This window comes from Phaseolus vulgaris, chromosome 8, assembly GCF_000499845.2.
Source record: "Phaseolus vulgaris cultivar G19833 chromosome 8, P. vulgaris v2.0, whole genome shotgun sequence".
In the NCBI taxonomy this organism is placed as follows: domain Eukaryota; kingdom Viridiplantae; phylum Streptophyta; class Magnoliopsida; order Fabales; family Fabaceae; genus Phaseolus; species Phaseolus vulgaris.
In genome coordinates, this window is record NC_023752.2 from 44,497,340 (window position 1) to 44,569,428 (window position 72,089).

General features: G+C 33.7%; 3 protein-coding genes, 1 long non-coding RNA gene and 1 pseudogene across 4 annotated transcripts; 2 read left to right on the forward strand and 3 right to left on the reverse strand.

The window, feature by feature from the left end:
• Positions 1 to 11,887: 11,887 nt before the first annotated feature.
• Positions 11,888 to 26,754, reverse strand: LOC137826791 (uncharacterized). Its single transcript, XM_068632930.1, has 16 exons — positions 26,621 to 26,754; positions 26,274 to 26,414; positions 25,969 to 26,115; positions 25,350 to 25,640; positions 25,098 to 25,195; positions 24,653 to 24,734; positions 24,332 to 24,520; positions 22,185 to 22,244; positions 21,473 to 21,558; positions 21,123 to 21,325; positions 20,938 to 21,029; positions 20,736 to 20,865; positions 13,267 to 14,510; positions 12,900 to 13,195; positions 12,440 to 12,598; positions 11,888 to 12,336 (listed from the first exon to the last, which is right to left on the reverse strand). The coding sequence occupies exons 1-16, from the start codon at positions 26,735 to 26,737 to the stop codon at positions 12,201 to 12,203; spliced, it is 3,471 nt and encodes a 1,156-aa protein (XP_068489031.1). The 5' UTR covers positions 26,738 to 26,754; the 3' UTR covers positions 11,888 to 12,200.
• Positions 14,088 to 16,226, forward strand: LOC137826792 (uncharacterized). Its single transcript, XR_011083585.1, has 3 exons — positions 14,088 to 14,226; positions 14,326 to 14,532; positions 15,466 to 16,226. It is a non-coding gene; the product is annotated as an uncharacterized lncRNA (long non-coding RNA).
• A 12,785-nt stretch (positions 26,755 to 39,539) lies between the features above and the next one.
• Positions 39,540 to 39,645, reverse strand: LOC137827359 (small nucleolar RNA R71; annotated as a pseudogene).
• A 9,679-nt stretch (positions 39,646 to 49,324) lies between these two features.
• LOC137827009 (lysM domain-containing GPI-anchored protein 1-like) lies at positions 49,325 to 52,095 on the forward strand. Its single transcript, XM_068633196.1, has 5 exons — positions 49,325 to 50,352; positions 50,789 to 50,906; positions 51,043 to 51,204; positions 51,309 to 51,340; positions 51,643 to 52,095. Exons 1-5 carry the CDS (start codon positions 49,683 to 49,685, stop codon positions 51,960 to 51,962), a joined length of 1,302 nt encoding a protein of 433 aa, XP_068489297.1. The 5' UTR covers positions 49,325 to 49,682; the 3' UTR covers positions 51,963 to 52,095.
• Positions 52,096 to 56,535: 4,440 nt separating this feature from the next.
• On the reverse strand, positions 56,536 to 61,321 carry LOC137823733 (uncharacterized). Its single transcript, XM_068628978.1, has 6 exons — positions 60,871 to 61,321; positions 59,831 to 59,945; positions 59,529 to 59,740; positions 59,419 to 59,446; positions 56,979 to 57,087; positions 56,536 to 56,827 (listed from the first exon to the last, which is right to left on the reverse strand). The coding sequence occupies exons 1-6, from the start codon at positions 61,123 to 61,125 to the stop codon at positions 56,746 to 56,748; spliced, it is 801 nt and encodes a 266-aa protein (XP_068485079.1). The 5' UTR covers positions 61,126 to 61,321; the 3' UTR covers positions 56,536 to 56,745.
• Between the last annotated feature and the right edge of the window lie 10,768 nt (positions 61,322 to 72,089).

Below are 72,089 nucleotides of genomic sequence, written 5' to 3' on the forward strand. Positions count from 1 at the left end.
TAGTATAAACTTTATTTTGGGCTTGTGTATTGGCCATGTTTTGGGCCAATTTCATGGTCATGTATTGGGCCAATTAGAGTATGGTGTAAATAGGAAAAGTGAATCTAGCTAAGGTTACAATTAGGCGTCTTTGAGCCCAATGCAACCCTAGGTCGTCTAGGGTTTTGGAGGGCTCTCCAAGGGAGCTTGGGCGGCACCAACATGGCAAGAAAGGAGTGAGTGGCCAGTTGCAAAGAAATATCTCAATGGAGAGCTTTTCAAGCCAATTCCAAAATGCCACTTGTCATCATGGGAATGGAGAGGATTCTCTCCAATTAGAGGAGGACACTTGTCAAGCTAGGAGTGGAGAGTTTTTAGGGTTAAAAATGGCACCTTAGTTCCCTTTAGCACTGTAAATATAAGTTATAGTCCTCTTGTAGTCTAGCTTAGAATTGATAAAGAAATGATGCCCAAGTCTGTACACAATTTGTCTTCTTTGCTCATTCTTTGTTAACAATATTTTTGTGTCTAGCTTAGAATCACTTAGGAGTTGACCTCACCTCTTCTAAGTCTCTATATTGACCAACCAAATTCATCTTCTCCATTTAGTTTTCTTCACCCATTTAACCCACTTAAAGCATCCATCAAATCACAACATATTAAGAATTACTAAAAGCTACATGAATTCAACATAGGACTGCATCAATCACACAAGACAAAGCGCTTATCAAAACAAAAGAACATATCAAGTGAAGCTCATAGTTGGACGAAGGATGAGACGATGAAGTGTAGAATGATCATAAAAGACGATCAAAAGTGTTGAAAAAACATTAGAAGCACACATTAGACGCAAACCCATTTGATAACACATAACAAATGCATATGCTTACAAGAAATAGACACACACAGGAAACTATACATATTAGACGATACAAGCATCGTCCAAGCGTCAGATGGAACACGATAAATAGGGAAATGTTCATGCTCAAACCTTTACATTCTTGGAATATTTTATGACACTACGCTTATGTTTTCAGAATCTTATTTGGCATTTCAGATTTATAGAAAAAATTATTTTCAAATAAGATTAATGGATTTGAGTATACAATATAACATTGTAAGAGCTTTTGAAAACCAAGGGCTTTTGCTCATGCTGATTCTAAATGCTTTCTCAAAACAAATTAAAAATTCGAAATCCAATTTGAATTTCTATTCGAATTAAACATGGATCGATGTTGCTTTCAAAAATTAGGATAATTCCATTTGATTTTTTTGTTGTAAGATAAACAAGATAATAGGTAATGAAGAATATTTTTTTTAAGTGTGGTGTTTTAATTGGTTTTATATTAAATATTTTTTGGAATAGAATTAATGAGATGATATCTAGGTTAAAATTAATTATGCTTCAATCTTATGAATCTATGTTAACCTTGAAACCTTTTAAACACACGATTAGTTGTGGAATATCTGAATATAGAAAGTTTATATAATCAACATATATTCAAAGATATTATTTTAGTAATGCTCACGAGTTAAATTTGTTGAACAAGATGCTTTGATGTCTCCAAATTCAAGTGGAAAGCTTGAAGACCTTGTTGTTGTTGTATGTGTGTGTAGTTGTTTGAAACTTGTTAATTCACTCCTTAAGATGATCCATGCTCAATTCAATCTTTAACTTTTTTAAAAGATGGGTTTTCTTAAAGGAAGTGAAATTTCAACAGGTTGAAATTTCGAATCAACAGGTTGTTTGACACTTAGTGGATTTCAAAATGATTTGGAAAAGCTTTGTCTTTGCCTTTGCTGTCAAACAAATTTCAACAGGTTGAAATTTCGAATCAACAGGTTGTTTGACACTTAGTGGATTTCAAAATGATTTGGAAAAGCTTTGTCTTTGCCTTTGTTGTCAATCAAATTTCAACAGGTTGAAATTTCGAAACAACAGGTTATTTGACACCTAGTAGATTTTAATGCTGTCAAACAAAAATCAATCGATTATTTAAAAATATCAACCGATTGTTTTGCTGAAAACCTTAACAGAATTCTGTTAAGTGGTTTTTCCATTTTAAATGATTCCAACTGCTTTTGGGCTTCTGTTGTAACTATTTTAACCATTTGATTGAAAGATAAAAAAGTGGTTTTACGCTCCTATGCATTAACTAAGAAAAAGAGATCAATAAAAAACAGTTTTCAAAGAGCTTTTGGATCATCTCAAGTGTGGAATAGGATTGAGTCTTGTATTCTGATCTTTGATCTTGTGATTTACCCAGGTGTATTCTATTCCCTTCCTTCTTAATAATTATATTTTTGTACTAGTGTTGCCAAGAAGTGTTGTGTGTTCTTGAGGGGATCAAGATCAACATTCTTGGGGTGGTTTTTGCCAAGGAGTGGTGTGTGCTCTTAAGGGGTTCAAAATCATCACTCTTGGTATTTGTAGCTTGTAATCTAGGGTTGATTAGATAGTGAATTCTCAGTGGTTTCTGAGGACTGGATGTAGCTCAGGTGTTAAGTGAACCAGTATAAACATTCTGTGTGAATCTCTCTATCCTTACACTCTTTGAATTGCTTTAAATATGTTTTTATAAACTGCTGATACAAACAACCGACTGTTTCGTAAAAACAACCGGTTGATTTTCTGCATCAAGCTTAAAAACAGTTTTGTATTTGGCTGGACAAATTTTCCATTGATTAATTCTTCATAGCCTTTCACTCTACTTTCCATACTTGCGAAAATATTTCAAAAACAATTCACCCCCTCTTGTTTTAGGCCTATAATTCTAACAAAATTGTAAATATATTGTTCACTGATATGTATTTTGTTCCCAAAAACTTTCAAAGGGACTTAAAAGACTCACATAAAGCTAGAAGTAGGAGTTTCCTTTCTCAGTGTCTGATAGAAAAATGATGGAGCTAAAAAACGAGATTTGTGTTAATCAATAATGAAGGAATATCAAGAAGCTTATTGGAGATCAATTCAAAGGAATGCAACACACAAAGTACTCTACAAAGGTTTTAAGAGAAGAAATCACATTTAAGACGCACATATGAAGTTTCATATTTCACCATCTAACGTGAAAGAGAAGATGAATAACACAAAATGAAAATATACAAGTCTAGAGTTGGTCAAAGCTCGACAAGAGGAGTTCATACAAATGGAGAAAGTATTTGGAAATTAAATACAGCTTAAAGACGTGAAGATGACAAAGAAGCAATCATTTCCTTATTGAGCGTCTAGATCGTTAAAGACAGTGAACAAAACAAGAAAGAAAAATCCAAAGGCCAAATTGATTCAACCTCAATGTTTACATTAATACGAGTAGAGAAACATTTTGAAATGTTTCAGGTGATTCAAAAAGTGCAGATAGAACAAGAACATAAGTTTCCATATCCAACGTTTAACGCATTGAAGAGAAAGTGGTAGATTGAGCTGATACTTAAGTTATGAAGATTCAAACGCCAAAGTTCATATTTTTTGAAGATAAAGAAATTTTTAAAGAGCCATAAATGCAAAGAAAATTCATAGCAAAATTTGTTATATCAAGCGTCCAAGGGATATATAGAGAGTTGAAGAAACCCTAAGGCTACAACGTTCATATTTTAGAAGTCTATATAAAGACCTGAAGGGTGAAAAACACAATGCACATATGCACATCATACAAAATACTCAAGTGTACAAAAAAGCTTTTGTAGTTGTGTCCTTGAATTGAACATACATTTCATATCTATTAATTGAGACCAACCTAAGATATTGAGTTTTGATTGTAACCATTGTAAATCCTTCACCATTGTGAAGTATACCTAGTGAGCCTTATTGATTCTCTCTAAATCAGAGTTTTTCCCATTATATTGAGAGGTCCTTGATCTCAGGGGAAGATTGGGACATTGTACCTGGAGAGGTTAGAATACTTGGTTATCGAAATATTTTAGAATACTTGGAGAAACTATAGAGGTTGGGAATATTGGGTGAACCTAAAGAGGTTGAGAATACTTATAATGTACAGGGATGTAGACTACTGGTGACCTGAAGAGGTGTAGAATACTTGATAGTGAAAGGCTCTTGAGTGGGTTGCACAAGGGGACTGAGCAAAGTCCTTGTTGTGAGGGTGAGTTAGTATAAATTCAATGTGCATTTCTCTCTTTATCTTTATCTTTATCTATTACTTGTTAAATTTTGTGTTTGTTTTTAGGTTTGTGGATAGAGTTTAGACTCCATTCAACCCCCCCTTCTAGAGCCAATTGTACCTTCAGTTGGTATCAGAGTTAACCTCAGGGGTTAGTTATTTACAAAACTTGAGGAAACAATCCTAGGTAAACTCGTGGAATTTGATGGACAAGCAATCAACCCCCTGTGGTTGTTCGAGTGAGTACAAAAGGGATTTTATGTTACTATTGTTGTAGATCCCTCAATAGATTATACTCACACTAATGTACCAAACTAGTGTGAGTTATATGTTGAAGATAATCTCGTGTGCCTAGTCACACTTGGACAACAAATATAAAGAAGGTTAACGATACATGGTATCCCTTTACAGCATGAATGAAAGCATGTGGTGGTTGATGAAGCTCGAGATGTTGTTGCTTGAGTGGCTTTGCCCAACAAGGTTCAATTGGTGGGGGAGGCTTTAGGCACATATTTGGCTTGGTTTACACATCTAGTTAAGTCAGTCTCAACACAACCACATGTATTATGTTGTGTTATTTTCTGTTTAGTTATTATTATTATTATAGTTTCTATCAATGTTGAACTAATATTTTGCCTTTGTTTAGGATCATATCTATCATGGTAAGCAAGTTATGGGATGACCTCCTAATGATGATGATATGGTAGAAGTTGAGGCTGATCCAATATTTCAACTTCTAACCATATTACCCAAGTTGACGAGGAAACCATTGCAACTACATTGGAACAACAATTGATACTACTATTTTTCCTTTGTACATTTACTTACCATACACATTGGAGGTTGTTGGGGGAACCTCCATGTTAAACATTTCAATTATACAACTATGGGCCATGTAAGTCATTTAATAGTCTATGTTTTCCATATTATAATAAGTACATTTAACTTATAATTCATTGAGTTAGGTTTATGAACAAATTGAGTGTGGACAAAATATAGCAAAATATATGGACTTCTTGAGCCTCAATCCATCTAGAAATTTGGGAACACAAAGATCCATATCCAACAATACATGCAAACATGGATGAGTGACTCCGAGAGGCATATTTACTTGCCTCCATATATTGAAGGGTTAGTTTTCTAACTTATATTTTTTAAATTCTTTAATTATATAACTAGTAGTGTGTTTTTGTTCGCTCCAAAAAACCTAGCCATGACATGAAAAACTTATTACAAGGACAAATTTTACATTTTTCATTTTATTGCAAGTATAAGTGTATTTGGACTAACATGTGTCTTTGCTTTAAGTTACGGATGACACAAACTTTTAAGTGAAAGGAAAAAAACAAAATCACTACAATTCATCTACCCTAAGGTTATGCATCTTTTAATACATATAATAGTTATTTTATGTCCAAGATGTATGGAATTAATTTTTTTGACTTCTTTCTTTCTCATTTTAGTGTAATAAGCAAGAAGAGTCGTGTGTGGCTACTATAAGATGTACTTGATGAAAGTTATTATTTGGTTAAGTATTATAGACTCCTGGACATAGGTAACACATCTAAACATAAGATGATTTGTATTTTACCTTTATAATGACGATGTACTCACGTGGATGAAATGTTTCAATTTTCAATGATCAATTTCCATAGTCTTAGAATGACTTCCAAAATATAAGAGAACAACTACTTTTCTTCTCCATATGTAGTTTAATTTTATTTTGTTGTTCATAAGTTTTTAAGGTTATATTAGATTATTTTGCATAAATTTTTAAGTTGAAATGTTTATTTATCATTATTGGGAGTTATTGGAAATTGTTTGTATTTCCAATTTTGGTTTGAAGTTGAAAGCAATGTAATTTAAGAAAAAAAAAAAAAGTCCAAATTTTATATCGGACCTTGCATTATTTAACATAAATTTTTAGACAATTTTAATTTCTTTTTTATTCAAAATGTACATATATTATGTTTTGATTCGACATAAAATAGATATTTTTATGTAAAAGATTTATATAAAAATACATAAATTTTAAATAATAGACATAAAAAACCTATTTTTGCAGTAATTTTTTTTAGTTCTCTTTTACTTTACTAATGTCAAAATATTATTTAAAACTACCAAATGTTTTTCTTCGAAAGTAAAAAGAAAGTTAAAAGGTTGGTTTAAGTTTTGTCCTTTTGAGAGTGATGTGAAGGTCACTTGGGGGGTCCTAATTAAAGAAGGGGCATGTGGTAGGGCATATAAGTATTACCAAATTAATTGCTCATTCATTGTGACTCTTTGTAGTTTATTGTTCGCATTTAAGTGCAGTGAACAGGCAAAGGTATTAATAAGATAAGCAAGTATAATTGTACTGAAATAACGTACACAGATATCATATATGGATCTGCATGCAGGTACACTGCTTTTAATTTCCTTAATTGCAATGGTCCTTCCAGGGGTACCATCCAATTATGAACACTCACTTTTCATTTATTAATGAGATGGTAGTAGGAAATAGTATGTATGATTTTGGAGCCATTTGCTCCATCATGCACCACATTCAGTAATTTAGATGCATCACATTATATCACATTGTATATTCTACTAGATTCTTTTCTCTATCTTAAAATATATTCATTTCAATATACTTTAAAATATCAAAATCAACATATTTTAAAGGTACAGTACAATGACAAAAAAAATTAATATAAAAATCACATTTTTATAAATCGAACTAATTACATAAGCACAATAATAATGTGAACATCATAGTAATAATGTTTTTGCTCATAAAAATAAAATCATAGTTGTTTAGTGAAAATAAATTTTCTCCAACTTGCAAAAAAATATGAAAGGAAATTTACTTATAACAGACACTTTTTCTTAGGTGTAATATCCCCTTCAATGTAAAAGGATTCTTTATGTCAATAATTGAAATGATATATCAGGTTGTTTACTTTTACAAAATAATACAAACGATAAACTAAGTATGTTATATTTAAGACACTCCTTAAGTTACAATTAAATTGTATGTAACAAGCTTGTTATAAATATAAATATGGTATGTTATATGTGAGTTATGACAGTTATTAAAAATCATTACAATTATCTGTATAATACAGTAGGTTAATCAGAGTCACATTTTTCCTTCAAAATATGTCATTTAGAATTGTCATTTTATGAAGTCTACCACTCTCTCGTGTTTTTGTTCTCTCCATACCATTCCTCTATTTTCCAAAACAATTTTTCCCCATTCCCTCCACAACACTCCTGTAACCCCTCGTAAAAACAAGGACCCGAACCTTGATAAGTGTCTAATTTTAATAATATTTCATATTAAAATATAGGCACTTATGAGTATTAATTTATGAATTACATATAAAATAATTCTTAATTTATGAATTTATACCTTTAACATATTTTATGATCTTTATTTGAATAAGAGCATTTTTTTTCCCAAATTTGATGTTAATTTCAGGTTTCTATGGAAGAATTAAGATGACTAGGCTAAAAAGAAATAGGTATAATTACCTTATTCGTCCCTACATTTAGGATCAATATTCAATTTAGTATAGTGGTTTTTAAAAAAAATCAATTTGGTCCATATGTTTTTTAAAACATATACAAATTGGCCATTTCCGTTAAGTCGCAACTTACGGCGTTAAATGATGCTTATGTAGCAGAGATGTGAGATTGAGAAATATGACATGTCAAGATCAGGTGCTGACGTGGTTGTTGAACCATTGTCGATTTTGTGTCTCGCCGAAGCGTTGTGGGAATGGACGGTGTTGGTTTCACCATTCTTCTTCTGGGGCACAACCACGGTGGCGACGAAGGAAGTGCTTCCAAAATCTGGATCGCTCTTCGTTTCAGCTTTTCGCCACATTCATTCATTTTGCTTTTCCTCCAACACTCACTAATCATGTAATGGCATAAACTCTCGTACATACCTCTTACCTAAAGCCCAAACCTTCCAATCTAACTTCCCAAACCAAACAAATTCTCAAAAACCCCACCATGACTGCCCTTAATTTCAACGCATGGCTACACTCGAGCTTCACCAGATCTAGATCCCCAACTTTTCTATTTTATGGCCTCACGCTAACTTCCCCATTCCCATTCCCATTCCCTCCCTCACAGTTACCAAACGACCAAGACATAAGCCTTATTCATCCACCGCGTCTTTCACACTCTCTATACTTCTCATCAAAGAGAAGACGCTTCAGACGGAAGAAAAGTCGGCGTTCAACTTCAAGTCCTACATGCTCCACAAAGCCAACGTCGTGCAGGCGCTCGATGACGTCGTTCCGCTTCGCGAGCCGTTGTGGATCCACGAGGCCATGCACTAGTCCCTCATCGCCAGCGGTAAGCGCATGCACCCCATCCTTTGCGTTGTCGCCTGTGAGCTTGTCGGCAGCTCCACCACCACCGCGATGCTCGCTACCTACGTCATCGAAATCGAAATCAGGAATGCCAACGATGACTTCGGTAAAGTAAAATAAAAATAAAATAAATCTCTTATAAAACTACACATAATGTTGTTTATTTATAGATGAAAATAATAACATAATAACCAAAAGTATGAATTAAGCTTGTTACAACAACAATATATTATCATAAAATAAAAAAAAGTCTCCCATCAATACACAAATAGTAATTAGAACAATCTCAAAAAAAAAAAAAACATGTTTTGATGATTGCAAACAAGAAACATGAAAATGAAAATTACCTTAAACCATAGTTGCTTCTGTGTGAACAAGTTTTTTTCCACTCTTGAGATTTGATTGTGGATCTAACTAACTATTGAAAGCTGAGAATCAAGTTTAGTAAATATAAAAAAAAATTAAACACTATCTAACTGTGACCGAAGATTTTTTCTTATATAAAAACTATTGTTATTAATATGAATTTATAACAATTCATCATTTACAATATCATGTAGTGAATGGCATTTCCCATCAATGTGTTTGAATCTTGAATTTAAAAAATAAATTCATTAAAAAGAATAATATTCTAATTAGTGACAATTTGTTCTGAACAAAACTAACTTCATACACTATTTGTTTTAGCTATAACAATTCTCTATATATACTTTCTTTAATAGCAATGGATTTTGCTTATATAGTGAATAAAACTACACACCATTGCAAAATAGCAACTACTAAGTCACAAATGCCCTTGAAAATTTAATTATATAGTTTGAAGTAAATTTCTTGGAGTGAATGTGTTTAAATGTATCGAGTTTAATACTGCACGAAAGTGTACCACTAAAATAACACCTTTTATTAACAATACCACTAAGATAGTTCAAAATTCATTTCATAAATCCTTTTTATTTTGTTTGTTTAACAACAACGTACGGACTGCACTAACAATATTTGTATTTTTTTACATAATTATTATACCAACCTACTCACTTTATGCATAGAATTCACTTTATATCTAATTTCTTAGTTTTATGGACATTATTTAGAATTCAACTTAGAACTAGTAACACAGTTTTAATGTGGATTTATAATAATAGTCTTGCTAGATAATTATAGTTTATTTTGTATTTATTTACAAATTCGCTCAAGTTAATCACTTTTTTAATAATCTTACTTTATCTTTGGATGAGAAATTTTAAAAATTAAAAATGTTTGAAAATTGAATTGCATTAATTTTTAAAATGGATAAATTAATTCAAATTTTTTAAATTTCAAATTCTCAATATTAACATGGCAACTTAATTTTTAATTATATATATAGAGATCAAAATATGAGTGTAACTTTTATGAATTGTTGCACTACCATAAAAAATATTAAATAAATAAAAAATTGTAGTCTTTGAAATATAGAAATTATCATTTGTGTCAATTTAAAAATAATATTTATAATAATAATACATAATAAAATGATTATACTTTAGTACATTTTATATTACGTCGATTCTGATTTATATGTTGAGTGGCTTGGGTTCTGCTCGGTATATCAATTTGATATAAAAATGTATTTTATGTTGTTTAAACCTGTATGTACGAAGGAAGTTGTCAATAGTTGTTGGGGAGGGATTTGGATAGCATTTGTAGGTGAAATATGGAATCATAGGAACAATTGTATTTTTAAGAATGAGAGAGTATATTTTTTGGAGGTCTTTATTGTGGTCCAAAGGAATTCCTGGTCTTGGGTTACGACTAAGGAAAGTTTGGTGAACTTCTCATACTCAGATTGGTGCTTGGGTCTGATGTGTTGTATGAAATATTTGGAATGATGGTATTGTGCATAATATTAATTTCTATATGTCCATGACGGTTGGATTTTGGTGCAGGTTCTTGTGGTAGATAACTGCTGAGGCTATGAAGCAGACAAGTTCTTGTTTTACTGTTGGTGTGGTTACGAAAAGAGAAAGTGACTCCCAGTCTGGTTTGCTGGATTTTTTTGCAAGGTCTTGTGGTATATAGTTGCTGAGGCTATGAACAGGTATTGTGACTCCCGGACAAGTTAGTAGGCATGTAAAGTTCCTTTAGGTTTTGAAGAAAGTGGGTCCAATGTTGAGTGGTTTTGTGGGTTTTGGTTGTGGGTGGGAGAATTTGATTTATAAATATGTTTGTGGGCTTTTCGTTGTAATAGGGGATGTTTGTGTATAATGCTGATATCTTTTGATGTGACTTATCATTGCTTTCGTTTGAGGATTGATTTGGTGGTCTGTAGAATATGAAGAATGTCTATAGATCAGGTGTTGAGCATGTTGGCTTTGACCATGTTTTGTATGAAGGTTGAGATACTCTTGAAGTGTTCGGGTTGAGACACCCCTGAAGTGTTCGTATAAGGGTTGAAACACTACTGAAGTATATAATTTTATTTTATTTATTTATTTTTTATAAAAAATACAATAATTTTAAATTAATATAAATTTTTCTATATATAATTTTATATCCAAAAAATATTTTGTTATAGTAATATTATTATTATTATTTTTTAATTAGAAATGTTTGAAAAATGATTAGTTGTACTTAACAGCTACATTTGAATGACGTGGAACCATATTCAAGTGAGACACGTGTGTTAAAACCTTAACTCGCAAAGGTAAATGGGTAACACGAGTAAGTGGTATAGACAAGAAAACCTTGCCCATTCATGCTTGCTATATCAAAGGTGGGTTTTCCTTCATTAGTAGCTCTAATGATGAAGGAACCATTACGTTTGCAAAAGTAAAAGACTAAATTAACATATTTATTAAACATTAAAAATAATACAGGTTAATTTTGGAGGTAACAAAAACTTATTTAACTCACATAATCACAACACACTAGAGGAGTGTCTACTACATGTAAATATCTGAAAACTATCTTACACGCTGTTTACATATGCATTGGTGCTTCCTTGTACATAAAAGATGTACCAGAGATAAAATTCGACTGAACCTGTAAAAAATACTTTTAATATGTGAAAAATAATAATACAGGTTATGGATAATTCATCCTTACCATTTAAAATTAAATTAATAAATTAATTAGTAAGGTTTCCACACAAGTTTAGTAGAGAAGTTTAAATCTAACTTCTAAAACGGAATAAAAATTTTAAACACTTATATATTATGATTCTTCTCTCTAATCGATTTGGATCTCAAGATAACTATATAATTCTTTTATTGGAGTATGTAAAACCTCTCTTGCTCACTTCCTGTAAAAAGAGAAACAGATAAAAATTTCGATACGACCTCTAATGAACCTTAAATGTAAAAGTGAGTAGGTTGTACTAAAACTTTTGTAGTTGTCTCCTGATAAACATTAAATTAGTAAAGCCTATTAGTCAACATTTATACATAAACTTCCAATGTAATCCTTCACACAGGTTTCACCGAAAAAATCTATCAGAGATAAAGCAACATGCGGTAAGATTGCAAAGTTTGGTGCAAATATGGTAGAACTACAGAATCCTGGTTAAAAACAAGATTATTTCAGTAACAATAAAATGGGTACAGTTAATCGCTTTTACAATTCTGATTTGGTAATCCTATCGCAGCTGTAGTTTATTTTATCGTCTCAGCCGATGATGATTATCATTGGCAAAAATAAACCATTATCATAGCGCTTTTATTTTGACAGAACAAATGGCTTTCCATGCTCCGAAGTTGGATCATGCAGGTTTCCTTTCCATGTTAGCAATGTATTGCGAATAAATCTTTCTGTACAAACCACCTTTGCACACCACTGATATATCTTCAGGAGTCAACTTCATTCTACCTTTGCTCAAATAATGTGGACCAACCCGCCTGCATTCAAACATTATGTGATCAACCAACAATTCAAGGATTCTTGCTTAACTTTTCCACTTAATAAGAAGGCTCAAAACTGAATTTGCTTTAAAACATGTACCTTCGTTTTTTCACATTTTCTGAACCATGTGAAATGCGGAAACCTTCAGAAATTGAGATTTGGCGTAGTGAAGACATGTATTCACTGAATGCAAGACCTTTCATTGACAATAATGATCTTGCTGGAATGATAGACCGGATCACTTTGGAAAAAGATGTTCTGTTTTCATCATATTGCCAAAGGGCAACATCAGCAAATATTGCAAGAATTTCTAAGATAATAAAGTGCCAGATAGGTGTGGAATTGTGTGCACTAACAATTCAAATCATAGAAAAAGATAAATAGACTTTCTAGTACAGTCCCAAGATTCATCCAACACCCCTTTTATAAGTGACTAAGAAAGAACAAAAACAAAAACTAAAAGTAATAAACAAAGACTGTGTGGATGTTGTAGGGGTGTTTGATAAAAGAAAGTGGTATGTGTATCACCACTCTAAAGTTTAGAGTCATGGATACCTACCTATTCGTATCAATTGTCGGGTCATTCATCTCTAATAGCTTATTGTCATAGATACTAGTGCTTTTTGTTTGGTCCTGTCTAGATAATTTTCCCAGTGCCATAACATTAGTAGTGCTAGCCAACATCTCCGAGATTAGATCTACCTCGTTCTTACAACCAAACTCGGATCCTACATCTGATATATGTTTGGCATAAAAAGAAAAACCATGTGCAGCAACAGTAGACATCATCACTTGCTCATCATACCAACTCTTTGTGGCTTCATCAAAAAGGGTCACTGGAGGCTCCATAAGACCCTGCACATTATTATCATAATTAAGGTGCTGGTACAATATAAATGAAGAAAAACACTTTTTAACACACTTACACATTGTTTTTGTTGGTGATTATGAAACAATAAGTCAGCTTCAGAAATTAGATCGGTCAGCCCACTTGTAAGTCTAAGAACTTGGCTAACATTCAGCTGTTCTGAGTTGGCATGCTGTCCTAAGTCCTTTTGACATATACGAAGTTCCCTCCACAACTTTTCTATCATATCCATCGGCACAGATGGACTGGAGTCAAGAAACTTTGAGTTTGATATAAAATCAGCATGACTGCGCTCATCTATCACATTACTCACAGTTGTGGTTTTCGTGTTCCCATCTCTGAAATTTTGCACAGCTGCTTTTGTCGAAGAAGATTCTGGAATTTCAGTATTTGCAAATGGATCAGAATTTTGTGGCAATTTGTCTAAGGACTGACAAACACTCAAAGTGATCGGTGTTCTGGAGTCAAGAAACTTTGAGTTTGATATAAAATCAGCATGACTGCGCTCATCTATCACATTACTCACAGTTGTGGTTTTCGTGTTCCCATCTCTGAAATTTTGCACAGCTGCTTTTGTCGAAGAAGATTCTGGAATTTCAGTATTTGCAAATGGATCAGAATTTTGTGGCAATTTGTCTAAGGACTGACAAACACTCAAAGTGATCGGTGTCTGCTCATTATTAAGAGATACTTCTACTGGACCAGCATGACAGCAAGACACTGATCCAGACAATGGCTTTATTCCCTTTTGAATTGTTGTCTCAGGAATGGAACAGGATGCATAAAATGATGTACTTGGATAGTTTTGATTCATTTGAAACTTAGAGAGATATTCACTGTTGCTTTCCAGGGAATGTGTCTTGTAAACTTCCTCATGAACGTCTAAAGAATGTGCATTATGTGGATCCTTCTCAGAACCAAGTTTACTTTGACCCTCTTGCCAAGAGGATGTTACCGGGGATCCAGAACAATTTGAAAATTCAGAAATAGCACTATGTTGACTTTCAACCCCATTGTGGTATGTAAGAGATCTCTTGATTCTCTTTACCTTGGCCTCTAAATAATCAGTATTCATACACTTCACATCTAAATCCTTTTTCCTTTCATTTATGTCTAGCTCTTGGTTAACTGACCCCTGCAAGCACGAGTTTTCATCCATTGTGGCTATTGACTTAGCAACTTCCTTCTCAATTAGTTGGGACAACTCTGAGGGATAACTCCAGGGCAGTATCTTCGGTATAATCTTGTGACAAGCCTCAAGATCAAAAGGAAGCAAACCATACACCTTTGGCACTTTCCTGTCTGGACAGTAAAAATTGAAAACGTTAGATTTCTGGAATGAGGACTTACGTTGCATTATTAGCCAATATTAATTACCTATGCATTCATATTCACACACACAATATATATTACAGTTGTTAGTTTCTAGAAGTACCCTGGGAACAAATATTTCCATCAAAATGAAATCACAACTTAAACATGTATTAAGAAAATAGGGAGTGAAAAGGGATGGGAAGAAACATCTTCAGTTTTTACTATAAGACCTTTTTTAAAGGAGCAACCTAGAATGAGGCTCCAACCTAGTAGGGTCTTGGGAGGATAGATATAGGTGGAGAGGCTGTTTCTGGGGTTTGACTCACGTTATTCGGGCTTGAATTGGACAGGAACATTAAGGATTTTGAACGGGTTTATGGTTGCTTCAGTTTCCTTTATCTGGTCTAGTGTTAAGAATATCTCACCTCAAGTAAAAGCTAATGTAACTTGGCAAGTTGGTAATGGTCATCTCATTAGATTCTGGAAAAATTGAGGCTACCTGAACCTGTGGCTGACATGATGGGAGTTGATTCATCCATACAACCTCTTCTTCAAAATCACGTTGCTGATTTTATGAAGGGAAAACAGTGAAAAATTTCTACTTTGATACCAATTTGATTAAACAACAGATTTTACTGATTACTATCCCTTTGGATGATGGATAACATATGATTAGATGAGAGCACACACAAAGTGGAGACCTTTCTTCCAATTACGCCTTTCTTTATATACATCAGCAAAAGCCTCAAGTTACTCGGGGAAAGCAAATGAAACAAAGCTGTTCCACCTTCTAGGACTTCTATTCTTTGTAGGCTTTTACATAATAGGATTCCTACAGATGATCTTCTCAGGAAATGTAGCATTATTAATGTTTCCTTCTGTCCTCATTGATATAATTCTTGTGAAACTACAGAACACTTATTTTGTGAATGTCCTTTTGCAGTTAATCTATGGAACTGGCTTGAGAGCATCACTGAACAGCATATGTGCACAACTTGTGTTATTACCCTGCTACAACTTAAAGGGAGTGATCTTGTGAATACTGTCATGTTATCAGTTATAACTTATGTTTGTAGTTGAGATTTGGAACAGTAGGAACAAAATCTAGTTTGATAATCTGATCATAAGTTGGCATATTAGAAACAGGATATTTTCAGCTGTTAATTTATCTAGTTCCTTATGTAGAGGAAGCATGATGTCTCTTCTTCTGAAATTAAAGTTTTAAAAGCTTTTGCTGTTACTTGCAGACCAAGGAAGACAGAACATATCATTTAAGTTAACTTGTATCCTCCTACTTCTGGATGGCTTAAATGCATCAGAGATGGAACCTACTTAAAGCATGGGAATATGTCAGCTTGTGCCATTTTTAGTGACTAAAAGGCTCCGACTATGAGATTTTTTCTAGTCCTCTTCAAGTTGGTAATGCCTTTGAAGTTGAACTTATAGGAGTGATTTTTTATTTTGAGGAAGCTAATCAGAAGGTATTAAGAAGTGGAATGAAAGGTTCTAATCTCTAGCCGATGTGGGATCTCCAATATGTTACATTCTTTTAGTAACAATATGTTAGTTCCTTGCAGATTAAGAAACAGATGGGATAATCGTATGGCTTGGCTAAAAAGATTAATTTAAGATTTCCCCCCATATCTATAGAAAAGGAAATAGAAGTGATGATAGTTTAGCTAATTATGACATTAGAGTTGTTGATTTTATTTGGTGTGATTGTGTTTCTTATGATTATTATAGAGATAGATATGGTTTTTCACATTTTAGGTTTTGGGCCCCCACTTTTGTATTTATTTCTTTTATTTATGCTATCAGGAATGCTGCAAATGATTGATATAGGCTATAGAACTATTATAGAATATATAGTAATTCTTAGCATTCTTATTTTCATTTAAAAAGGTTTAATTATCTTTTTTAGTTCATATATTAAAGGTCAAATTTGTTTTAGTTCTCATACTTTAAAAAGTTTAATATAATTCCAATTTAACTATACTCTCATTGTGATTAAATGTTTTAAAAAAAACTAGGGATAAATTAAACTTTTTAAGAAAGTTAAGCAATGTTAAATTTTTTAGAATGAGGATAAAATTGATTTTCCACCTTTAATATACGAACTAAAAAAGGGTAATTAAGCTTAGAGAGATAACTTTGAAAAGAAGAGTCAGACAATGTGGATATTTTTCTATTTGAGTAATGTTAAAACATTTATTTTATTTAGTCTTACAGAGTATTTAAATACACTTAAATAACGTACAAAAAAAAATCCTGGTCCTTGATACTAGGAGTTGTTGCTGATAATGAAAAACAAAAATAAGAAACTACTTTAAAAACCCAAGTATTCAACTAACAATATAATAAAAGATTCTTATCAATTCACTAATTGAATTATTCAAACTAAATTAAAACTGCTTTAACAACTTCTATCTTCTTCCTCATAACTTGAACGTCTTGGAGAAACATCAACAACCTGATGTTCTATTCTAGATGAGAGTTTTTACTGAGATATTATTGCTTCCTTCTCATGTGATTGGACCTTTGTTATTCTAGTTCTTACTTGGAGACTTCACACACTTCTTACCATATTCTATTTGTGCAGTATTTGTCTTATTTTTTCCTCCTTTTTAGTCAAAGTTACAAAAAGAAAGCATCTTTTGTAGCATTTGTCCTCTTTCCAGCGACCTTCGACGCTAGACTTGGGCATCTGATATAAAAGACTTAACATATAAAAGATGATGTTAATCATCTTACCCATACAGCGGCTCCATTAATGACAAAAATCACTCTTGTTACAAAGTTGAAGGTGATATTTGGTGGGGTTTGGGAATAGGTTTCTATGTTGTTTGCCAACATCTCTTGAGTATCTCACAGCTCCTAGATGTCTCCATGGGTGAGTAGTTGGAGAGAGTTCATGATCTTCTATATGACTTTAACGAACTATTGCCTCCTCTTCTCACTCCTATCTAAGAACTCAAAGACAAACCTTATTTATGTTGATGGCCGTGTACGGGCTTCGGACTTGCTAACGAGTATTTGCCAATCCTTTATCAAATTTTGGGTTCTCCAACTATGCCACCATTACTCCACCTGTCACTCCTAGGTTGGGGTAAAGATCGAGGTATCTAGGACTATTTCGGTTATTAAAGATTTAACTCGTGGAAAATTCGTCTAAAGCTTCAATGAAGAATGATATGTTAGATTTCAACGTGATCAAGTTTTTTGGTATTTATACTCGTACTGTTAAAGTTCTTCGTCCTCTTCCGGTTAGATAAGAGTTTCTTTCACCAAGCTGTGTTAAAATTAACATTGATGGGGCAGCTAGGGATATCTTGGTCTTGCTACTTGTGGAGGTATTTTTCGTGTGAGTATGGGGAAATTTATTGGAACTTTCTCTACGTTTCTTGAAGTTCAAACTGCTCTGGTTGCCGAGTTTTATAGGATTATACATACTATGGAGGAAGCTCAAAAGATGGGGCTTACTAATGTCTGGCTGGAATGTGATTCTGCTTTGGTTTGTGCTGCGTTTACTGTTAGGACTAATGTTCCTTGTATGCTTCGTAATCGATGAAATACTTGTCTTAATTACTGTGGGAAAATCAGGTTTAGAGTTACTCATATTTTTCGTGAAGGAAATGTGTGTGCTGATAAATTGACTAATTTAGGATTTATTCATAAAGAATCTTTTCATTGGTATAATAGGTTACCATCTAGGTTGTTCTTAGAATTCTTTATGAATAGATATAGTTTACCTATGTATAGTTTTTGTTAACATATGGGTTTTGGTCTAGTCCCCCAATATTTTTGTTTTTTCTTTTTTTAATAATACTTTTTTTTTTCATGTGATGACAAATGATTGTTGTTACTTAAGATGTCAGCATAACTGAGATGTTAAGTTGCATAGTGATATTTAACATGAAAGTTTTTATTTAAAAAAGTTTCTATGTCCAATCCTCTAATGATATCCTCTCCTCCATCATCTCCATCTTGATCTTCATCTTCATCACAATCCACATTTGCATCAAAAGTTATATTTTCAAGATCAAATGCATCTAGAGTTGGAACTCTTATTGCTCCATCTAAGTGAACATTTTGACCATCATATGCACCTTGAACTTGCTCAATCTCATCAATATCATCTCCCTCCTCAGTTATCCATGCATCATCTGAATATCATCAAACGAAAGAGCAACCATTTTTCTAATTGAACTAGGCCTTATAAGTGTGTCTTTTTAGGTTATCCTTGGTCTCAAGTGTTTCTCATTCTCTCTTCATCATTATTTGATTTCAACTATAATGTCACCTTCTTTGGGGTTTTTCCTTACTTTGTGTCAATTTCTTTCCCTTTTGGGAGTTCTCATGAACCATGTTAGGGATCCCAGTTAGAGGCATCTCATGGTGACCATCAAGGCCATGGAGCTAGATGTTCTAGGGACTCTAATTAAGTGGGCTTATACTTAACTCAATCTCACAAAACTAGCTTGTAAGGTGAGGATTGCACATCAATATCAATATATATTATAATTTGACCTTACTCCTAACCGATGTGGAATCTCCAATACACCTTACGTTGATGAATGAATATCTTCAGCATGAGATTAAATATTTGTCGATGGTTTAACAAGAGCCCAATTGTAGTGACAGAACAATCCTAATGAACTCGACTAAAATAAGTATGTTTATACTTGACTCAACCTCACAAAACTAACTAGGAGTTGCCAGGTTGTTATTACTGTGGTCAAGGTAGGCATTTTGCGAAGAATTTTTCCCATGCCATCTTTTCAACCTTCAAGTGAAAAGGAAACACCTATGAATTAGATGGAATATTCTAGTGGTTTTGGATCTCTGAGGATTCCGTTCCCCCACAGTTCTGAGTAGTTAATCTACCTACTAGCATGTCATTGTTATTAAGAGAAATTCGAACCTTCTTGATTTTTATGAGTAACTTGAGAATATAAACAAATATAAGATTCAATAATTTAATTATTTTATGTTGGATTTAATTTATCAGGTTCTTATTAATGCATAACATGAGGGAAGAGAAAATGTAGCCTATAATGCAATATCCTTATAAATGTTATTTGGTGTAACAAATAAGATAAAGTGTCCATTGGAGTTTTACAGAAAGAGTGTTCAAATGATAGCTAATACATACACACACGACAAAGTGGGTTATGTTGCACTTCGGTTTTCTTTTATCATTCTTACATTATGTTTCCTTTCTCCTTCATGTCCACTTTGTTTACTATGTTCTCATTACCCAAATGTATGTTTTCTCCCTCCAAATTCACAAGTAGTTTAGTAGAAAGCTCCCTGGGATTGGCCAGTCTAACTAGGAGTTTGTTCATCTTTTTGGTAGGCCTCCATTACATGTGATGGAGGGTATTTAGAATGGTCACCTCTATATCTTGCAGCTATAGGATTGGGATAGAGATAGAGAATAGAAAAGTCTTCTTATTTTGAAATGTTCGTGATCCAATATTAAGTATGTTAATGATGTAATCATGATGTTTTGAGAGACTATAATGATTAGTATGTATGAACTATATGATTCCTTATGAATTATTTATATCTGTATGTCCAAGCCTTAAATGATGATATGTGGTCCCATACAAGATTATTGAGGTTTAGTTGTATGGTTTCACTGGTGACTTAATTGTCCTAACTTTCAAAAGAGATGGTAGCCCTCCTGTTTCTTTATTATTGTGTGTTTTGATTATGTTGTACTTGAAGGCTCGCCAGACTAAGGGAATCGTAGTCCAATGCTCACTCTCCATGAAGACTTATAAATGGTGTAGAAAATCTGACATAATAGTGTATATGCACTACAAGAAAACTGGTGTGGGCACCTCTTGATGCTAATAGAAAAATAACCATGGCAATCTAAATGAAGAAAAATTCTATATATGAACAGAAAGAATTTTTTTGAGAATGAATAATAAATAAATGACAGGGCAACTGATGTTCCTTTCCCCTTAGTCTGATGAATATATTTCAAAACAGCTCATCCCTATCTCTCTTGAAAGAAGTAGTATCATTTTTAAGAAAATAAATCTGTGTACATTCTACAAGCTATTGCTAACACAAATGAAAAAAATAGTAGGCCTTAATATGAGAGCAATCAAAGCACACATTAAGTCCAAATTTGAAAACAACTATGGTTTTCTTATAAGTAAAAATCATGCAGACATGCAACAAAAGGGCTTTGTAATACACCTTTGCTATGTTTTTTACTCTGGAACCAGAACTGAAGTTGCATAATGGTTTTCCGAATATCTCCATCGCAAGACTGGATAAATTTTTTCAGTAGAAGAGGATTGGTATTGACTTCTTCTGTGATGCAAACCTGCAGAGTATACTTTCACTTTCAGTTTTCCCAGCCTTGAGGGTTGAAATTTGGAAATCCTAAAGCACATACCTTGTACATATGGCACAGTAACTCTTCTCGCAATGGAAATGAGAAAGAAACATGTAGTCTTGCAAAATTGTTTGGTAGGCCACCATTATTTCCTAATTTGGAAAAATTACATTGTGATAAATACAAACACATATATAAAATCTATAGAATGAGCAAAGATGCACTATTTTAACTAGTAATCTCACTATCGCTGGTCAATATAATAGGCCATTTTGCTGTAGCAGAAAAGTGTTGTATGGCAGTGATAAATCCACGATCTTCAGGAAAAATGATGCCCACATCCTCAACTAGAATTAAAGTTTGGCGGGGTTCATCAATAGAACTGGAAGCAATCGCCCAATCATCCATCTTCTTGGCAGCAGGAAGCGACTTCACAGGTTTGAAACAACTGCCAATATAAAAAGACATATAAGTCAACAAAATATTGAAGGAAAGGGACAGAACGTATAAGTTAAAGTATGGTGAGATAAAATAACACAAAAGAAGTTCAATCACAACAGTTCTTAACAAGCATTGACAGGACAGATTAATAAACCTTGTGATTTTGCCCGCACTAGGTTCTTCTAATTTATTCTTGATAGCAGTGATAGCAGCCCCATTTCGACAACTTGATGCATTGATCTGTTAAGACATGAGGGACAAACTTTGATTTTTTTTGCCAGATACATAAACAAAATTACAGATTTATAAAAACAAAAAAGGACAAGTTTTAACAAGTAACAACTAGAAGATATGACAAAAAAGTTTCTCATATAGGAGTGAGGGACATCCCACATCGTATTTCTTAAATACTTCCTATTGGAAAATAGTCCATTATAAGGGCAAATCACTTGTTTCCAACACTACTATTTATGCCTATAGTAAAGGAAACTGCTGGGTGGTCAAGAAAGTAGGTGAATGCTCCATTTGCCTCTGGTAAGTGATCCACTAATTTTTGAAACAAATACTATGGCCAACAATATCACATCAAAGAGAATAGCCTCCTAGAAGTATTTTTTCAATGCAGATTCTGGAAAGGAAATTCTTCCTTTGTCTAGATATTGTAAAGCCAAAATTTTCTGTCCAGATGTTGTAAAGCCAAAATTTTCTGTTCAAGGTTGAAAAAGGACTTTCGATGAGAATATTTGGTCCCGATTGGAGAAATCACATCAACTTCATTATATAAAGTGAGGACATCACTCACCTTAGAAGCCGGTTATCAATGAAAACATAAATATTCAAAAATATACTTTTAAATAGTTATATACCTCTAAGACATTAAACCCTTGCTCTTGGGCACAAGCATAGACAGCTGCAGACTTGCCACTCTGCAACATTACAAAGGCTTTAGCATCCAGTAAGTTATGAGAAAAAATGTTTACACTCAGAACATTATATCCAAAAACATATAAATGATGATAATCTAGTTACAAAAGGGAAGTAGATTTTATTCATGTACCTATATATCAAGAATAAAAAGGACTATTTCTTAAAAATGCCACAAACAGAGTAAAAAATGACAGATTTTCTCTTGATCATTATTAGCATAATTGAACAAAGATCAACAATGTTATGCTTACCCAACATGCTTACCCAACCGAGAAAATTGTGGAAGAAACAATGAGAAAGTTTGGATTTTATATACATTCACTCAATCAAAATCCAAGAAAAACGAGACTATTATTACTTAATACTATCATTAGAAACTCAATTAAATTCCTCAACCTTTCGGAATATTTTATGATCATTCATAAACATTCAATTACATTAAAACTTAAATAAAGATTCATGTTTACATTTCTTCTAGACGTAGAGGTTAATTCCTTCGAGAGAAAATGAAGAGTTGTTGATAACCTAAATACTGATGTTAAGAGAAATAGCACAAAAACCAGTAAAAGAGTAAGTTACTACAACTGCTTTTTATGTTGAATCATACTCAACTCCCTCAATTTCATAATCCTAACAGAAAACCCCTCCAAATTTATAAATATGCTGCATTTAAATCCATCCAAAATCTTTACATTTTTTATAAATTTATTAAACAAGGTAATCTGTATTTACACAATTAAAATCTTTCGACCTTGATCAGAAAGAAAGCTCCAGAGAATTTTGGGAGCCACAGCAGAATGCAACATGTGTCATGAAGTTGGTCAAATACGACTGTATTTGGTAACAGAATAGAGATTATAGAACCACTATCAGTTGCAGCTATATAGGTTTGTATGTAAGGATGCAATCACGGTGTTCTTGATACCGTACTGAATGAAAAGATGATACTAAAATGATTCGTGAATGTGTGCACACAGAAAGTGTTCTAATTTACTATTAAAAATTCACTTCTAACTCGCAGTAAACAGAAAAGTGACATATATGATATATCTCTACCACCCTTTTATACTACAATGTATTACAATTAAATCCTTCTGTAATAGTTAAAAATTGAAATTAATAAATTCTTAAATCCCAAAAGTTTTAGAATAGCAGAGTAACAGTATAAGAATAAATAGTAAAAAGAATTATAATCTCACATTAAAAATAAAAAATATTCTTTTAAGTTTTTGTTATAAAAATAATAAAAATGTAGTCACATGAATTATTAATAAGATGAAATAAAACGTTTTCAAAATAAAAATTTTAAACTAAATAACGTAAAAGTAAAAGCAAAGGTTATTAATTTAGTTATTAGTAAAAAAAATTATTAAATAATTTTTCAAAATTCTTGCTATTGATGGTTTTATTATCAATAATATTTCTGCAATTATTTACTTCTATTATTTCAATGTTAGCTGACCTTTCCTAGTTGAACGAGGGTTTTGCATTTTTTGACAAAAGATTTTTGTTGTTGTGGTATTATTTCAATATCTTTTTAAATTTCATCATTTAAGAATTATAATTTTTAAATTTACTGATATAAAGGCATTTAATTTTAATATAAAAATAGAATTAGATTTGTGTGCTTATTTAACAATAGAAGGTATTTTATGTAATTAGTAAAAAAAAATTGCAATAATGGTATTTATGTAAAAAAAATTATAATATAGGATTTGGGATTAATTGTATCAATTTAAAAAATAGGAGGTGTTTTGTGTAGGGATTAGAAATAGAAGAGATTTTATTTAAAAAATGCAAAATATAGAGACCTTGAAATAAACACTCTATATTTGATATTACAAGAGTAAAGATAAATTAATATTACCTAGATTCAGCATACCACCAAAAAATTCATGTGCATATAAGCATGAGTGCTTCCAAAATAATACATTATGATTTGGTCTTTTGATACTTTAAAAATAAGTCATTTTCATTTTCCATTTCAGTTGTGATTTTCACCCATTAAATTACGTTTTAACAATGCTAAGGACTATGTGTAAATGGGTGTAAGGTACAATTTTGACAAAAATAAATTTTCACGCACCCCAATTGGTCCTGTAACCAAGAGAACACTCTGTAGGGGACTCTCATGAATATCTTCTGAGTCAGCACCATCATCTTGCCTTTTACTTTGACCCTTGTTAGAGGAACTTTTTCTGCTCTGATAAAGTCTTTTATGCCAAAGATCTAACCAGTCACTCAAGAAATTTATAGCCTCTTCATTACCACACACCTAAGATAGAGTCATGTAACACAAACAACTCGATTCAGAAAATACAAATATGCAATTATTATGGGTGTGTGCATGCCAGGGCTTGTATATGTATAAAAAAAATTACAATATGAACCAGAAGAAATATCTGACCTCAAAGGCTTTTGTTGGCTTGTACTTATGCATCCATAAGCTGCTGTTGTTACCTTCAGAACCATGGTAGTAAGACCTCATGCTGCAAGGCAGGAAATGAATCATGAAAAAAATTTGCTAGTAGTAATTTAGAAGAGACAGCATGGAAAGAAGACAGCAGAAATAAATTTCTAAAATTAGTATACCACATCTATCATGATGTAAACACCCAAAATGATTTCACAACCACCTTGCTTTAATAGTCATAAATGAATCAACTGATTATGCTATATATGGTTCATGTCCATGAAATCAAAGGGTCAAAGTTCAAGAAATTAGCTAAAGTAAGGAACATAACAAAACAGTGCAACTTACTCAGAAAAGAAGTAGTTAATAGCATCCACAACATAAAGGAAATGTAACAAAATAACAAAAAAAATAACTTGTAAAATATACACATTATCACCTTGCTTGAAGAAATTTACACTGTGGCTCACTATCCGGCCTTTTGAAAAGGCCCATGTGTCCTGAAAAGGTATTTTCATTCACCTCCAAGCCCAGATCCTACCAATTACTTGGGAAATGTTATAAATTGCACGGCAGTAAGATTGTTTCCATCTAAACTAACTTCCACGGATTACATAAAACTTTGAAGAGGGTTCAGGTTAGTGGGATCGGTGACAGAGGAAAAAGTATTATAGAGAACAAGATTATGTACCACTTTGACATCTTTTGACTTCAAATGACATTCTGCTTTCTCTAACACAACTGAATTTGGTGGTGATATTTTCAGCATACTATCTGGCTGTATAGAAAGTTGACTTGGACAAGACATGACATTCTTAATGATTGAAGCACTTGAGAGTCTTGAAGCACTAGGTATGTTATCAAGATTTAAGGATTCAACGGAACCTTCCATAAAAGGTAAATTTGAATTCTCTCCAGAATATGCAACTGTGGTATTATCCAAAAATGTCCAGTCACTCCAGTCAATGGGTGAGGCATCATCCTGCATATTCACAAGAAAAAGATTGCACAATTTAAAATTCATAGAACAATAATATACAAACCTTGGTAATTTTATTAATAAAAGAAATTTATTATAATGAAGAGAAGAAATAAGAAAAAAGGTTGGAACATAGAAGTGAAAAGCAAAATAGATGACTGAACAAGCCAAGCACAGTTCAACCCAATTGATAGTTTCAGTGAACAGATTTTGAAATGGTTTTTATTCAAATTAGTTTAATTTGATATTAGTTTAGTTCAGTTAAAATAAATAAAAATAAACTATCATATAAAGGCAGCAAAATATCAAATCACATACACAATTATCATACCTGAACATTTTCAAATACATGACTAGAAGCACCAATTCCTTTTCCTTTTTTCCTAGCAGCAAGTAAAGCTCGCTGGCGTTCATTTTCCTCCTTCCATAGGGAAAAGAAGGGATGTATTTTCAGCCCTGCATACACCTTTGCATAAACCTGATTCCAAGAGGGACAGAAAGTACATCACATATCAGATCACACTTAGCTTAATGCACCAACATTTCACACAATTAAAATTTTAAACAGATATCACTGTTCCATGCAACTCAATAACAAAAAAAAAACTCAAGTCACAGTTCCAAGGAAACATTTACCTCCGCCGACAACTTTGCCTCCAACCTCAGATCGATCTTTTGAGCAGATCCTGGTGAAGCAACAACTGATCCAGTTTTCTTAGGCGTCTTATTCGGCGTGCTAGTCTTCCTAGGCGTGCTATTCTTCTTAGGCGTGTTATTCTGTTCAAGCAAAAACACAAAATAGAAAATCCTCTCAAATTCACATTCTCTTCTCAAATTTCAAAATTCAACTCACATTAGTGAATAAACAGCTTCACGATGAACAAATAACTCTAAATCAGCGACATGCAATGCAATTACTAAGAGGAAATCACTCCAACTCAGCGACATGCAGTGCAGTAACTAAGTATAGTAGGAAGTTGTACCTTGGAAATTCGTTTTCTTGGAGTGAGTTTTGCTGGAGTGTTCATCTTGGAGCTTCCGCATGCAGGAGAATCTGTGTCCACTTTTTGCATGCGGTTCGGCGTGTTTGGATCCTTCATTATTAGGTGGTTGGTGATTGAATAATGAGGGTTTTTGAAAAAGGCAGTGCTATTTATTTAATGGAATGTAACAGAAAACAAAAGATTTCTTTAGTTAAGTCAAAATATGTTGAAAATATTGATTAGTAGTTAGAATCCAAATAATTTATTGTTTCAGATTCTAAACCTGCAACACTCACATTAGTTTATTTTAATTAGTTATCTTGTGTGGGAATGTGCAGTAAAGTGTAATTATAATGTATTAATCAACTATTAAAAATTAAAATTAAATATGTATTTAATAAAATCTAAAATATTAACTACTTTTTTTAATTTATGACCATTATTATACATAGAGAATTTAAATATAATTTATTGTTGGGTAGATAATGTTTCTGACTCTTTAAAAAAATTTAATTGCACTTTTAATGTTTAAAAAAAAATTATAAATCTTTAGTACTTTTATTTTAACTCATCATTCTTAATCTCTCAGATTGTTTTAAATTAAGTAAACATTTTGCTTAAATTTAGTTACAAAATTATATTTTCTTAAAACTCATCCTAGTTTTGATTCTAGCTCTCAGGTTGTAACTTAGGATTAAGGTTACATATCTTATGTTGTAAATATTATCTATTATCCATAGTGTATATGTAAATAAATTATAATAACTAGACCAAACAAGAGTGTTTCTAAAAATTATTCTTTAATATTCACTTTTATATTCAGTTTCGATATTTCTGAAAAAAATATCAATTTAAAATAACACTGTATCTTAAATTTAATTATAATGTATATGTTCAAAATATTTATTTATTATAATTTTTAGATTCAAAGTATTCATTTATTATAAACTGTAAATTTAATTATTTAAAATAGATATTTAACTCAGATATTTTTCACATACTAAATTACTATTTTTATAAAAAAAGTGTTTGAAAAAACATTTTTAAGAACCAAACAACTAAAACAAGACAACAAGTATTGTTATTACTGCTTCTCACTGTTACAGATAAAGTAAGTAGTTTTTAGAAAGTTACTCTTAGTTCATTCATTTTTCAATGAACAATATTCTCAAGTATTATTTATGTACTAAATTATCAAAATCCCCAATAATTATTCATAGGACTTTCTTAATATTTTTTTTTCTTTGTAATTCTTTTATTTTGGTAACATTTAAATATTTATAATTTTCTGTTGTTGAACACATATATTAACCCCTTTTGTTATCATGAGTTAATAACATTGGTATAAATAAGTACAAGTATGTCATATGTTTTTTTTTTTTTTTATGTTAGTGTATTTAGGTGAAGTATATCTAACACTACAATAAAATCATGAAATAGAAACCAATTTTAGATAAAAAAAAATAATTAGCTGATATAGTAACTAAATTAGAGACTATTTTAGAGATTAAAAAAAATTAGTTTCTAAATTAGTTTAAATTATTGTTAAATAATTTCTAAATTAGTATCTAATTAGGTACCAAAGTTTTTCTACCAAATTTAGAATCTAAATAATTGTTAGCTAAAACATTGGTAGTTAATTAGATACCAATATATAAATTATTTAACAATAATAGAAACTAATTTAGAAACTAATTTTTTTTAATTTTTAAAATGATCACTATAGCAACTAATTATTTTTTGTTTCTTAAAAATTGTCTCTATTTCATGATTTTCTTGTAGCTTAAACATTTGCGAATGGAAACTTTCAAAAGTTCAACCACTCTTTAGCTTAGCAATTCCAACTCCTCATTTGAAATCCTAATTTCTCTGTTTTATTGGTGTAAGCATACATGACAAATCATACACATAATTAAATTAATCTTTATCTATAAAAAATACTCAATTTATCTAATTAATTTTTATAAACAAAAATAGGTGGGAAAACAACTTATTTATCATTTGTATGTAATAAAAATAAGTGAAAAAATAATTCACTTAGAGTTTAAAATCATAATTTATTCTAGTTTATATCATTCCTTCCCATTTTTCTTAAGATAATATTTTTCCTTGTTAAATAAAATTAATATTTTTAATCATCTATGATCTAGAATTAACAGTTATTTTTACTCAGTTATGTTTTGATGATTGTGTTTGACCTACAACTATTTTTTGACCCATTTGTTTATTATCTATAGATGAAATTAAACTGTCTTTTGATAAAAGAAAATAGGTCTTCCAATCTACAAGAAAATAGGTTGAAATCTACATTAGTAATTTTAGTTTCGTAAGCAAATTTCAGTTTTTATAGGATTTAATTAAATCTTTAGTTCTTTAATTTTATAAATTTAAGTAATCTTACTCCACTTGTATTATATATACATATTTAGTTCTTTAATTTAATAAATTTAAGAAGCAATTTTACTCCACTTGTATCTCACAATTTCTAATAAATGTTGAAGTATTGTTAATAATAACAATGCTAGTTACTTATTTACATTAAATATTAATAACAAATAAATTTAAAAAATACATATTAACATAAAAATCACAAGGTTACAATAAAATTTCAAAGATGTTATTAGATGTTCTATTAATTTTTTTATAGAAGCCAAAATATAATATTTAATCTTTGAATGAAGAATTGAAAGAATCAAGTATGTTATTAGCAAAAATTATATATTAAAAAATTATAAGATGAAAATTAGATTTAAGCTAAGAAAAAGTAATGAAATATATGTTAGTATAATTTTTAATAAACACTAAAAAAAATCATTAAATAAAAAATAATTTTAAAAATAAAAAATAATTAGTTATTATATGAAGGGTTAGATGTTATATGAAAACATAATGTGATTTACATATTCAAGAATTATCCTTTGACATTAATGATGGGAGAAGATCACCATAACTTTTCCTTTCTCTTATTAAAAGTATCATTTATCCTAGTGTGTTTGAATCTTGGGTTTGATTTTTCCAGGAGGTTGATTTCAAAAGTGGAACCGTTTCAAAGATCAAATATCATCTACTATAAACTACAATAAACAAAACAAGTAATGTCTTGCATAGAAGCCAATCAATAAACTGTCACAACAATTACTCTAACAAGAAATCCCAAGAAATTAAAAGTACAATGAACTATTCTTCTTCTCCTTCCTCGCATGTTTATTCGTCTTTGCCTCATTCCTTGTTCTCAATGTCATTTGTGTTTGCCGCCACTGTTGTCAGTCGTTTGTGCTCAACATCACTATTGCTACTACATATGATTTGCAAGTTCAATAATTGGTTCTTGTGCTCCCACATTATACACTACTCCTTACTCTGCTCTAACGTTGTCGCTGCCACCACCACCTTTACCTCAAAATCCAAGTAGGTCCATTTCTTACCCTTAATTTTTAAGATTTTTATATACATTGTTTTATCAATTTTTTTCCACTAAGTTATATATTGTTGATTTATGTCTTGTGATATTGTTTATTATGGTTGGTTGTATAAAAAAGGCCATGGTAATATAACTAAGGTAAACATTAGATAAAAAAAAACAATAAAAAAATAGATTGATGGTTGTTAATGAGATCATTATTGTATGCCAACCTATAATCTTGGATGATCTAGGCGATATGTATGGATGATATATTATGTCTCTAGACGGTTTGATAGATAAATGAGACACTAGACGATTCCTGATGTTATACATTCTCTTATGCATATTTTTATGTTTTGATGATAACAAAAAAACCATTTTAATGATTTTTGCTAATATTGAAAGATATAAATAATGCTTTTATAGTTGCAGTAAGCGTCTATAGTATGATAGACAATCTATAAGATGGTTTGAACATTTCTAGCACATAGTAAATAGACGATTTGATGAGCAAACTAAATGTGTAACATTTTTTCTTTAAAAAGTTAAACGAAATATTTTGAATATATGATGAATTTCTCATTTGCTCCAAGCTTGAATTCCTGAAGGAAAAGGTCTATGATGGAAGGCGGAAGGGTGAGATGAAGTTTGTAGTTGAAGGAAGTGATGAACAATGGAAATAGGAGCTGAATTCAAAAGAGGTTAGGCCAACTCTTGATGAAGTTATAGGCTAAACTCCATAGAGTAGCTAACCTAGAGAGAGCTAAGAACAAGTGATAGTTGTGCACAAATTTTGGCAGCAATTCACTATGCATTCAAATCTGAAAATTCAAGTACACAAGTCCCTTATTTACAAAAGGAATAAGCTTGCAGCCCAAGCTTCAATGAACCATACCCCTAAGTAAAAAAATGTAGTATATGCATGAAGAGAATAACTTCCTATGAAAGCTAGGGTAAATACCCTAACTGGGCATACCGGTCACTTCTAACCCTACCTTGGTGCCTAAGTTAGGGTTTCTAAGGGTGGAAAATAATTTTCTCTCTCTTAGGGTTAGGTTTATAAAGGCCTTAATATATCCTATACTAATTTGGCCCAAAATACAAAGCTCAATAAACTCCTATTCTACTATGTACATTCATATATAAGGCTTGGGAGAAGGAATCTTTATTTAAGATTGGTTCATGTCCCTTTAATGTAGCTCTTCTCCTTAGTCTTCTTATTTTTAGGTAATGGTGCCTAGCATGATAACATCAGACCCTACCTCTTAGAAATGATTTGTCCTCATCTCCAAATGATGCTCATAGTCTTGCCACCTTTATTGATCTTTTTGAGTGATTTTGTTTTCCTGGATCTTGTATCCATCTGTACCGAACAGAAAACAATATTAGTAGACAAATGTGTTGACAAAAGAGAGTAAAACAAAGATCCTTATTGCTGCAATCCTAGCTTGCATCTTCATTTGTAAATCTTCCTCTTCATTGTTTTGATTTGAATTTCATTTACGGTTGATGAATGATGATGCGAAAGCATGAAGAATTGTAGAAATTTTGGAAGAAATGAAAATTATGACAGTGAATCTAAGTAGGTTAGGCCAACACTTAGTTTCTAGAGTTAGGTTGAGCCAACACTACTAGAAGGAGTCTAGAAAATTGTCTAGCAAGAAGAAACTCTAGAGAGAACTTTGAACAAGTAAAAGTGTCTCAAATTGGACAATATTTCATTACTCAAATCAAAGTTAAAAACATATACAAGAGACTCCTATTTATATGAAAAAGTCTCTCAAAACCTCTCAAATGAGAGTGTGACAAGTGTCACCACCTTATTGGTGTAAATCTTCTCCATTGGGAGAGTGACAAGTGACAACCCTTCATTGGAGTAAAATCCTCTCCATTGAGGAGAGGACATGTGGAGCCTCATGCCTTCCTTGCCTACATTTCTATTTGCACTCATCTTTTACTATTTTACACTATACTTTATTTTCTATTTACACCCTAATCTACTTTGGCCCAAAATGCAAGACCTAATGCTTTCTAACTACTCTATACAATTTTTACAAGGCTAAGAAGAAGAAAAAGACTTTACAATCTCTTATGTAAGTCTCGATCTTCGTCTATCTTAGCTAAAAGTTTCGAAGCTGTATGGTTTTCATCACTTATGTTTGTGAAAAATTTATAGTTATGGATTAGGTTGTTTTTAAAAAAGTTTGTTCACGTTGTGACATTGTTTAGGAAACTTGTTTACAAGAGATTTATTTTTATGATGGGAAAAATTCAAATTATTACCTTGTTCAAGAGGAGAGTGCAAGAACATACATACCTTTCTAGAAATTTGAGCTCTTGTCCCCCCTTGTTGTTTATTTTCTTCTTGCTTTTATTTTTCTATTTTTTCCTTTAACTTAATTTCATCCTCTCTTACGTGTTGGAGTGTGAGTGAAAGAAAGTGATGGGGAAATAATTCTCTGCATTGATTTGAAATCAGTTCTTTCAAGAGCAGAGATCAAGTGCTGGAGCAATAATTGTTCATGAGTACCAGAAGTACATAACGAAGGATCCAGCAGTGCAGAGGCGTCTCCAACCGGTGGTTGTGTCTGAACCAACTGTTGATGAGATCATTGAAATATTGGAAGGGTTGAGAGACAAATATGAAGAGTTTCATGGCATTAAGTACGAATATGAGGTTGTCTCAACTGGGAACCTGCTTCGGGAAGTAGTGAAAAAGAATGGTTTGTTGTTGTAGCAGATGGAGTTGAGTGATTTGGCTTGTATTAGGAGCGGCCATGTTGGGCAGACGGAGGCTGATGTAAGATCATGATGGTATGAAATGTTCTACAGAGAGTTGGTTGGTTATGGTGGGAAGTATATGCCTGGCAACAAATTGAAGGGATAAAGGGTGATACATATTGAAGTGCTACTGCTACTATTTGTCTAGTGGTTGTTGCTGATATAATTACCTTTCTTGGCAGCGGTTAATTCAGAGAGTAAGTGAAAGCTTTATATTACTGTAGTAGTGACCATGTCACGTACGAAGAGGGAAGAAATAAGAGGGTATGGTATCTGTCCAGTAATATAGGTGGGGCTGGCTAGTTGGTGTGTAGGATGTTCTAAGAAGTAGCTAGCTCTCCCCTATAACCCCTCTAGTGTTAAGTGAATTATTTGTAACTCTAGTTTATACTGTTGCTCGCTTAACCTTAGAGTGGTTCTGTAAAAGGGTTGGGACACCCCTTAAGTGTCTCTAATTATTCTATTAATTTATTGCTGATAAAAAAAAAACGTGTTGGAGTGTGAGAGGACTTAAAATTATATTATTACCCTGATGAGTGAAAGTTATTTTGCATATGGAGATGGGTACATTAACTTGTTCTTTGACTACCACACCTCCATCATTACTAATCCAATCTAGTTTATAAGGTCTTGGATGGGGGTTTAGTAGTTAAATCTATCTTCTCCATTGATCTAGATCTGCAATAGTTACAATATGAACCACTATCCAAATCAAAGAATACACATTTCCCAAAACTTGACATTGTGTGCGGAATAGGTTTTCTTGTTGTGACTGTGGTAGTTCAGTTGGTTGGCTTTGAAGAAGCCTTCTAGCCAACAATAACTCACCTTCACAAAGAAGTATTCCTTCCTCAGAAACTTCAACCTTTTCTGCACTATAGAATATTAACTATCCTGGTTTCATGTTTCTTGATCCTTTAAAATCATGTTTCTCTTATTCAGACACTTAGAAGAGTAGTGTCATTTTTCAAGACACTTGAAACACTAAACACTTCTAGTTTTAGTTTCTTTATAAGGTTCTCTATAATTATATTTTTCTATCTTTATGCCTCCTATTTTCTTGTGGTCCATCGATTTTGATTTTGGATGAGTAACCGTCCCTCTTATACTCTCTTTTTGGATAGGATGAACTATGGAAGTTTTTTTTTCTATATTTTCTTTTAAATTGTTGTTTTACCCTAACATAGTTGAACTAAGTCGTTTAGGGTAATAACTCAACCATATCCATTATTTCAGGATTAAGACCACTTTGGAACCTTACCACGGTTATTCTAGGTTCTTGATGACTTTTTATGGCAAGTGCACTGCGTTGTCAAAAATAATAATTTGTCCCTAAGGACGGATATCAATCTCACAAGGAACAGTTGAATTATCAAGTACAATAATCGCTAAATATAAAACAAAATAATAAAAAGTGTGTTGAAAGTGGTTGTGTTGGCAACGATTAACAAGAAAACAGACAAAGAATTGGTTTATCAAGTTAGAAAAATAGGAATTAGGTTTCATCCTTCTCGCTCTCAATTTTGATAAGCATGTTAACATTAAGTTCTTTGATTGAAATTGATGCCCATAGAAAATTCATTTATATCGATTTCTCACATATAAAATTCTTAGAATGTTTCCTAAATATCAATTTCTTGCATATTTATAGAAACAACTTAGAATCACACTCAGACGCTAATAGCAATTAACATTTCAAATCTATTTCTAGCACTCAAATATATTAAGTATTGTTGTTTAGGTCAAAACCCTAAAAATACTTTTCCGTTAGATTTAAGATTCTAGATCTAGTTAAAAACAAAACAAAAATACAAATAATCAATCAAGAACAAAATATTATATCATATTTAAATATCACCTCAATACATAAGAGCTCAAACAAATTACTCTCAATCCTAAATGGTAGAATTAGCCACTCGTCTTCTAGCCTTTTATTCTCCCAATTGGTTACAAATCACTCAATGGTGTTTTCCTCTCAATCTGGCAACTAGGGTTGTGCCTCTAGCCCCCTATTTAACCTAATTTACTAGGGTTAGGCGACTTCCTGCGTCGCGGTGATAGGCTTAATGATAAAACATAAAAATAGTCCAATTTGTCTGACGCATTCTCGCTTGAGCAAGAAAGGCGTCGATTTCTGAAAACATCACTAGAGCATTCTAGCTCAAGCGAGAAACTCCGCTGCTGAGTTGGATTTTTTTGCTTTTTTTGTGTGTTCCGGGCCTTCCAACTTTCTCCTTTTAGCTTATATCATTCTTCTTTAGTCCAAATCTCCATTCTTCCCTAGAAACATGAAATTAACACCAAATTTGAGAATAAAATTCTATTATTCAAATAAAGATCATAAAATACGTAAAAAAGTATAAATTCATAAATTAGTGATTATTTTATACATATTTTAGCAATTAATACTCATAAATGCCTATATTTTAATATGAAATACTACTGAAATTAGGTATTTATCAGTTATTCTCTTATACTTGTCCTTAAAATAAGAAACTCCATTTTTTTCCTATATTATTCTACCATTTTATCCCCTTGTTGCAGTCTCTAGAGTTGATACATTAACTCTCTATCATTGTATGAAGGAACATGGCATTTTCTTGGGGCAGACCTAAGTTCATTCCAATACCTTATTTAAGTGTTATTATTGATCTTAAGGTTTTTTAGTAATGAGGTCCACCAATACATAGTTGGTACCTGAAAGTTAAATGTAGTTAAGGACACCTTCCTTTCTTGATCTACTTGGTGATACTAAAAATTTGTTCAACCTTCATCTCCCATTCTAAATACTTTTCAACATTTTCTCTACCATGAAAGGGAGGAAGATCGACCTTAGTTTCTTTTGGATAATTATGTTGGGATCTAGGCTTGTGTTTCCTATGGGGCTTTTCGTAGTAATCAATGTTATGATGGATGCTAAATACCCCTTCACTTTATGAGTTGGGCTCTCTAAGATGATCTCTTTTATGGCTAGAACCCTCTCCATGTATGGTCCTAGATTAATCATGAGTATTCTAGTACCTAGACAACATATCCTTTAACTCATAAATGTATTTTTTTGTATTTTTAATTTCTCCCCTAAGATTATCACTATCATTTATTCTAAGACTACCATGAACACTAGACCTATGGACACTAGACCTATGTCAACGATCACTCATTTTATTTTATTTTTTATTTTTGAAAATAGTAGTTTGCAAGAAGGTTGAAAAGTCAAAGGTTTTCCATGTTCACTCCCATAAAAGAGGAGTGAGTCACTAGGACTACTTAAATATCAAGTCTTTCCCAGCCAGAGTATCATTCAGTTAGCTTTTACCAGTCTTCCTTAATGGAAGCTCCAATTACAATTTTTTTAAAAGAAAATGAACTTGAAATGAAAACAAAGTGCTGAAGGAAAATGCTATTCTACTCTATCGTTTCCTAAGGGCTTAGAGAAACATGTGTACCTCTTAAGACACACTCACTTACTAAGCGAATTTTAAGTTAAATTTGAAATAAAGCTAAAACACCCTAGGTGAGGCTCATTGGCACATATGGACCTTTGAGAGACATTTAGCGTCTACAGGCATTACTAATCCACTATTTAATAGTACAATTGAGTTTTATAATAGAATAAGTACAAAAGACAACTATAAATCCTTTTGGTGTTTGCACTATTCTTTCACTTTGGTGTTTAGCTCTCCTCTTGCTAAACCTTTGGTTGTGGAACTCTAATCAAAATTTGACTTTATTCCTCCCTCAAACCAAATTATCTTTCTCTCTTAGGGTTAGGTTTATTAACCTAGGTTATGGTTCAACCCAAATATAAAAGCAAAAAATAAATCCTATACTAATTTGGCCAGAATATAAGGCCCAATAAACTTCTATTCTACTCTGTACATTTATTTACAAGGCTCGGGAGAGGGAATCTTTATTTAAGACTGGCTCATGTCCCTTCAGTGTAGCTCCTCTCCTTAGTTTTCTTATTTGAGGGTAATGGTGGTTGGCATGATTGCATTTATATACATATCTACTTTATACACATAAAATCAAAGAGATTATGTATTAAAAATTGTTAAAATTTGAAATCACAAAATCACTTTGTCCCTCTCTATTTTTGGATATCTTTAAGGTTTATCTTTTCTTTAAAAAAAATGATCAAATTATCATCTGCAATTATCTTTTATCATTTTATCGCATATCTCTGAATCTTTTCTAAACAAAAATATTTTGAACAACCAAAAAAATTTTAAATCACAAAAAATGTGGAATGAGAAGACTATCAATTTAAGTTTCGACTTATTGTTTTAGTAACCCATATTCCTATTACTTTTGAGTTAGTTTTGTTAAACATATTCAAAATAGAAACAAATTAAAAGATTGTGAATCCAAGTTTTTTGAGGATCGGGTACCAGAAAGATGAAGATAGAGATAACGCAAAGTTTAGTGTTAACCAATTTGGGGATCAAAGGTCAAATTAAAAGAGATCAAAGGAACAAAAATAATTAATGCAAGTTGAGCAACAAAGTCCATACGAGTAATCTTGCAAAATACTTATCGTCTGTTGGGTTAAGTGTTAAACCATTGTAACTCTTCATGTTGTGAAGTTATACCCGTGTGAGTTTTCTTTGTGCTTTCTTTGAGAGTGTTATATTGTTTCTTTGGAGAGTTCTGATAAGTGTCAGACTTCAATAATATTTCATATTAAAATACAGACACTTATGAGTATTAATTGATAAAATAGACCTAAAATAACCCCTAATTTATGAATTTATACCTTTTTATATATTTTGTGATTTTTATTTGAATAAGAACGATTTATTCCCAAATTTGTGTTAATTTCAGGATTTTAGGGAAGAATGGAAAAGATTGGGCAGAAGGAGAATATACAAAGCTAAAAAGGAAAAGTTGGAACGCACCAAACACTCATCAAAGCTCGCCCAAACTCTCCAAGGCCAGACGCCACCAGAGAATCTCGCTGAAACGAGCACAATCTCGCCCAAGTGAGATTGTTCCAGTAATGTTGGGCCTTTTTTTGTGCTTCTTGCCCAAGCGGGCTTAATAATGCCCAAGCGAGAAGACACTTAGCCCAAGCAAATTATTTAAATAAGAGGCTTAGAGCACAACCCTAGGTGTGCAAGATTGAGATGAAAATACCATTGAGTGAATTGTAATCCAATTGGCAGAATAGGAAGTGTTAGAAACCCTAGAGGAGGCAACCATCAAGGAGAAACATCCAGAATCTTCTTTTCTTCCTCTCCCTGCTTGTAACAACTATCATGTGTGGCTAATTCTATCCTTTAGGATTGGGAATAGTCTTTTCAAACTCTTATGTATTGAGCTGATATCTAAACATAATATTCTATTTTTGATTGATGATTAGTATTACTGTTTTGTTTGTAATGTTTGGTTTACCATGATCTTAAAATTTAGATTTGACTGGAAAGTACTTTTAAGTTTTTAACTCAAACAATAATGCTTAACATATTTGAATGTTATGAATAGATTTGAAATGTTAATTGTTATCAATGTCTGATCTTAATGATAAGAAGTTTTTATAAATATGTGAGGAATCAATATTTAGGAAGCATCTTAATAATTTTATATGCGAGCAATTGATATAAATGATTTTTATATGGGCATCAATATCAATCAAAGGAAATAATATTGTCATGCTAATCAAAATACAAAAGAGTGAGAAAGATGAACCTCAATCTCTATTTTTCCAATTGAAAAACAAACTATTGACTTGTTTTCTTATTAATCATTGCCGTCATAACAAATCCCAACAAACTTTATTATTCTACTTTCTATTTAGTGAATCTTTTACTTGATTATTCAATTGTTCCTTGTGAGTTTGATATCCATCCTTAGGGACAAATTATTACTTCTGACAACTCGATGCACTTTTCGAAAAAAAGTCATCAAATTTTTGGTGTCATTGTAGGGGAACAATTGAATTTTTTAGTACAAATTCCTAAATATTGTGAATATTCTAACTGTTTTTTTTTTGTAAATTTTCTTTATTTTTATGTATCGTTTTATTTTTTTTATTTTATTTGCATATATTTTTTTATTTTCATATTTAATTTGAATTTATTTGAATGTGTTTATTTTTCAATTTTAAATTAAAAAAATAAAAAAATTATTCTGATAGTGCTAGTGAATCTTAATGCTAACCCTTGATGATTTAGCTGTCTTATATGATATTGAGAGATCAAATTTCCAAAGACCAAGAAGCAGAGATTGAAAGGGCAGCTAAAAGAAACAGAAAGGCAAAGACAAAAGAGAGGCAATGAGACGGTAGAGAGGAATCATCAACCACTTCTTCTTTTCTCACTAATATTTTTCAAGAGAAAAACAACATGGCAGAAGAGCAAGCACCACCTCCTAGGAGGACACTTGGAGATTATCCCATGCAGTAGGGACCAAGACATTTTTCTAGTATTGCAATACCCGCTACCATGAGGACCTTGGAGATAAAACATATTTTCCATAGTCTCATTAGTACCCATCAATTTATAACAATGGATCATGAGGATCCATATACACATTTGGATACATTTTATGAACTAATGGGGACAATGGGTGTTCAATAAGCTGATATTGAAACTATTTATAAGCACTTGTTTCCTTTTTCATTAGCAGGAAAAGCTAAAGAATAACTCAAATCAAATCCAAATCAGAGCCTCACTAGTTGGAAGGATGTAGAGGAAAAATTTATGAAAAGATTTTTTCTAATCTCTCGCTACATCAAAGCAAAGTCTGAAATCTCTATGTTCAGACAAAGAGCAGATGAAGCTTTCTGTGAGACATGGGAGAGATTCAAGATGATGTTGAGAAAATGCCCAAATCATGGGTTTGAAGATATTGCTCAACTGAGCATATTTCTTAATGGTCTCAGATTTGACACTAATATGCTCCTAGATGCTGCAACTGGCGACAGAATGATGGTTGTGATCTAGAACAAGCGACAAGGATTATTGATGCATTGGCATCAACTGATTATCAAGCCTAACATGATAGACAAGGTATTCAAAAGAAAGGGTTGTTAGAGTTGAATACTTCAGATACAATCTTGGCTCAGAATAAAATTCTGACACAACAGATTGAAACATTAACTGCACAAATGGCTAAATTGCCTCAACAGTTACAAGTCGTGCAATTATCTCAAAGCCAGAGTCAACCAATCAGGTGTGATTTTTGTGGAGGTGATCATCCCAATGGTCACTATTCTTATCAAAATAATTCATCTGAAGCATATAAGTAATTAGGGAAGGAAAGGTGGATTCTCCAACAACAACAATTATTCTCAAGGTTGAAGAAACAATCAAAATCAAAATTTAGGGCGGAATCAAGATAGTGGTTCATCCAACAAGCAAGGTCCTTTCCAACAACAACAACAAAAACCCCTATATCCTTCAGTTACTGAAAGACTGAACAAATTTGAAGAAACCTTGGAAAAAATCATGAAAGCTACTATGGTTAGTCAAGAGAATAATATGGCGGCAATCATAAATATAGAAACTTAGGTGGGACAGATTGCCAAACAATTAGTAGAGAGACAAAGTGGCCAATTTTCAGCCAATGCCCAAACCAACCCAAAAGAGCATTGCAATAAAATTGCCTCTGAAAGTGGTAGAATAGCAGGAGAAAGGGATGGTAATAATGTAGTGTCTGAAAAAGAAAGGAAATATGAGACTGAGGGGGAAAGAGATGAGAAAGAAAGAGATAAGAAAAGAAGTGAGGAGGAAAAAGATAGAGTAAAAAAGTAAAAATAAGGAGATAGGAGTTCTTGAAAAAGATTTATCGTATCCTCATGCTTCTTCAAAAAAAGAGAAGGAAAGATTTTTTTTTTATTTTGATAATTTGCTCCCTAAAATATATTTTGCAGGAAATCTGAAGAAAGATTCAACATTTGAGAGATTTCTGAAGAATAGGAGCTATATTAAGAGAGAAATATAGAGTCGGAGGATAGATACAATGCCATTATGCAAAATTTACAAAAAAAAAAAATTAAAAAAAAATAAAAAAATCCTCTAAGGCAACCCAATCCCTATATGCCCTCCGATCATTTTGAAGCTTATATATTTTAGCCTGGGGACAAGTTCTATTATTAGGGGGGCAGATCCAACAAACGAATCAAGATAATCTACAACTATAGATGAAGATTTTAACACAAAGTTTGATGAGTTCTTAGGAATAGATATTTAGGAAGCATCTTAATAATTTTATATGCGAGGAATCGATATAAATGATTTTTATATGAACATCAATATCAATCAGATGACACAATATTGTCATGCTAATCAAAATACAAAAGAGTGAGAAAGATGAACCCCAATCTCTATTTTTCCAATTGAAACAACAAACTCTTGACTTGTTTTCTTTTTAATCACTGTCATCATAACAAATCCCAACAAACTTTATTATTTTGATTTTCTATTTATTGAATCTTTTACTTGATTATTCAATTATTCCTTGTGGGTTCAATATCCGTCCTTAGGGACAAATTATTACTTCTAACAACACGGTGCACTTTCCGTAAAAAGTCATCAAGTTCTTAATCTTAGGGGGGTTAAGAATTTGTAACCTAGAAAGGTGATGATACTCAATGTAACATGGAGAGGTGATAATATGTGTTGAACCAATACTTGTTGAACCCGAAGAGGTGAAAGTACTTGTTATATCTAGTTAGTTAGTGAAAAATATTAAGCAGTTGTTTAAGGGGACTGGACGTAGTCTGGATTTGGATGAACCAGGATAAATCATTTGTGTTGCTACCTCTATACTTTTGTTGTTGTTTTAATTCTCACTATTGGACTATCTACTAGACGATTTCACTAAACAATTTTTTAGAAAGTCTTATTATATTTTTTTATTAGACGATTCACTAAACGGTCTAACTAGACAGTCTAATTATCTATTGTGAAAAAGAGATTCTAAGGTCTCATTATCCAACCCCCACCTACATTCTTTTCTTATGTGCACCTAGTAACAATTGTTAATGAGAATCGTCGTCACAAATGCATATATATAACAGTGATTTTGCACAGAACTGTAGATATAAGTGGTTCATATATAATAGCTTTATTCATCATCAAAAATGTCTATTTTTAACTATGACTTGATCAACAACGATTTTAAAACCATTATTAGAATATGTTGAGAATTGTCGTTGAAGATTTCTTTTCCACTAAACTACTTTTAAATATCTTCATTGAGTTGATCCACTACAATAAGCCTTCTCTCGTAATATAGTGACTAAACTTACCGAAGATATGTGAAGAAATTTATTATATGAAGATATCCAGTTATTTAAATAGAATTTTTAAGAACTTCTAAAACAGAAAAGGAAAAAATTAAAAAAAAAATCAAGTTAAGATAACCTCTACCCAAGTTATTTTTTTTACATTTTTTTCTAAAATTTATTTATGGAGAAATTTGTTCAAAAAATTACATTTAATATTGGAGGAAAAGTTTATCTTAACTTTAACATATCTGAAACGTTTTTTCACTACAAGAAAATCATTAAATAACAACCAAATTTAGAAATAAAAAATAATTAGTCACTATATTAACTAGATTAAAATTATTTTAGAGACTAAAAAATTATTAGTATCTAAAGTGATTTCTATTCTTAATCAAAATTTATAATAGAGACTAATTTAGAGTATAAAGTAGTTATAACTAAAACCTTAGTAGTTAATAGTTATATACCAATTTAGAAACTACTTTATAATTTTTTATTAATAATATAAACTAATTTAAATACCAATAACTTTTTAACTTATAAAATGGTATTTAATTTAGTCAATATAGTAACTAATTGTTTTGGTTTCTAAAATTAATTTTATCTAATAATTTTCTTATAGACAAAATATACTTCCAAAGAAACATTTATAAAGAGAAGAAATGAGAAACTTTTAATCACCTTGTACTGTTCATTTCATATATCCTTAGATTTACACAAGAGAAAACATGCTAACACTTTTAAATTATATTTATCTTTAAGATTTTATATAAAGATTGAAATTTAAACCTTCTTTATTTTGGCCCCAATTGTACCTATATGGACAAAGAAGGGCCTAGATAGTATCTAGAACTAGTTGTACAATTGCTGATGTGGTGGTTGTCTCCTCGCACCTTTATTCAAATCTCCTCCTTTTGTTATTGGTGCTCGGTCGGGGTGGACCTGAAAAAGGTACTATGACGCTTAAGTAAGTACTTTGTGTAAAGAGTAGGAGATTTAAAAACTGAAAAGGAAGATTCTGAAAGAAGATTCTTTGAATACTAAAATTACGTATTGAATTTGGATTCTTGTATCCATAATTCAATTTTATTTTTGACTATTTTCGAAGAACTGAAATAAAAGATAGGGTATAGCTATGACAGTTATTGTATGGGGTTTTCCCAATGCTAAATGCAAAGGCGCATAATAGATAGACATGAACATTATGAGTTTTCTCGTAATAAACCCAGTTGTTGCAGATATTTTCTTCTCAGATCCTTCTTTACACCACTGTAAATGATTTATTTATAGTATTTAGTTATGGGTCCTTGTTGTGATAGGCCGAATCAATCAAATATCAATTGCTAATTGATTTATAGCATGATCCCTGATTTATAGGGAAGTATATTGGTATATTGATATCACCTTAATTTGGTAGGACATAGTCATAATTCGTATGGAATTTCCAAAATTTTCATTTTTGTCATTTATTGAGCGTATTTAATATATATTAATGTAGTCGGTTGATCATCGAGACCGAGTGACATGGCTTGTCAGGTACCGACCAGTACACAAACTATATAGTTGTCTTGTCTATAAAAAATATCTATCGTCAACTTATACAAAGGTGTTTGATGTAAAAAGTTAATTTTAAAATGCGTAAATGATTTTATTAACTTCAATATTTAATTATTTCTAAATATTTACTTTTAAAATTGTATAAATATTTGAGTTTAAATATATAATTTGTATACTTATACTAACATCAACAATTTGATCTCAAACAAAAATTTATAATAAACTTATAATTTTAACTTTATGATGAAAATTTTATTTAATATATTAAAAAATAATAGAAATAAACATTTTCACATACACAAACATATATATATTATTATCATAGGAATAGTTAAAATTTGAAAACTTCCATCAATTTTAGGTTGTGATTAAAATTTGGTAAGTGTCTTTCTAACATGAAATATATGTCTCTTACAAAGTACCACCATTAAAATTTTATTTTCTAATTAAAATTGTATAAGTCGGTTATAACCATTAGAGATATACTTGTCTAAGTCGGTTACAATTATTAGAGATAGTAATATGGTCACACTATGTAGGTCGGTCCGCTAGTCCTTTAGAAAAAGTATAGGGTGGACCGAGTATTTTAACCTGTTGGCCTTTTTAGGCCCGTCTCATATAATGCTCAATCCACACGGACAATGACGGGACAAGACAAGTTGTCCCTCATAATCTCGTAATAAAAATGTCGACTATATTTCAATGTTATTAAAATGGAACAACAACTATGATGGTTTTAAAGTCAAGGCAGAATGATGATTAATTACTATAGTCTTTTAGCTACTTAGATAATTTTCTATTTAAGTTTCATTGTTCATGAAAGATTTAACTTTGACATATTTATTTAATGTATATGTGAACTTTATGTTTAATAAGTGTGAAAATAGGAAAAACATAAGAAAGGTGGTTGAATTGTGTTTTTGTCTAATTTAAAAAAAAATCGTAAATATCGTTTGATTGACTGTACTCAGATGAGGATTGAGTTTATCAAAGGATTAGAATGTAACCCTTTCATTAATGCATCATTTTCATTAGCAGCTAACTAACTTCACTGAATCATTTTTTGCAGTATTTTCTTATTGATTTTAACAAATGATCAGATTATAATTCTTTTGTATGATAGCAAGTTAAAATCTCAAGTGTAATAATTGAATAAAAAATAACTTTTAAGTTTGTTTCTTCACTATAACTCTCATTCTTCAATGAATATAATCAATAATAACATGTGATGTAGATATATTAGGGAAGAGAGAAATATACACAATAATCTATATTGGTTCTTTTGTCGCAGCAGATTACATCTAATTCTTAATCAATAGATTGAGTTCCACTAGGCAGACTAATGTTATATTGGTTCTTGACACAAGTCACTCCTAGCTTAACTAAGTATTCTTTCAACTCACAACTACTCCATGGAGTATTCTTTTCCAAGCCACTCATGGCTTAATAAGTATTCTTTCGGATCAGTCACTCATGATTGACCTTATAAAGGAGTATTTTTTCTCAAGTCACTATTGGCCGGACCAAGTATTCATTACCAAGCCACTCCTAGCTTAATCGAGTATTTCTTGGAAACCTAGCCACCCCTGGCTACTCCCTTGAGTATTCTTTACTAAGCCACTCCCGGCTTAACAAGTATTGTTTATCAAACAATCACTTATGGCTTAAGTAGGAAGATTAAAGGTGGTCAAAAAATAATTATGTCTCATTATTAGGGAGCACAACATTTTTTGACGAATACAAACTTTAATCTCTCTCTCCTAGTTCCAATAATTCTCTTTGCTCTGTAGGAAGCGATTGCATCTTTCGATGTATATAATGAATAAGTTCTCTCTCTGAGGTAGTTCGATGAACACACATAGTGTTTTTCTGAAGACTTCTTCAAATACAAGGATATGACAAAGCTTTCGGCAGTGAGATCTCTTTTTGAAGCTTTGTAGAGGCATGAGGAATTTCTACAACATTTCGACATAATGCTACCTTTGTTGACTTGATTTTCTTCTCGGCGGAGGGATTTATATAAGCATTGAAAGAAGATATCTGTTGAGAGGTCTTTTATAGTCGTTGAGCAACTTCAACTTCTATGCATGTCTGATAAGTGCCATATTTTAGTAATATTTTATATTAAAATACAAATACTTATAGATATTTATTGATAAAATAATTATAATTTAACCCCTAAATTATGAATTTAAACATTTTTACATATTTTATGATTATAATATGAATAAGAACGATTTATTCCCAAATTTGTGTTAATTTCAGAATTTTAGGGGAAAATGGAGATGAAAGGGTTAACAAGATGAAAAGGGGAGGTTGGAACGCTAAGAACTTACCCAAAAACTTGCCTAAACCAATAGAAGTCCAGAGAAGTTGGGCTTTTTCTCGTACAACTCACCCAGGCGAGCTCAATCACGCCCAGGCAAGAGTCACTTAGGCTCAGTCTAACTATGTTAAATTTGGGGCATGAGGTACAACCCTAGAGGTGATTGAAAGGTGATTGAAAACCCTAGAGGAGACAGTCGTCAAGGAGAAACATCTTGAATCTTCTTTTCTTGCTTTCCTTGCTTGTAATGGCCAACATGAGTGGCTAATTCTATCATTTGGGATTATGAGTAATCTATTCAAACTCTTATATGTATTGAGGTGATATTTAAATATAATATTTTGTTCTTGATTGATAATTGGTATTGTCATTTTATTCTTAATGCTTGTTTTGTCATTTTGATCCTTAAATTTGACTAAAAAGTGCTTTTAAGTATCTGACCTAAATGATAATGCTTAATATATTTGAATGCTAGGAATAGATTTGAAATGTTAATTGTTATCAACATTTTCTCGTAATGATAGAGTTTTTATAAATATGCGAGGAATTGATATTTAGGAGACTGTCTTAATAATTCTATATGCGAGGAATCGATATAAATGAATTTTATATGGACATCAATATCAATCAAAGATGTAATAGTATTATGCTTTTCAAAATACAAAAGACTGAGAAGGATAAACCCTAATCCCAATTTTCCCAATTCAATCAACCAACTCTTTACTTTGTTTTATTTACAATTTTTGTAATCTCACATAAAACAAACATCCAACAAACTTTAATTATTGTTTTCTATTTAGTGAATATTTTACATGAGAATTCAACTTTTCCTTGTGGGTTTGATATCAGCCATTAGAGACAAATTATTACTTCTGACACGTTACACTTGTCGTAAAAAAAGTCATCAATGTCCTTTCTACGTTTGAGCTTAATTGGATTCCAAGTAGCTTTAAATGTGTTCATTCTTTTCACAACGTCCTTGTTCATTGACAATATTCATCTCCCTAAGTAGCTTAACATTTTGCACCAATTCATGATAAAAGTGCACACGTACAGGGCAGATATCTGAGTCAGAGTTAAAATGCTCTTCATGTTAGGAGGTTAGTGTAGAAAGCATCTATAGTTTTTTTTTTCTTAAGAGGTCATTTGATGTTGACTTTTGCTTGCACCTTTAATAGATGTATTTGAAAAATGAAGGCAATAAATATTTCTGCAATCATAGAATAAACACATACATATGTTCAAGTAATACAATCTTAGTTATGTGTATTGTTTGATCTAATGCACATAATTTTTTATCTTATAAACATATGATTTGATCATAATAATGCTTTATCAAACGTATGAAAGGACTACATAGTGTCGTATCGTCTGATAGACAAAACACTTGTGTCTTACATGTTTTGTTGTTGAAGTCATTTGTCTTACAAGCAATGTATGATTCATGTTTTATGCTTTGTAGTTTTCAACACTTAATCAAAATTACAGGGTGTTGGATTTTTTCTTAACATTTAGATTTTTAAATTTTATTCTTAATGATAGACTCATGGGGTGCAAAAAATATGAGAAACTTAAAAAAAATATTCTTGCAACATTTACGTGTAGGTTTTTTTTTAATATTTTGCTTATGTGGGTTGGCTCCCAAAACCCGCAGGCTAATCATTATGTGGGATGGACCAACAAAATTAACCCACAACTCTTATGGGGTTGGCCCGTCTCGACCCGTTTTTTGCGGACCAAAGCAAGGTGGTCAAAACGGATTGGGTTAGTCTATTTTGTCATCCCTACGAACCATCGATACTATTGGGTCTTTCAAGGATGAATTTATTGGGGATATACAATATCAATGAGGTCTAAGCTTACCTATATAAGATATTACGACGTCACCTTCAACCTAAAACATTAACACAATTTGGCTATGGATCTCTTTCTTTATATATTATTAAAACTCAAACTTGCAGTTGAAATCCTAACCATTATCATGCAAACATTGTCCCAAAATCTGAATTTACCTATTTTACCAATCACTACAAAAGAAATTATTAAATACAAACTAATTTTAGAGACAAAAAATAATTAGTTGTTATATTGATTAAATTAGATACTACTTTAGAGACTAAAAACAATTGGTATCTAAATTAGTTTCTCTTATTGATAAATAGTTTTTCAATTGGTATCTAATTAGCTACCAACTTTAAAATCTAAATATTTGGTAGCTAAAACATTAGTAACTAATTATATACCAATTTAAAAACTATTTATCAAAATAAAAATTAATTTAAATATCAATAATTTTTTTAGTCACTAAAATAATATTTAATTTAGTTAATATAATAACTAATTATTTTTATTTTTAAAAAGATTTTTTATTTAATGATTTTCTATCTGTGAATTCTCCATTTAATAAATCTATCAAATCTCTAATAAAATTATTAATTACTATAAAATTCTTGTTTTATTCTATTGATATGTTTCATTTAAGAAAGATAGACGGAGTTATCAAATGACAATTTAAGTTTTTTTATTTTCTTAAAATCATACACTATAAAAAAAATTATTAAATAAAAATAAATTTTAAAAATAAAAAATAAAAAATAAAAAATAATATATTAATTAATTAGATACTAAAATTATTATTATATATAAAATAATTTATATTATTAATAAAATTTATAAATTTGTATTTAATTAACTACAAAGATTTTAACTATTTATTTATTATAATATTAACTATTTGTTTATTATAATTTAAAATAAACAAAAAATATTATATAAGAAAATTTGAAATATTTACAATATTTAATATTTTTAGTACTCCAATATATTTTATATAAATAAAAAACGATATAAAATATTATTAGCTAAAGAAAAAATAACTTTGTATTCATGAAAATTTTTATAACTCTGATTGTCCTAGTGATTTTACTGCGAGTCGCACTTAAGAAAAATAAAATAAAATCAATAAAGTGATTGAAAAAGTGTTGAAAGTGAAAATTTTAACCTAAGACCTTACATGCTCTAATTTATATAAACGAGTTTTAAATATTTTTAACAATATTTTAAATTTACTTAATATTTTTTTAAAATGTATGATCTAATAAATTATAAAATAAGCATATAAAATAAATATTTATTTATATTTTATTCTTATTATTATGATGAACTTTTAAAATCCATGAAATATTTTTAATTTTTTCTTTCGATCGCTTAACTTATTTTTTATCTTGTGAGTCCGCTTAGTAGAAGAATTTAATGGGAGTTTTACGAGAAGATACTAAAATAAATTATAAATAATAACTACAGAATGTTATTTTTATTTTCAGTATTATTAAAACATGAAGAAATATAGAGAGGGACATAAAACCAGTACAAGAAGACAGCTAGTTGAACACTCCAACCCCTTTCAGTATTTACTAACTTTCCCTTTCCCTACAACACAACTCATCTCTTTCTTTCAACACTTTCTTGCATCTTCTTTCTCAAAACATTGTTTGAACAGGATGATCACACTGTACCATGTTGGCTAAATCAATTCCCTTTTTTGAACCAAAGCAAACTTCATTGCTCAGCCACAAAACATCTTCCATTCCCTTTCTTTTTCCTCTGCTTTCACCAAAGAACATTCTACACTCCACCTACAAGTAACTCATGTTTGTTTAAACTTTTCTTGGTGTCCACTTTTCTCATAAACCATTATTTTCAATTCTTCACACGAAAGGACTGGTGTGGTGTGGTGTGGAATAGTAAAAGCCGTTGCAACAACATGACAAATCAACATCCCATTTTGCATTGTACTTTCCTTTTGTTTCTCTTGTACCTTCTACTCAATGCAGCTCCTACGAGTTGCAAGTTCACCATTGAGCCATGCTCTGACGATAACTCGTGCAATGCGCTTCTTGGCTACACCCTTTACACTGATCTCAAGGTCTCTGAGGTTGCTTCTCTCTTCCAAATAGACCCTATTGGACTTCTCACTGCCAATGCCATTGACATCTCGTACTCTGATGTTGAGCATCGCATTCTCCCTTCCAAACTCTTCCTCAAGATCCCTATCACATGTTCCTGTGCTGATGGGATTAGAAAATCAGTGTCTGCCCATTACAGGACTCGTCCTTCTGATACTCTCTCTTCCATTGCAGATTCAGTGTATGGAGGTCTGGTATCCCCTGATCAGCTTAGGGAGGCTAACTCCATAGCTGACCCTTCGGTGCTTGATGTGGATCAGAACCTTGTGGTGCCACTTCCATGCACTTGCTTCAATGGCAGTGATAATTCTTTGCCTTCAATTTACCTCTCCTATGTGGTAAAGCCAATTGATACTCTGGCTGCCATTGCAGCTAGATATTTCACTACACTTACTGATTTGATGAATGTTAATGACATGGGGAGTGCAGCTATCTCTGATGGAGATATTCTTGCTGTTCCAATTCCTGGTAACTCTAATTGTCTTTTTACTAAAAGGAAAGGATTTCACTTTGTAGTACAAGTGAAGTGGACATATATGATTTTTTTTTTCTTTGTTCTTGTTCTTTTTCTATTTTTCGTTTAGTTCTTTGTAGAAACAAGCAATGAAAATAGAAAATATTTTCTCAGACAAAAAGGCCAGATCTTCTTTTGATGTGATTGAGTTATGTCTATTATTTCTTCACTAATTTGTGAGTAAACCTTTTATATGCCCGCTCTGAGTATTCCAGTTCAGGTTTAAGTTTGTGATTATATTGTGACTGCCAAGCTTTTAAATTGGTGATAACGATTTTTTTGGGCAATGTCTGTGATTTCTTCACTAAAGTAGGGAGTATAATTTTGCTTGTGCTACCTTTCATTTAAATTCTGTTGCATAATCAATCACTAGTTGTTCTCTTGTTACAGCTTGTGCATCAAATTTTCCAAAATATGCCACTGATTTTGGCTTGCTTGTCCCTAATGGAAGCTATACCATTGCAGCTAGTCACTGTGTGCAGTGTAGCTGTGGACCACAAAATTTAGAGTACTAACTAAGCTACTTCTTTTTCCTGTTGCAATTTATTCCTTCTCCTATTTTGAAGTAAAATTAGATTTTTCATGCTTGGAGAACGATCTATTACTAAACTGTAGTTCATCTGGGTTTGTCGCTCTACCTGCAGTTTATACTGTATTCCCTCTTCTCTAGCTGTCTCTTGCTCCAGCATGCAATGCAAAAGAAGCAATCTTATACTTGGGAATGTTACCGTGCAACAGATGAGCTCAGGATGCAATGTGACATCGTGCAATTATGATGGTTTTGTCAATGGCAACATATTAACAACGTATGTTTATTTTCTATGCACCTGGTTGTGTGATTGAGATATTTCTATCATACCATTCTGCTTGTTAATCTTAAGCTTATTCAATCTTTCTTGGCACCTTGCAGGATGTCCTCATCTCTTGAGCCTCATTGTCCAGGTTAGAGTTTAGCTACAACTTTTGTATAATTAAACTACAAATGTATTGTGAAAATCCATGTTCACTTTCTAGTTGTTGTAATCCACGACAATAAACCTTGTTTTGGTCGATCAGGCTCCTCTGAAAGGTAAGTGAGTGATCTCAATCGCTGATGATACAGTTAGAATTTCAACCACATGCTCATGTTGGAATATCAACCGCTATTTTTCTCATTAACAACTAAGATTACTTACATTAAGAAGTTAAATCCTTTTCATTAACAACTGATACTCAAGTTTGAAATTATATTTCAAATTATGCAGGCCCGCGACGATTCCCTCCACTTATAGCGCCACCTACATCTGTTACAAGGGAATCAGTAGTTGCATTTCCTCCATCTCTATCACCATCACAGACACCATTACTGTCACAGTCACCATCATCGCAATCAGAAGGAACAGGTCTAACAGCACCCAAATCTTCAGTCATGCCTGCAACCAGATCATTTCCAGGATTCTCACCTGCAAATGGCCCTGTTGGTAGGATTGCTTCTGCTTCTCCCTCTTTGGCGAATCCTATTCCCATTTGGATGCCCTCATTTATGTTGTTTCTTATAAAGTTGATGATCCCTGTGGCTTTTTAATCTCAGTTTTCTGGTAAGTTCTGTTCTGTCCCATTGCTTTGTCACAGATGCTCCTATCTGTTGTAATTACTGATTTGTGAAATCTAAGAAACAATGGTATCTCAAGTTTCATCAATTATTTGTCCTTTTATTATTTGGTGCTTTAGTGTAATATTGTCTACCGTGCAATGAGGGGTTAATGATTCAAGGGATAGTCATTTTTTAAGGTCTTCATGTTGTTGTTGGCTGCAATGCCTTTTGACAAATGTGTGTACTTGTCAACTCAATGCAATGCTCTTTTTTGTAGATGACAAAATAATGAAGAGTAACTCTTCTGTATACAAATTCTAATTTTAGTATGTAAATACAGTAATTTTTATTTAAAATATCAAAACTAACTTTTTTAAAATAATAAATGAGGGTATTATGTATACAGATTTTAATTATAACAGTAAAAATACAAATAATGTTAAAATAACATTTTTAAAAAAAAAAAAATGTGATGAATGTTGTGGAAAGAACTCGAATCTTTTATCCTCAATTAAATAAGATTCCCTTGTATGGAAAATAAATTATTTGATCATGATGTTTGTTTACACCAATGATAGAATGTTGAAGATATTACATCGATTAAAAATAAAAATAACCTACATAATATAAGTAAGCACACTCCTCATCTTATAAGTTTGTATTGTGAGAATGAGTTAGACTTAAACTCACTTCTTAATATGGTATTAGAGTCTACCTTAATGATGTTTGTTATTGCATATATCAAACTACCCACCACAAACACATAAGGAAATCTTTCATATATATTCTTAGCTTCATTTTATGAACTTTGTATATAACTTAATTTAAAATAAGTGGCAAGAGGATAGTACTCATTACCTTGGCTTTTTCCATGTGAAATTTTTGAAACACTCTTTTGATATAATGTTCTTGTGATAACCAAAACTTTTTCTCCTTGCTTTCATGTATGATTCTTATACCAAGAATCTGTTTAGCAACTTTCATGTCCTTCATGTAAAATGACTCACCAGTTTCTTCTTTAATCACTTAATCTTGGAATTATCTTTCCTGACAATAAGCATGTGTAGAAAACAAGAAAAACACAAGGAAAAGTTGAATCTTGTTTTAATATATATTTAAAACTTTTCGTAAATGTTTTATGATACTCAAATGATATTTTTATATGACAAGTGATTTATTAAGGTCTTTCTAACCTTTATTTCATCTAGTGGAATGTGACAGACTCAACTTTATAACTTACATATCTACTTGTTTAAATCGTTTCAAACTTAGTTTCCGCAATGATTCTCTCTCTTACATTAGCACATACGAAAATAATAATAATATGTAGTGTAAAAGATATAAGGGGAACAAGAAATACACAAGACAATTTTACACTAGTTTGTTTGACAAAACAGATTATGTTCAATTTTCAATCAATAGATTGAGTTCCACTAAACATACAAATATTTTCAAGTAGAAACGAGTATTCATTGAGCTCGTGGGTATTCGTGGCTAGAACTTTCGAGTATTCTTTGGACTCATAGCCACTCTTGACTAACCCCTTAAGTATTTTTTGGGCTCGTAGTCACTCCTATCTAATCCTTGATTATTATTTGGAATGCATTCACTTTTGGCTAAAACAAGTTTTCTTTGGACCACTCCTAGCTAAAACAAGTATTATTTGGAACACAACTACTCCTGACTAAAATGAGTTTTCTTTAGATTGTATGCATTATTGGATAAAACGAGTGTTCTTTGGATGATAACAATTCCTAGATAAAATGTGTATTTTTTTAGAACATAGTCGCTCCTGGTTAACGTGTTTAAGATTATTCCTTAAACAATGACCACTCCCCAGTAATAATTGAGTGTTATTTGCTAAACAACCACTCCTGACTAATATAAATAAATTATATGGGTAGTGATCAACAAATAACATGGTTGCACACTAGAGAGGAATGTATTTTGACACGTACAAGGTTTATGCACTCTCTTCTAGTTTGTTAAGTGAACATAAATAGTTTTTTCTATGAAGATTTTTATGGCATAGAGATTTGGGAAATTTTTTGCACTATACAATGTATTCTCTCTCTTTTTTCTTTTGTTTCTTCTTAATGGATGGTTTTAGATAGGCGCTAAAGAATATAATCATTGTAAATATATTTCTGATTATTGAGTAGCTTCAGCTCATTGGAATATCGTTCTTATGTCTGATGAGCTAGATTGTAAAGGATGCATTAAATGCACTCCATGCAACATCAATTGCTCTTTTATTCTTTACACAACACCTCAATAGTTAGATGTACTTATATCTTATTGAAAAATGTCCCTTTAATTTATTCAAAGGACAGAGTTGTGCGAAACAAATAGTCTTTCTAGAGTTGACAATTCTACCATCAAGGAGTTGTTGAAGAAAAACATCTTTAATTCGTCATCCAAGAGATAATTTGATGTGACTTGTGGTTAAACAAATCTTCTTAGCAGATAAAAGTAACAGACATTTATTGCAACATAGAATAAGCATATATGTATGTATCTCTGTGGAGTACGAAGTTAGCTTAAAACTGTGTACAAATAATTTGACCATATCCATGTTTTATCAGAAGTAAAAGAAGACAACATAGTATTGTATTGTCTAATAAACAAAATACTTGCATCTTACATGATCTGTTGTTGAAGTAATATTATCTTTTAATGACCATGTTTTACACTTTAGTTGTTTTTCAGCACTAAATAACAGCATATTACCAACATATAATACTAGGATAATGAAACCATCATCTGGAAAGTTTCTAACAAAACACAATGGTCAAAGGTAGTCTTCTTGTATCTTTGCTCACATATAACAAACTCAAGTTTCTTGTATTATTGGTAGCTCTTTCTTAGCTTACACACATAGTGTTTCTTACATTCAACAAGAAAATCGCCATGAAGGAAAGTAGTTTTCAAATTCGCCTGCTCTAACTCTAAATCAAAAGTAGCAACTAAACTTAACACAACTCTATAGGTGACATTATAACAATAGGTGAGAAAATCTCATTAAAATTAATACTCTTTCTTTGACTAAAGCTTTTCATCATTAATCTAGCTTTGTATCTAGGAGACATGGAATTACTATTTCACCCTGTGGATCCACCTGTTATCTAAGGCCCTCTTCCCCTTTAGTTAACTTCACCGATCAAATGCGTGATTATCATGTAAAGATTTCATCTCATCTTTCATTACATTTAACCACTTTTGCTTTTCTTCACTTTCCATGGCCTCTTAATAACACTTAGGTTCTTTCCTATCTATCAAAATCACAAACTGATCAGGAGAATACCTAGATGGTTGTCTCTCTCTTAGCTAATGGAACATCAATCGCACATTGACCCTAGTAGTTCGAAACACGTTTCTTTCCAATCATACATAGTAGGTCCACTAACTACTTTTTTGTCCACCTTTAAACTTTGTTGCAGCGCAACATCTTCCAAAGTAACTATGCATTCAACGATGGGAAGATTGAAAATATGAGTTTCTGACCACCAACTTTCAACCAAAGATGTTATTAGACTGTCATGGAGCTTAAAGTGTCTAACTTTTGCAACCTCACTAAAACCAACAACCTTCAAAATCAGGTGGAGGCATTGAATGATAATACGATTGCATAATTAAACCACTTATTCCATGCAAGTGTGATTGGATTGAAAAGTTATAAATGAATAATATTATTTCTAAATGTTATCAAGTATCATTGTGCCTTACCATATCAAGAGGTTTATTTGATCTATGCAAGTGTTGTTTTCATAGCATGGTAGTAGATGAAGCCGACATTGTTGAAGAACGAAAGCAATGCTATTAAGGAATACAATAGATGAAGATAATAGATTTTTTGGTGTGTAATATAATTGAATGTATGAAGTGTACACATAAAGTCACGAAATCCACAAATATTATTTTGATAAATTTAAATTTGCTTTATATGAAGTCATTAATAATCACTTTATTTTATGTTAGTTCTGTGCGTCAGAAATGAATTGTTTTACATCAGGGTATCATTTACTTTATGATAAATCGTTTAAAATCAATTAGGAATCAATTTCATTTAAGTTGGTGTGTATATTTAAGTAAATAAAAGTAGAAATATATTATTTAAATAAATAAAAATAAAAAACAATACATTAAGAAAAGGTCATTTTTAAAGGCTTAATCAAGTTATCAACTATGAAAGCAACCTTAAGCTGATAATGTATCAAAACGATTAGAACTCGTGTCTAATGTTTGCATTCTTGCCAGAAATTGTTACTTGGGGGTGATCCATGGAGTAATTAAACAATTTTTTTCTATTTGGCCATATTGGTATGGAATTAAAACCATCCATGCTAACCTTTCACCCTAATGAAAATTGATCCAAGCATTGCAAGTCAATTGGAAGCATATTATACAAAATTATAAAAATGAATTTGATGCTATAATTACTTGTCAATAAAAACTAGGCACTTTCAGAGGAGTTTTCTTATGGATTTTAAACATTAATTTTATCTGGTTTTACAAGGAAGCTAATAAATTAACATCCACATGATAAAAACCTTGAAGGGGAGAGTAAGAAACGCAAGAGTATTAAATCATTAAATAATGAAATATTCAATACAATTTAACACTTTAGCGGCATTGTTAGAAACCGAAGTGAATTCAAAGGTAGATAAAAATACGAATGGTTTTATTTACAAATTATTTACATCAGCAAGATAGACAAGGCACTGGAAGCTCCATGGACTAGCATTCATTTGCTATGGTCATGAAACAACCATCTTCAGAGAGCCTTGAGAGCAAGTTTACTTCCTGAGTGAACACCTTTCACAGCAACTCTCAACAATGCACGACTTTGGTAAAGCCTGTCAGCAAAATATTAAAAAAATAATAATAAAAAGGTTTATTCTCTTGAAATTATTTTAGAACCTTTATCATTTTCTTCATATTGCCATGTATCTGTTTTTCGCAAGCCATTCAAAATAACGGTTAAGAGAGAGAGAGAAGGAAGATTACCCAGCCAAAGCGAGTCCCCACGTAGCCAGAGTATAAAACAACTTTCCAGCCTGCCAAATATCTAAAATCTTCTCCAGTTTGCTTGTACCTTGCAATGCTTTTGATATTGCTGTCATCAGATAAATTGAAATATGAGATGCAAAGTTGTTACTTAATCACAATGGCAAAAAAATGTGTAATGCATTCATTCAAATTCTCTCAATCAAAACTTTGCCAATGGTAGATAAGAAAATGCATAAAATAAGGTTAAATCATAATTTGGTTACATTTGATGCATTTTTTATTTAGTTCCTCTGAAAACAAATTACATCTCTGTTCTTACAAATAAAGAAGTTTACGAATAAAACTCCCTGCCATATGCTAAAGTTATGATGGAACTTAGAACTTCTTTTAAGCAGGGATCAAGATAAAAAATGGAGTGACACATGTAGGGAACAACATGCAGAGTGTTTTTCTTTTTCAAGACCAAATATTTAAGTATAGAAGTTTTCATGTAGGGACAAAAACAAAAAAGTCAGGTACAAGATGTGATGTGTTTATTACGAACATTAGCTTCTATTAGGTTGTGATGATACGATTAGAGTGTAGGGCGAATAATATATTTTTCACTTATTTAAAACTTCCTTACTTCAGGACTTCCCCGACTACTGTTATAACTACCTCCCTAACTAAGTACCCACACTGCACATACTTCTGACAAAATGAATTACCCATGTCTCAGCCTGGGGCACCTGTGTGCAGGACAAAACGTAGTCCACACATTGGGAGCAATGACCTTCCTCTCTTCTCTTGACATATACTCGTTTTGTAAACCTTTTGTATTGGGCTACACTCGTTGCTGAGTCAGCCCCTGCAAGTGGAGAAGACCCTCCCACCAACCCAAATAATGAAAACCTGTGTGTTTTGGAACTGTGGTAAATTCTTCTAGTCAGTTGTCATCTCCCTCCAGCCATGCAGATGTACTCAGCAGCACATCGCTTGGATTAACCTTGCCACAAAATACCCCAATTGCAGGTCCTCTGAAGTTGGCAACTCGTACAAGCAACCCAAACCTCAAATTCTGGGAAGCATTCCACCACAATACCATTCTGATGCAATGTCAACAATCTTTTGTAGATGTTCCCAAGGCAACATACATCAAATCTTCACATCCATGCTAGTCTTGAAATTCTCCCACATTGTGGTTTTCTTTCTCCATAATGAAACCTATGCACTGCAATCCCATCCATACTGATGAAGCCTAATCACACTTTCTCAAGAAGTCTAATATGCTTTACTTTAAAAAAAAACTCTCTGCCTAACGTTGCAAACCTGATAGGCCAAGTTTTGAATAAGGCTGTTCTAATTGTGTATTATTAGGAAGTTATTAATCAATTATATTTATATTAATTTTAAAGTAGACAGTTGTATGGTATGATGTGACGGTTATTGTGATATATATGGCTTGTATTACAGACTTGTAGAAAGCAATTGAGGTGTCAGATAGTTAATTCTAGTGTTTTGAGAGAGGAGCTCAGTTTATACTCAAATCTAAAAACCAGATTATTTTAAAAATTTATTCAAAACTCAGTGTGTTTATTTCTTCAGTCTGACAGACTCACCCAAATGAACCCACCTTCATATTTAGGTAATTCAACCTTTCATGCCCAAGAACGAGAGTGTTCACCACTACATTTGGATTTATTAACTTCTGTGTTCTCTTTAGTGTGTTTTTAAATGCAGGAAGATTGCCATTCTCCAATTCAATCATATTTTTTAATCCATTGAGCCAGAGTTATTTGATGTCATCAACTCCTTCCACATTTTTCTTGATACTGGCTGCACAAGGAAGCTACAATCCATACTTCCTGCTCATCATCTTTAGGAATTCCAGCGAAGACTCACGAACTTTGTCCTAACTCCATTCACGCTAACAGGAGATCTAATAGGTCAGATTAATTGATAGGAACCCATATGACCATTGGATTGGTCTACGGAAAATAGTCAAAACAGAAAGAGTTGAAAAGAATACTTTTTTTTCGGCTATTGAGAATGAAGAGAAAAGGAGAATTCCGTCTCCAACTAGGGTAACAACCTTAAACTGAGAAATTTCAGTTGACAAACTATTATTGCAATATAATTACATAACTAATTAGCTACTTTTTCACTTGTTTACACTTCCTTAGCTACTAACTTCCCAACTACTGTATAACCAGCTAACTAATCCCTAGGCTCCTGATTTTTATTCCATTGGGACTAAAACCCTCAATATTCTACTGAGGATGGGCCTCATGCCTAACAGTTTCCTCACCAATCACAAAAATTAAAGGATTGGAGTGTTACCAATCCATTTGACCTAGAGAAGATTATAAGCAACAATTCAACATAGCTTTTACAGTTTAGGTGAAGGGAATATAAAGGAAAAACACCATAAGATAAAAAAATATGATAGGAAACTCACCTTTCTGCAGTTCCTCCGGTGAAAAGTTCTACAATTATAACAAAGGAAAATGATGTTAGTTGCAGCAAAAGAAACAACTACGAATGCATATTATATGTACACACACAAACCAGAGCTTTCGGGTTTGACATAATGCATTTGGCCATGAAGTTGGCAACACCATCAACCACGTGTTCTTCACTGATGACCAAGTAACTCTCATCATCAATTCCACTCATTTCCTCAATGTTAATAGGATCTATCTCATCCTTAACCCAAACCCACCAACTGGGTTCTTGAGAGTCAACATTGACCAAAATGTCAGCTGATTGATAATCAACCTCTGTCAAATACCAGCCAAAAAACCAAAAGATTGTCAATATCTAGTTATTTCAACACACACAAGACACGCTTTCAAAACAGAGAAACTTACCAGTGGCCTCCTTGAAAGGAAATTGATTTCCTCCGCTAGCAGTTTCCTGCTGTAGGAACTTGAGCCGACTCAGGTACTCATCAGACCTCATGGTAGCAACTAACCGGTCATTCAACTACAACCAAATATCCCCAAAATATAAACAAGGAACAGGTAAAACAGCATGACCAAACCCAAAACACAATGCAGCCAAACTAATATTCCTTGGAATGAAATTATAGAAATGCTTCCAGATTCGTAAATGTAGATGCAATAATATTACACAAAATGATTGACCAGCATCCAATTATACCCAATTATTAAGAAACTAAAAGCATCCGAATTAAAAAATAACCTTCTGTCCCAAAAATTAGCTTCTTTTTTATTTATTTACCAATATTCCCGCGGGTATAGACTAATTCCACTAATTCACCGGGCTGAGGGTGATGGTTAGGTATAGGTTACCCAAAATGACAATCATATGATGTCTGGAGTCTCGGTTCATTTCCAATGCCAGCAAGATCACATTATATAACAAGTGTTTCATCGATAAAATACTATAACTTTCATTCCATTTATTATGGAAGAAGTAGCATCCAATTAAAAGATCTCCTCCCCCCAGAAATTAGCTTTTCTCCTTTTACTTTCATACCAGAATTTCCAGATGCATGATCATGACCGAATTCATACTCGTTTGTCAATTACACAGACAGAGTCACATATTTCAGAGTAAAATCCATAATTGAGAAGATAAATGAGATTCATCACATCACAATTAATTCTATAAAAAATAATTACATTTTTTCAAACTTCAGAACAAATTGGCCCTGAGGTTGAAGGTTACTTCAAGTGCTGATGGGTGATAAAACTAAAGAATTCAGAATTTCATTTCCAATAATTAAGAAAAATAGTAGTACCAAATTTAAAATGAAACATTGAAAAAACTTATTTTTTGAAATTGAAATACCATCCATATTTTTAGAAAATAAAACACATTTGAGAAAATAGCATCATTTGATAAAATGAGGAAAGAAAAAAGGTAATTGAAATTTGAATTATACATCGGGAGGACAATTATCCAAGCAAGGCGATTCAGAGAGGTTTTGGAGCAGTTTCAGATTCTGGTCGAGTAAGTTCCTGAGACGTCGATTTTCTGATCGCAGAGCCTTCAAATCATGGTCGGAGGGGCAGTCATCGGCGGATTCGAAGGGGGCGACGGAATGACTGTGGCGGCGGTAATGGTGTGTGTGTTCAACGGCGGTCCATGCAACGTCGGCGACCTCGAGCACCGTCTTGGCCACCTCGACGCTTCGCATGATTTTTCGAGATTTGGGTCTTTCGATTGGGCGAAGCTTCGGTTCTGAGAATTCTGTTAGGGTTTCAGTTTTCGCAGAGAATGGATGATTGTCGTCGTTTTCGTGCTGTGGTGGTGAGATAGATATAGAGAATATTATTTCTTCGTTTGTTGTAAAAATATCAATTTTGTTTGAATATTAAAGAAAAAGTGCTTTTAAAATATGTTTAAAATTCTTAATTTTGTAATTTTAAAATAATAAAACTCAGAAATTTCTTTATTTATAAAAATTGAGTTGGCAATAACTCACTAAACTAAGAAAATGAAATTAGTTAACCTAATGAATTCCTTATTTTAATATAATAATATAATTATAAGTGTAAAGTGCGTATTGCTTCACTTGTATGTAATTTTTGCTCTTTCCCTACACGTAACTCACCAACAAATAATTATATATATATATATATATATATATATATATTCAACTTGAAATTAACAATTTAAATAGTTTTAGAGTCTTTTTATGAATTTCACTCCAAAGTTCTTAGAAAAAAAAAAGAATAGCGTTTATCCCAAAAAGAATTCAACTTTATAAAATAAATTGTTTGATGGCAATACAAACATCACGGTCAACAATATTAAAAAAACGTATAGCAGAAACAACCACAAAAAAATATCATGTGCAACACATTGTTGTTATTAAAGTAAAACATAACTTTTGTAACCTTTTCGCTGGATAATATTAGTCTTCCACGTGTTAAAGTTGCTCTCTTTAGAAACTTTCTAATATAAAAAATATTTCAACTTCCACTCAAGTATATGTCCTATAAACTGTGAATTTTTACCATGTGTTGATGGAAAGGGCTATGTTGTCTAGAGAGACAAGTATTATCAACGATCAAGGATAAAGAACATTAATTGTTGCAATGAGTGCATTTAATGCAACATCCAGGCTCAGACAAAGCCAGTACTGACAATCACAGTCCAATCCTTATCTATGTAACGAAGATAGGTACTAATGAAGATTCTATTGTAAAAATGCCAAGATTGACATCAAGTCAAACTAAAAAGAATCCAAAAACAGTAGAAAGAGCATCCGGCAACAGTGAAGGAGCATCTCGCAATAGTGGATAGTGGATGTGACTGAAGTCAGAAGATTTTTAAAGAAAACAATACTGGCTAAAAGATTCTTCAAGATAATAATCATTTCAAAATTAAATATGAATGTTTGTTTGTCTGAACAATAATGTAGCACTTGTTATCGTATGAAATATAGTGTGCCTATCTGCACAAATTTTAGTGATGGTTTTGAACCTGAAATTAACAACTTAAATAACTTTAAAGTTTTTTTATGAATTTTACTCCAAAGTTCTTAGAAAAAAAGGAAGTAAGAATATCTTTTATCTCTTAAAGAATCCAAATTTATAAATGTTCCTGTTGGTTGACCCGAAACGCCTTTGTGCGCCTACGTCACTCTTACGTCCAGAATCCTTGCATTTGCACGTGCCTTTCCTGTGATGAACTCCTGAAAACACAAAGACAAAGGGCACCCTATAGGTCGTTTGCACTCTGACGCTCAAGTCAATATTAAGGCTAGGAAACACCAAATTGTATAACTGTCGTTGTGTGTGTTAAGCGAGGCAAATGAATAGCGTACCTTGCCAAGTTTGTTACCTTACTATTTATAGACTGAAACTAGGGTTTCCTCTTTACCCGAAATGGGCTTTTCTGATGGGGCGAGCCCAACACTGTTGTTACCCTACTCTTAGGATAACCTAGCGCGTGGGGTCCCTAACTGGAATGCAACCTCTGACAGGGTGACCCCCTAGGTGCCTCCTCGTGCACCTGATCTTTGGGTTCACCCGCCTCTGGGAGTGTCCTAGCTGTTCACATGCCATTCATGCAGCTCGTCCCTGGAACGTGACCTTCACAGGTCATATCTTTTCAGTGGCTCTATACTTGTGTTACGCCTAAACGCATCATCCACTCTACACGCATGGACCCTCATGACCTAGGCTTCTCCCTTACTGATAATTGGTGTGTGGTCTGGAATCCACCTCTCGTGGCCCAGCTCTACTGTTTGGGTCAACGACGCCCAAAGACTGGTTGGTACACAAGCCCCTCAGTCTCGAGTTGTAACTCGTTCAACGAAGAGCTTAAGTCCTTACCTTTGGTGACCTACCTGGCTCTGTATGACAAGACGTGAATACTGCACCAAAGTGACGTCTTTCTGAGCCTTTCTCATCTGCGCACACGTGTTTCGATCAACGGTTAGGGCTTAACGTCGCTTACGCTTCTTTGTTTCCTTTAAATGTTCGAAAACGGGCGTGTCCAATCACTATTCCATTATTCTCTGAAACACTCTTGATTGCTTCATCTTCTTCCTCGAGCATTCTCGCGTTTCCCCTACATACTCCAACATCTTCTCCCTATCTGATAAAAAAGGTACGAACTTTGATTGTTGTTCGCACTCGTTTCTTAATTCTTATGCTGGATAACTCCCTAGGTTGTTTAACCCTTTGCGTTTCGCTCGCCCCTGTTCCTTTTTCCTGGGTTTCCTTCGAGTTAGGAAACCCATGACTCTCGAGGAGCTGATTCTTGTTATCATGCTGCCATATTTGCGCACTCTGCCCCAGTGCATTCGCATGTTTTATCCCTTTGTTTCACAACCTTTTGTATTCTAAAATTTGTATGCAGGTATGGTTCTGAGTGAGGAGAAACAGGCCAAGCTAGCTGGCATTCTGACTCGCCGCCAAGGGATGTCTGTCGCGCCTTCGCCTACTCCTTCCATTCCTGCGATTGCGGTTCCTCTTTACGCCACCCAATCATCTCTCACCCCGTTTCCTTACGAGAGTAGGGTGGTGGAAATCGACTCAGATGAGAACTCCATCGAGGGGCCAATCTCTAAGAGGCTTAGGCCTACGCTGGCGGGGGCTACCCATTCTTCTTCTACTGGTCGCTCGGCTTTGCCCCATGACTGAACAACGAGCGCTCCCCTGTTTCCTGACTTTGGTGGGACGAGTGCTTCTGCGACTCCTTCTGCCTTTGAGCTGCCCCTTGTCCTTCAACATGCCCTTAAAGGTTTCCAACTAGGGGTGACGGTGGACTCGAATGAGGCCACTGCGAGGGAAAGACTGGGCTTCAATTTTGGGGCTCTTCTTGCTCAGTCCAATGCTCTCCTAACTAGGCCTGAAATGAGGGTGGCACCAGTAGAGGCCAAGACTAAAGAAGAAACGACCCTACCGGCTTGTTCGTTTGCTGCCCGCAAGACTGCACTGAAGCAAGAGTTGGCTTGCCTTCGCCGTTCTGAAAAAAGATCTCTCTAAACAACTTCACGCCAAGTGCTGAAAGGTTACTGAGCTGGAGGCAAGAATCCTGCCCTTGCGAATCCGTGTCTTCGAGCTAGAAGAGGCTGCTGAGGCATCCAACTCCAAGATGGTGGGGCTTGAAAAAAGGTCCATCAATCGAGAAGTGCAGCTGGGTCGAGTGGAGGCCGAACTCCTTCAACAAGCTCAGAGGTTCGATGAAGTCGAGGTTGAGTTGACCGGAGATGCTGTTGATGCCTATGACGCGGGATTAGAGGATGCCCTCACTCAGGTTGCTTGCGTGCATCCTGAGATGGATACTACGCCCTTCGCGATATCAAATTGTGTCACAAACATGCAACTCGTTCCCAGGTTCCTTCCTTAACTTGTAATTGGTTGTTAGACAAACAATTTATTATATGCTTGTAACCTAACTTTCTCGAACATTTAGCTGCTTGCGTTTCCTTAAACCGAAAATTGCTTTTTAACTTGCTCAACTGCTAACTCGTGGTGCCTGGCACCGTGATGCTTCTTCTAGCATTCTTTGATATGTTGCCCTCATCGTAAGGAGGGAGGTCTTAACTGCGAACTAGGTCGTTCCTCCTTGGCGCTCTTGCTCAAAAGGGAGGTGTTCTCTACGAACCTGCCTTTCCACTCATGAGGCCTCTAATGCAAGGGGAACAAACCCTCAACTGACCTCGGCTTCGCTCAAGGGCGTGGAGGATTTAGCTAGTGGATTATTTCGTCCAACCTTGGCGCTTTCACTCGAGAGGGGAGGTGTTCTCTCACGAACCTACCTCTCTGCTCACAAGACTTCTAACGCAAGGAAAACTAGTCTTTAACTGACCTCGACTTCGCTCATGGGTGAGAAGGATTTATCTCGCGAACTACTTTGTTTAACCTTGGCGTTTTCACTTGAGAGGGGAGGTGTTCTCTCGCAAACCTACCTCTCTGCTCACAAGACTTCTAATGCAAAGAAAACTAGTCTTTAACTGACCTCGACTTCGCACAGGGGCGAGGAGGATTTATCTCATGAACTACTTCGTTTAACCTTGGCGTTTTCACTCGAGAGGGGAGATGTCCTCTTGCGAACCTACCTCTCCACTCACAAGACTTCTAACGCAAGGAAAACTAGTTATTAACTGACCTCAGCTTCAGTCAGGGGCGACGAGGATTTATCTCGCGAACTACTTCGTTTAACATTAGCGTTTTCACTCGAGAGGGGAGGTGTTCTCTCGCGAACCTACCTCTCCGCTCACAAGACTTCTAACGCAAGGAAAACTAGTTCTTAACTGAATCGTACATAACTCGAGAAAATATTTCAATCGAAATTTATTTGGTGACCTCATTAAAAACCTTTATAAGGGAAAAAAAGTGTCCCCTAATACCATGTACAACGTTCTTGCTTAACTGAAATAAAACTTGAAGTCGGTCGCATTCCATGTGCGAGGAATCGGGCCTCGCTTCAGTGTCTGAAGTCTGCATGCCTTAATCCTGAGGACCTCTGTTACTCTGAAAGAAACAGTCCATACGGGGGATACCTGATGTGAAACCAATAGGGCTGCCTTCTCTAGTACCTGGTGTCTTTCTTCAGGTCCTTGGCCTACTCTGCCCACCATAAGTATGAGTTTTTGAAGCTGATCATGTTTCTACACAGGGAATGAGCTGATTGCTTGATCGATCATCACTAGATACAAACTAAATGATGTGCTTGGCTGTGGTTTGCATAGGACTGGAGGGCTGGGTAAGTACTCCTTCAACCTGATGAACGCCTCTTTACACTCTTGGTAAGAGAGGTCGCCCCCTCCTCCAACTGGTGCAAATCCAGACAAGACAGACATGCGCCTTTCTGGGTTTGTCTCCATACCGCCCTCAATGAGCAAGGAACCCAGAAACTTCCCTAATTCTATCCCGAACACATACTTCTCGGGGTCCGGTTTCAACTTGCACTCAACTATCTTTTCAACCAGACTTCGCGCCGTTTGACCAGGGGTGTCGCTAAGCTTGGAGACCTTCCCTTTAGTCTCTCTTTCCCCAGGATTATCTAACGGATGATGTTTGCTCTCCTGGGCTATCTTCCTGCAGGCACATTCTGCTACGGTCCTGGTGGGTCCGGCGTGACTGACCTTGGGCAGGGGGGCCTCCTCTGTGTACGGTGGTCTAGTAGTGACCATGAATACCCCTCTCTTTGTTTTGAGGTTGTTCTCATAACACCTTTTGGCCTCCTTCTGATCTGACTTGATTGTAATCACCTTTCCTGGCAAGTCCGGTAGCTTCATCTTCATGTGCCTTGTCGACGACACTGCCCCTAACCTATCGTAGGTCTACCCAACAGCATGTTGTAAGCAGAGGAGGCAATGACGACAAGGTATTTGATGCTCTCCGTACGTGAAGGTGGTCCTCAACTCTAAGTGTCCGCGCACCTCTACCTGGTCTCCCGCGAAACCGTACATACAACCTCCATATGGCCTTAGCATGTTTGGGGATATTTGCAGTTTGTTGAAAGTCATCCAGAACATTAAGTCTACCGAGCTTCCATGATCTACTAGCACATGGTGCACCTTCCTTCCTGCGGTTACCACCGAGATCACCACTGGGTCCTTGTCATGGGGAACAACATCCTGAAGGTCGGCCTTGGTGAAGACAAGGTCGACGTCGAAGGCGTCGTCGGTCCTTTGTGCTTCTACCGACATCACCGTTCGCACGTATCTCCTCCGCTGAGAAGCAGTACAACCTCCTCCCGAGAATCCTCCTGCGATGGTGTGAACCTCACCATGCATGGGGACTTCGTGCCTCGAGCCACCCCCTGTTGCCACCACGTCCTCGGTCCCCTATTTTTCTTGCAAATAATTCTTTAGGAGACCGTTCTTCACCAACTCATCTAGCTGGTGTCCTAGTGTCAAGCAGTTGTGTATGGGATGGCCAAATGCCTGGTGGAATTCACACCAGGCGCTCTTGTTGGGCCCGAGCCTCTTGTCGATCTTGGGAGGTACCTTCAGCCTCTCCGCTATGTTTGGGATAGCGATGAGGTCCTTTAATTCTACCATAAAGTCGTGCCTTGGTGACACGTTCTCCCTCTCGCGTCCCCTGGCATGAGGCTTCCTTGGTTGATAGGGTTGCTGCTTCACGGGGGTTTTCATCTCTGTCGTTGCCTCATGCACCCTTAGGGTTTGAGGGTGACCTGTCGCACGCGGGAACCACGCACGTGCGCTTCTCGCTAACTTCTTCCTTCACCGTAATATGAGCCACCGCACAACGCCTTATCTCAGCGAAGGTCTTAAGGTGGTTTCGGATGAGCGACTCGTTGAAGGGTCCTGGCACAATGCCCTTCCTGAATGCATGCCCAATCATCCTTTCGTCTTTGAGGTTCAACCTCACCACCTGTGCTCCAAAGCAGTGGAGGAATTCCTTCAAAGACTCTCCTTGATATTGTCTTACATCAAAGAGACCGTAAGAGACAAACGAGGGAGCCCGATTCGCGATGTATTGTGCCCTGAACAACTTTGTAAGTTGTAGGAACGATGTTACATGGCCATCAAGGAGGTTGATGAACCAGTCCATCGTTGTTCCTGCCAGGGTGCTCATGAACAACTTGCATCTCACCGCATCGGAGCCCCAAACCAACATCATTTGTGTATGGAAAGTCGTGAGGTGGGCCTCCGGGTCCTCTGTACTAGTGAAGGTCACCTTGGGCCCTACGAGGGTGGCTGGTATCGCGGCATCCATGATTTCTTGCGAGAACGGCGTCGGGAACTCCTTGGGCAGTGTCACAGGCTCTTGATCCGCACCCTCACGCTCGCCTGCAAGGGTCTGTAGATCTCTACACAGTTCCTCATTCGAACGGCGCAGTTCTACGCTCGTTGCTTGCGACGCCACCAAGTCAGCCTGGATACATTCTTGGTTTGCTCGCGACACGACCATCTCTTCCTGAAGGGCTCGCATCGTTTCCATAACATGTTGCAGGGTGAGGCCCTCACCCCAGTTTGGTGCAACAGGTCCATGCCTCGTACTTCTCATCTCCTGGATCTTCCTGGTTCTTGCTGGTGGGACAATGTTTTTTATCGGGCCCCACGGTGGCCGCCAAATGTTCTTGCCGGTTGACCCGAAACGCCTTCGTGCCCTTACGTCACTCTTACGTCCAGAATCCTTGCGTTTGCACGTGTCTTTCCTGTGATGAACTCCTGAAAACACAAAGACAAAGGGCGCCCTAGAGGCCGTTTGCACTCCGACGCTCAAGTCAGTATTAGGGCTAGGAAACACCAAACTGTATAACTGTCGTTGTGGGTGTTAAGCGACACAAATGAATAACGTATCTTGCCAAGTTTGTTACCTTACTATTTATAGATTGAAACTAGGGTTTCCTCTTTACCCGAAATGAGCTTTTCTGATGGGGCGGGTCCAACACTGTTGTTACCCTACTCTTAGGATAACCTAGCGCGTGGGGTCCCTAACTGGAGTGCAACCTCTGGCGGGGTGACCCCCTGGGTGCCTCCTCATGCACCTGATCTCTAGGGTCACTCGTCTCTGGGAGTGCCCTAGCTGTTCACGAGCCATGCATGCAGCTCGTCCCTGGAATGCGACCTTCACAGGTCATATCTTTTCAGTGGCTCTATACTTGTGTTATGCCTAAACGCGTCATCCACTCTACACGCATGAACCCTCATGACCTAGGCTTATCCCTTACTGATAACTGGTGTGTGGTCTGGGATCCACCTTTCGTGGCCCAACTCTACTGTTTGGGTCCCGATGTCCGACCTCTCCACACTGTCTAGTGGCACGTCGGTACATCCTAGCGACTAATGTCTGACCACTCTTTGGGTCCTTGGCGCACATGCTTCGTGAGACACTAGCCCACGCTGCTCGTGGGACCTCGCTTACATGGCGCCAACATTACCAGTGGTCAACAACGCTCTAGGACTGGTCGGTACAATAAAATAAATTGTTTGATGGCAATACAAACATCACAATCAACAATATCCAAAAATGTATGGCAGAAACAACCATAAAAAGTGTCATGCGCAACACATTGTCGTCATTGAAGTAAAACATAACTTTTTTGTAACCTTCTCACTAGATAATATTAGTCTTCCTCTTGGATAATGTGTTACTATTGGTTTCTTTAGCAACTTCCTATTATAAAAAATATTTCAACTTTAACTCAAGTATTTGTCCTATAAACTATGAATTTTTACCATCTGTCAGTGCAAAGGGTTATGCTATCTAGAGAGATAAGTATTGTCAACGATCAAGGATAAATAACATTAATTGTTGCAATGAGTGCATTTAATGCCGCATCCAGGCTCAGACAAAGCCACTACCGACGATGAGTCATCACAGTCCAATCCTTATCTATGTAACGAAGACAGATACTATTAAAGATTCCATTATCTGTAAAAATGGCAAGACCAACATCAAGACAAATTAAAAAGAATCAAAAAATAGTAGAAAGAGCATCCGACAACAGTGAAGGAGCATCTCGCAACAGTGGACGTGACCGAAGTCAGATGATTTTTAAAGAAAACAACACTGGCCCGAAGATTCTTCAAGATGAAAATGATTTCAAATTTGAATATGAATGTTTGTTTGTCTAAACAATAATGTAACACTTATTGTAACATGTAATATAGTGTGCCTATCCGCACAAATTTTAGTGATGGTGTTTAACATAAAATTAACAAATTAAATAACTTTAAAGTCTTTTTATGAATTTCACTCCAAAGTTCTTAGAAAAAAAGAAGTAAGAATATCTTTTATCCCATAAAAAATCCAAATTTATAAAATAAATTGTTTGATGGCAATACGAAAATCACAATCAACAATATCCAAAAACGTATGGCAGAAACAACATTAAAAAATGTCATGTGCAACACATTGTCGTCATTGAAGTAAAACATAACTTTTGTAACCTTCTCACTAGATAGTATTAGTATTCCTCTTGGATAATGCGTTAAAGTTGCTTTCTTTAGAAACTTCCTAATATAAAAAATATTTCAACTTCCATTCAAGTATTTGTCCTATAAACTATGAATTTTTACCATGTTTCGGTGCAAATGACTATGCTATCTAGAGAGATAAGTATTATCAATTATCAAGGATAAAGAGCATTTATTGCTGCAAGGAGTGCATATAATGCCACATCCAGGCTCAGACAAAGCCAGTACCGACAATGAGTTATCACATTCCAATCCTTATCTTTGTAACGAAGACAAGTACTATTGAAGATTCCATTATCTGTAAAAATACCAAGACCGACATCAGGCAAATTAAAAAGAATCCAAAAACAGTAGAAGGAGCATCCAACAACAGTGAAGGAGAATCTCGCAAAACTGAATGTGATTGAAGTCAGAAGAACTTTTAAAGAAAACAACATTGGCTAGAAGATTCTTGAAGATAATAATTTCAAATTTGAATATGAAATTTTATGTGTTTGAACAATAATGTAGTACTCGTTTTCGTATGTAATATAGTGTGCGGGGAAGAAGAAGAAGAAGCTTCAAGAAGAACATTGTGCGCTTCCTATAGAGCTAACTCAATGACTAGGAGAAAATTCTTAAATCATGTACTCGTCGAAAGATGCAAACACTGCCTAGTATGCAAACTTAATGATTTATTGATCATACAAAACCAACCTTTCTACCTTAGTAAATAGTGGTTGTTTGCAAAGAATATTCGTTAAGCTAGGAGTGGCTTGGGAAATAATACAAGGGAGTAGGTAGGAGTGGCCAGGAGTATAAAGAATACTCATTCAGCAAGGAAAGACTTGGGAAATAATACTCAAGGGATTTGTTAGCAGAAACTGTTTTAAGCAAAATTAAAACTTTAAGTTAGAGTTTGTAGTAGCAACATACATAACACAGAAACCAACACCTTCTCCTCGTATTTGTCTTCATAAATAGAATGAAGAAAGGGATAAAAACAAAATTAAGAACGAAATTGTCCAAAAATTAAAGCAAAAGAAGCATAAACAACAACTAAACTTGGCTTCGATCTTTCTTTCCAGTCTGCAGCTCAAAAAGTTGGTTTTCAACAGTTTCAATCTGTTCATCCAGGTTCTGGAAACGTGCATCCATGCTCTGGAATCTGTCACCAAAGTTCTAAAAATTTGTAGCATCATGTTCTTCCTCTTCTTGTCCAGCTTGCACACCACTTGAGGAACCACCTTGGTCACCATCTTTGCTCACCCATCTTCCACTAATTTTGGTGAAACCCATCTTACTAAGTCAACCATTGTTCACTTCGAGTGATGATTTCACTACTTCAGTCTATTCTTCCTCGAGGTCCACTTCAAAATATTTCAAGAATTTAGAAATCAATACAACATATGGATAGTGATAGTCACTTAACCTCATTGATTTCTGCATGTGTTCCTTGATGATGTGGATCCAATTGATCTTGATCTTGTTCATAATGCAATACATGTAGACAAGAACCTCCTCGATAAGCACAAAGTGATTGCTCCCCCTGGGTGTGAGCATCCATGACACAATTAAGGCAATTAGCCTTTCATTCAGTTTTAAACCTCCCACCGAAAAATGTCTCACTTTTGCTTGAGGATTCTTCAAGCAATTTCTGTAAAATTGAATTTTGTTAAATTCTTCCACCACACCAATGTTTCCTTTGTTAATCCAGTAATGGCAGTCCCTACTTCATGTGTAATCTCCATATCAACTCCTTTTACATG

What these genes read in the sequence shown, in the direction of transcription:
- LOC137826791 (XM_068632930.1), bottom strand. Translation starts at nt 26,737, where the DNA reads ATGAAGGATCCAAACACGCCGAACCGCATGCAAAAAGTGGACACAGAT. An exon ending in ATGTATTTGAAAATGTTCAG is followed by an intron (nt 25,641 to 25,968) that starts GTATGATAATTG and finishes GTGAATATGCAG; the next exon opens with GATGATGCCTCACCCATTGA. An exon ending in ATCACCAACAAAAACAATGT is followed by an intron (nt 13,196 to 13,266) that starts GTAAGTGTGTTA and finishes AATAATGTGCAG; the next exon opens with GGTCTTATGGAGCCTCCAGT.
- LOC137827009 (XM_068633196.1), top strand. Translation starts at nt 49,683, where the DNA reads ATGACAAATCAACATCCCATTTTGCATTGTACTTTCCTTTTGTTTCTC. An exon ending in TGTGGACCACAAAATTTAGA is followed by an intron (nt 50,907 to 51,042) that starts GTACTAACTAAG and finishes CTCTACCTGCAG; the next exon opens with TTTATACTGTATTCCCTCTT. An exon ending in TCTTGAGCCTCATTGTCCAG is followed by an intron (nt 51,341 to 51,642) that starts GTTAGAGTTTAG and finishes CAAATTATGCAG; the next exon opens with GCCCGCGACGATTCCCTCCA.
- LOC137823733 (XM_068628978.1), bottom strand. Translation starts at nt 61,125, where the DNA reads ATGCGAAGCGTCGAGGTGGCCAAGACGGTGCTCGAGGTCGCCGACGTT. An exon ending in TGGATAATTGTCCTCCCGAT is followed by an intron (nt 59,946 to 60,870) that starts GTATAATTCAAA and finishes ATTTGGTTGTAG; the next exon opens with TTGAATGACCGGTTAGTTGC. An exon ending in TGTCAAACCCGAAAGCTCTG is followed by an intron (nt 59,447 to 59,528) that starts GTTTGTGTGTGT and finishes TTATAATTGTAG; the next exon opens with AACTTTTCACCGGAGGAACT.